At 47.2% G+C, this 61,955-nt stretch overlaps 1 protein-coding gene across 1 annotated transcript; it reads right to left on the bottom strand.

Moving 5' to 3' along the window:
- Positions 1-2,109: 2,109 nt before the first annotated feature.
- Positions 2,110-45,951, bottom strand: LOC120944274 (solute carrier family 15 member 2-like). The gene is made up of 17 exons (XM_040358287.1): positions 45,850-45,951; positions 27,836-27,891; positions 27,296-27,383; positions 23,707-23,848; positions 21,312-21,404; positions 21,055-21,154; positions 20,872-20,962; positions 17,985-18,062; positions 16,625-16,707; positions 15,099-15,185; positions 13,672-13,761; positions 12,314-12,358; positions 10,419-10,451; positions 6,763-6,851; positions 6,589-6,670; positions 4,404-4,538; positions 2,110-2,310 (listed from the first exon to the last, which is right to left on the bottom strand). The coding sequence occupies exons 1-17, from the start codon at positions 45,857-45,859 to the stop codon at positions 2,149-2,151; spliced, it is 1,464 nt and encodes a 487-aa protein (XP_040214221.1). The 5' UTR covers positions 45,860-45,951; the 3' UTR covers positions 2,110-2,148.
- Positions 45,952-61,955: the final 16,004 nt, after the last annotated feature.

Here is a 61,955-nt window from a genome sequence, read left to right as displayed (position 1 = left end):
GCTAATATGTGTTGTGAGTTAACACACTCCAAAAGTCCTGATGTCTGCCATGTCAGCTATAGTAATTGACTCCTGTAGATTCGGTGCCAGAATGTCTGACCGTTCAGGTGTAGTGGATTAGCAAGTCAATTATGTTTACTAAAGGAATGTGTTTTATGTAGCAGGTGAGAATAACTTATCGCAGAGTCAGAACGTCTGAGTAATGATGAGTAATTAGCTCATCTGAATGTCATTATCTAACGGAATGTGTATTGCGCACCCCTTTGTGTGATGTTGTGGGTGAGTGTTTCATTGTCCCTGTGATTACTGCAGCATGCTTTGTAACTGTATATAACCAGCCTGAGTTTACCATTAAAGTGTTCATTCGTTTTGGAACCAGAAACAGAGCTATGTGTCTCGTTATTCTGGGGAAAAATCCAATGGGTCCTGTCTGCTGGATTGTCGGAGTGTCGGATAAGCTGCCTTGGGTTGGTGGAATGGAATATCGTAAACGGTGTTAACCCCTGACCATCCCAGCAGGACCTGCTCTGATACTGGTCCTCTGTGCTTCTCTCGCAACCTCCTTCCGAATTCCTCTTCCATGGGGGCTGGTATCTGCACCTCTCCTCTCCTGCTATCCTATCCTTGGATCCAGGTGGAGGTTGGATGTCCCCGACTGCAGGAAGCGTCCCACTGCTTGCCACCAATGTAACGGAACGTCTCACACTCCGCTTGAGTGCTTCCGTCATATACCGCTTCCTATCAGTCTGGATATAGATATCAGATATTCCAGCTGCTCACAAGCACCCAACGGGACGAGACTTGTTTGTGTGCTGAACATGGAGGGCCGGATTCAGATACAATGGCGTATCTGTCCGGCCCGCGTAACGTATCTCCGATACGTTACGCCGCTCTAACGTATCTCCGATACGTTACGCCGCTCTAACTTTGGGCGCAAGTTCCTTATTCAGAAAGAACTTGCGCCCTTAGTTACGGTGGCGTAACGTATGTGTTGCGGCGTAAGGCCGCGTAATTCAAATGGGGATGTTGGGGGCGTGTATTATTTAAATCTAACTTGACCCAGTGCTTTTGACGTATTATTTGAACGGCGCATGCGCCCTCCGTAAAATATCCCAGTGTGCATTGCTCTAAATGACGTCGCAAGGACGTCATTGCTTTCGACGTGAACATAAATTACGTCCAGCCGTATTCGCGAACGACTTACGCATACAACGTAAAATTTCAAAACTCGGCGCGGGAACGACAGCCATACTTAACATTAGCTACCCCTCATACAGTATAGCAGGGGTAACTATACGCCGGAAATAGCGGAACGCAAACGACGTAAAAAAAAAAGCACCGGGCGGTCGTTCGTTACTGAATCGGTGTAAATCCTCATTTGCATATTCCTCGCGTAAAAATACGGAAGCACCACCTAACGGCCAGCCTGGAATTGCAGCCTAAGACACTTACACCTGTCGGATCTTAGGGATATCTATGCGTAACCTGATTCTCTGAATCAGTCGCATAGATACAACCGGCGGAACTCAGAGATACGACGGCAAATCAGGAGATACGCCGTCGTATCTCTTTCTGAATCTGGCCCGGAGTGTTTATTAGAACCAAGAATACAACCTTATATACAGTTGAAGAGGAGGCAACCAGAACATAAATTAACATGAGCTAATTAACTAATCATTTACCCAGACTAGGTGACTCATAGATGTGACCTTTCAGGGTAGACGTCACGTCCCCTGGCTCACCTGCTATACAATACACATTATCATAAGTGTAAACACAGGACATCTTCACACAATAGCAGGGTCAATTAGCACAGAGAGCAGACGGATGGCTAGAGGTGAGGACATTAGCATCTCCTTACACTGTATGTCCCAACAGTATGAATCAGTCACTCTAATATGGCATAGACAGGGTCCCCAGGCATACAGCTCACAAAGAGCACCGTTCCCCCAAATGTCAGGGCCCATGATCGCAAGGCAAAAGGCGAGCATTCAGTCCCCTCCAAAAGCCTCCGTCCCAGGGGAGTCTGTCATACGCACCTACAGTCTGATCCCTCCAATCTTACAATATAACACAAATCAAACATATCCGCCCCTCCCCCCTCTTCCTTCACAAGCCCCTCCTATATCACTTGTAGGATATTTCTGCTCAACTCACCGTCCTACAATACAGAGAACTGTCTGCGTGTCTATCCACCAATAAGGAGAACGTTTTATCCTCACGAATGCCTGAGCAGGAAATGCTTTGTGTCCCAATTTCCACATTCACATTTGTAGTGCCGGTGACGTTAATCTTCTTGTAATTTGGGTCCTGAAGGAGTAAAAAACACACAGATATCATCAGGTCTGTCCACCAGAGGAGCTTACACTCTAATGTCCCCTCCCCCCCACAGTCACATCAGTCTCTGCACCAGAGGAGCTTACACTCTAATGTCCCCTCCCCCCCACAGTCACATCAGTCTCTGTACAGAGGAGCTTACACTCTAATGTCCCCTCCCCCCCACAGTCACATCAGTCTCTGTACAGAGGAGCTTACACTCTAATGTCCCCTCCCCCCACAGTCACATCAGTCTCTGTACAGAGGAGCTTACACTCTAATGTCCCCTCCTCTCACAGTCACATCAGTCTCTGTACAGAGGAGCTTACACTCTAATGTCCCCTCCCCCCCACAGTCACATCAGTCTCTGTACAGAGGAGCTTACACTCTAATGTCCCCTCCCCCACACGGTCACATCAGTCTCTGTACAGAGGAGCTTACACTCTAATGACCCCTCCCCCCCACGGTCACATCAGTCTCTGTACAGAGGAGCTCACACTCTAATGTCCCCTCCCCCCACAGTCACATCAGTCTCTGTACAGAGGAGCTTACACTCTAATGTCCCCTCCCCCCCACAGTCACATCAGTCTCTGTACAGAGGAGCTTACACTCTAATGTCCCCCCCCCCACAGTCACATCAGTCTCTGTACAGAGGAGCTTACACTCTAATGTCCCCTCCCCCACACAGTCACATCAGTCTCTGTACAGAGGAGCTTACACTCTAATGTCCCCTCCCCCCACAGTCACACCAGTCTCTGTACAGAGGAGCTTACACTCTAATGTCCTCTTCCCCCCCCCACATCACATCAGTCTCTGTACAGAGGAGCTTACACTCTAATGTCCCCCCCCACAGTCACATCAGTCTCTGTACAGAGGAGCTTACACTCTAATGTCCCCTTTCCCCCCCCCCCCCACAGTCCCATCAGTCTCTGTACAGAGGAGCTTACACTCTAATGTCCCCTCCTCTCACTGTCACATCAGTCTCTGTACAGAGGAGCTTACACTCTAATGTCCCCTCCCCCCCACAGTCACATCAGTCTCTGTACAGAGGAGCTTACACTCTAATGTCCCCTCCTCTCACAGTCACATCAGTCTCTGTACAGAGGAGCTTACACTCTAATGTCCCCTCCCCCCCACAGTCACATCAGTCTCTGTACAGAGGAGCTTACACTCTAATGTCCCCTCCCCCACACGGTCACATCAGTCTCTGTACAGAGGAGCTTACACTCTAATGACCCCTCCCCCCCACGGTCACATCAGTCTCTGTACAGAGGAGCTCACACTCTAATGTCCCCTCCCCCCACAGTCACATCAGTCTCTGTACAGAGGAACTTACACTCTAATGTCCCCTCCCCCCCACAGTCACACCAGTCTCTGTACAGAGGAGCTTACACTCTAATGTCCTCTTCCCCCCCCACATCACATCAGTCTCTGTACAGAGGAGCTTACACTCTAATGTCCCCCCCCCCCCACAGTCACATCAGTCTCTGTACAGAGGAGCTTACACTCTAATGTCCCCTTTCCCCCCCCCCCCCCCACAGTCCCATCAGTCTCTGTACAGAGGAGCTCACACTCTAATGTCCCCTCCCCCCACAGTCACATCAGTCTCTGTACAGAGGAGCTTACACTCTAATGTCCCCTCCCCCCCACAGTCACATCAGACTCTGTACAGAGGAGCTTACACTCTAATGTCCCCTCCCCCCACAGTCACATCAGTCTCTGTACAGAGGAGCTTACACTCCAATGTCCCCTCCCCCCCACAGTCACATCAGTCTCTGTACAGAGGAGCTTACACTCTAATGTCCCCTCCCCCCACAGTCACATCAGTCTCTGTACGGAGGAGCTTACACTCTAATGTCCCCTCCCCCCCACAGTCACATCAGTCTCTGTACAGAGGAGCTTACACTCTAATGTCCCCTCCCCCCACAGTCACATCAGTCTCTGTACGGAGGAGCTTACACTCTAATGTCCCCTCCCCCACAGTCACACACTATTATTATTATTATACATTATATAGCTCTGACATTCTCTCCCCCCCCCCCCCCCCCCGCCGTGTCATGTGACTGCTCGGGCGGCGCGCCTCTTACCTGGAAATCTCCGCCGATCAGTGACGGTCGGGTGAACGGAGAATTGTTCGGAATCTGGACGGTGGCGTCTTGTCCTGCAAAGTTCAGGATCTGCACGGTGGCCTCTCCCGGCTTTGGAACGAGCGGATTCGTCTCCTGGAATGGCGGAATAGAAAAAGTTACTTCCTGTTTTGGCTGTAGGGCAGGAAGTAAAGGGAAGTCCCCCCTATGGGGCGCAGATGGCAATTCCAACTTCAATGTTTTTTGTTTGTTTTTTGCCTTTAGTTACACTTCAACTATCCCATTAAAAGTCTTTTGTTACATCAGGTGTCCCTAATAGAGTCCCCCTTTACATCAGGTGTCCCTGATAGAGTCCCCCTTTACATCAGGTGTCCCCAATAGAGTCCTCCTTTACATCAAGTGTCCCCAAAAGAGTCCCTCTTTACATCAAGTGTCCCCAATAGAGTCCCCCTTTACATCAGGTGTCCCTAATAGAGTCCCCCTTTACATCAGGTGTCCCTAATAGAGTCCCCCTTTACATTAGGTGTCCCTAATAGAGTCCCCCTTTACATCAGGTGTCCCTGATAGAGTCCCCCTTTACATCAGGTGTCACCAAAGAGTCCCCTTTTACATCAGGTGTCCCCAAAAAAGTCCTATTTACATCAAGTGTCCCCAATTGAATCCTATTTACATCAGGTGTCCCCAATAGAGTCCCCCTTTACATCAGGTGTCCCGAATAAAGTCCTCTCTAACATCAGGTGTCCCCAATAGAGTCCCCCTTTACATCAAGTGTCCCCAATTGAGTCCCCCTTTACATCAGGTGTCCCCTAAAGAGTAATTCTTTACATCGGGTGTCCCCAATAAAGTCCTCTCTTACATCAGGTGTCCCCAATAGAGTCCCCCTTTACATCAGGTGTCACCAAAGAGTCCCCCTTTACATCAGGTGTCCCAAAAAAATCCTATTTACATCAAGTGTCCCCAAAAGAGTCCACCTTTACATCAAGTGTCCCCAATTGAGTCCTTCTTTACATCAGGTGTCCCCAATAAAGTCCTATTTATATCAGGTGTCCCCAAAAGAGTAATTATTTACATCAGGTGTCCCCAATAGAGTCCTATTTACATCAGGTGTCCCCAATAGAGTCCCCCTTTACATCAGGTGTCCCCAATAGAGTCCCCCTTTACATCAGGTGTCCCTAATAGAGTCTCCCTTTACATCAATTGTCCCCAATAGAGTCCCCCTTTACATCAGGTGTCCCCAATAGAGTCCCCCTTTACATCAGGTGTCCCCAATAGAGTCCGCCTTTACATCAGGTGTCCCCAATAGAGTCCCCCTTTACATCAATTGTCCCCAATAGAGTCCCCCTTCACATCAGGTGTCCCCAATAGAGTCCCCCTTGACATCAGGTGTCCCCAATAGAGTCCTTCTTTACATCAGGTGTCCCCAATAGAGTCCCTCTTTACATCAATTGTCCCCAATAGAGTCCTTATTTACATCAGGTGTCCCCAATAGAGTCCCCCTTTACATCAGGTGTCCCCAATAGAGTCCCCCTTTACATCAGGTGTCCCCAATAGAGTCCTCCTTTACATCAGACGTCCCAAATAGAGTCCCCCTTTACATCAGGTGTCCCTAATAGTGTCCCCCTTTACATCATGAGTCCCAAATAGAGTCCCCCTTTACATCAGGTGTTCCAATGCTTCTGAGTTGCCCCCCCCCTGTACTCACAGCGTCTCCTCTCTTTCTCTCTCCAGTCATGTGACATGTCAAGTGACAGAGGGAGAGAGGAAGAAGGTCCTTCCGCAGCAGCGCCGCGCTGAGACTGAGGACAGTTCTCTTTCCCAGCTGCGGCTCTTTTGCGTCTCATGCATCCTGGACGGAGGAGAATGCCGGATCTTCCCTCCAGCAGCAGCTATTGGATAATGGCCGCCGCTCCTTCTGACAGGAGTGACACTGCAGCCACTTGTGTCAGTGAGAAGTCGGATGAGTGGCTACTCGCTGCCTCTGCTGGAAGTCCGCTCCACATATCCACTACTCTTTCATACTTTAGTTCCTATTGAACTATCCTCCTGTTACAGGTCAGGATCCACCTAAACCTGGTCTGAAAAATGCCCCCGCCCCTTTAAAGCGAACTTATAGAAGTATCAGAAGTCTACATTGTATCACTTTTAGTAACAGGAAGCAGATAAGTCACACGAGACTTTAACTCACATTTATTTTGATCTCCACAACGGTGGCAACAGCGAAGGCCAGAGCTGCCAGCAGCATGCCGATGGCCATCTTTGCGATGGGGCTGCGGAGAGGAGGAATAATGACAGGTGAATGGGGGGGCTCACAGATACACCGAGCAATCGCCGCAACAATGGCCGTAACTTTGCTACTCACTGGAAGTTGATCTTGCAAAGCCTGACAAGAGGGTAGATCCCCAGATCAAACACCGGGACCAGAATGAGGATCAGAAGTGGGTTCATGACCTGGAGAGATAAGAAGACATTCTATTACCACCACTCTGCTTACATGGAGGATCGAAATCTCATAATATAACTTATTAGGTTCCTACAATAATGTATATCATGGGCACCCTACTGACTCCATGTAGATTTTATTACCTTAGGGAATCAGAAAGGAATTTTATTTCCCACGGACCATGCTCAATACGTTTTTTTTTGCCTTCCTTTTAATAAAGCTTGGACCACGGACCATGCCCCAGACGTCGTCAGCTCTGACGAAACACTTTGGAAGGAGCTGTGTATGGTGATGTCATCATGCAACCCCAAGTGTCCCCGGGATATTATCAGGGGTTTTATACTGTGTCTCCAATACCACCTCTACACCGACATCCCATTGCTTCCAATACCACCTCTACACCGACATCCCATGGCTTCCAATACCACCTCTACACCGACATCCCATTGCTTCCAATACCACCTCTACACCGATATCTCATTGCTTCCAATACCACATCTACACCGACATCCCATTGCTTCCAATACCACCTCTACACCGACATCCCATTGCTTCCAATACCACCTCTACACCGACATTTCATGGCTTCTAATACCACCTCTACACCGACATCCCATTGCTTCCAATACCACCTCTACACCGACATCCCATGGCGCCCAATACACCTCTACACCGACATCCCATGGCGCCCAATACCACCTCTACACCAACATTCCATGGCTTCCAATACCACCTCTACACCGACATCCCATTGCTTCCAATACCACCTCTACACCGACATCCCTTTGCTTCCAATACCACCTCTACACCAACATCCCATGGCTTCTAATTTCACTTCTACACCAACATCCCATGGCTTCCAATACCATCTTTACACCGATATCCCATGGCTTCCAATACCATCTTTACACCGATATCCCATGGCTTCCAATACCACATCTACACCGACATCCCATGGCTTCCAATACCATCTCTATACCGACATATCATGGCTTCCATTACAACCTCTACACCATCATCTCATGGCTTCCAATACCACCTCTACACCGACATCCCATTGCTTCCAATACCACCTCTATACCAACATTCCATGGCTTCCAATTTCACTTCTACACTGACATCCCATGGCTTCCAATACTACCTCTACACCGATATCACACGGCTTCCAATACCACCTCTATATCAGCATCCCATGGATTCCAATTCCACCTCTACACTGACATCCTATGACTTCCAATACTATCTTCACACCGACATCCCCTGGTTTCCAATACCACCTCTACACTGACATCCTATGGCTTCCAATACCACCTCTACACCGACATCCCATGGCTTCCAATACCACCTCTACACCAACATCCCATGGCTTCTAATTTCACTTCTACACCAACATCCCATGGCTTCCAATACCATCTTTACACTGATATCCCATGGCTTCCAATACCACATCTACACCGACATCCCATGGCTTCCAATACCATCTCTATACCGACATATCATGGCTTCCATTACAACCTCTACACCATCATCTCATGGCTTCCAATACCACCTCTACACCGACATCCCATTGCTTCCAATACCACCTCTATACCAACATTCCATGGCTTCCAATTTCACTTCTACACTGACATCCCATGGCTTCCAATACCACCTCTACACCGATATCACACGGCTTCCAATACCACCTCTACATCAGCATCCCATGGATTCCAATTCCACCTCTACACTGACATCCTATGACTTCCAATACTATCTTCACACCGACATCCCCTGGTTTCCAATACCACCTCTACACTGACATCCCATGGCTTCCAATACCACCTCTACACCGACATCCCATGGCTTCCAATACCACCTCTACACCAACATACCATGGCTTCCAATACCACCTCTACACCGACATCCCATGGCTTCCAATACCACCTCTACACTGACATCCTATGGCTTCCAATACCACCTCTACACCGACATCCCATGGCTTCCAATACCACCTCTACACCGACATCCCATGGCTTCCAATACCACCTCTACACCGACATCCCATTGCTTCCAATACCACCTCTACACCAACATCCCATGGCTTCCAATTTCACTTCTACACGGACATCCCATGGCTTCCAATACCATCTTTACACCGATATCGCCTGGCATCCAATACCACCTCTACATCAGCATCCCATGGATTCCAATTCCACCTCTACACTGACATCCTATGACTTTCAATACTATCTTTACACCGACATCCCCTGGTTTCGAATACCACCTCTACACTGACATCCCATGGCTTCCAATACCACCTCTACACCGACATCCCATGGCTTCCAATGCAACCTCTACACCGACATTCCATGGCTTCCAATACCACCTCTACGCCAACATTCCGTGGCTAACAATACCACCGCTACAATGACATCCCATGGTATTCAATACCACCTTTACACCAACAGCACCCAGATCTACCTCTATACTCTCAAGTTCACCCCCTGATCTCCTCATGTATCAAAATTTCATGAGAAACATATTAGTATGGATGTCACTTCTTATGACTTTGCCATTGAGATCAATCGCACAACTGTTAGTCCCTCCATGTATGCCAGGGTGCTACTGTAGGTGCAGTCCTGAACTCTGACCTCTCGATCGGGCCTCACATCCAATCACTGGATAAATCTTACCACCTTAACTTTCATAACATTTCCAGAATTGGCCCATTTTTAACTAACAACACCACAAAACAACGTATTACCACTCAACTTTCTTCTCACTGGCCTATCCCTACACAGACTGTCCCCTCTTCAGTCCATCATGAATGCTGCTAGACTAATCCACCGTACTAACCAATCTATAATGCTGCTCCTCTCTGCCAATCCTCACACTGGCTTCCATTAGCCAAACATATACAACTCACACGCCAAAGAACAACCTACAAAGCCACCCACAACTTTGTCCCAAGCTCATTCACCAACCTCATCCTCACATATTTCCCAAATTCTCCACTCTGCTCTTGCCAAGACGCCCTGTTCTCTAAACCCATCGTCAACTTTTCCTATGCTCTCATCAAGGTCTTCTCTGGAGCCTCTGTTATCCTCTGGAACTCCCTACCCCAATCTGTCTAGCTATCTCCTACCCTGTCTGCCTTTAGGTACCCACCTCTGACCAAACACTGTAATTTGGTTACCTCCATTAGCTTATCCCCCACAACTATTACCTTTTTTACCACTTCCTCCTGCCTTTAGATTGTAAGCTCCATGATCAGAGCCCTCCTAATCCTTCTGTATTTTATTGTATTGTAACTGTACCATCTCCCTTTATATTGTAGGGTGCTGCACAAACTGTTGGTGCTATCTACATCCTATATAATTATATGTATTCCATTTTACTGAGCCCCTGATGAATGGGTTGTAGCCCTTGAAATGCGTTGGCTGTCCTTTGCTCTTGTTAATGTTACCAGCTGAACAATTAAAGCTCTTGGACTCTCAATGATTTTAGTTTGCCTCTTTATATGACCTTTAATACTTTTAAAACATTAACTGCCAGGTGAGTAACATAATGATAAAAGTACAATGACTGTTCCATACCTGTATCTGGTCCGGCTGCATGACAAATGAACCCTGTAAATAGAATTGATAATAAATAATTAATCAGCATTTACAGGCAGTATTGAGGGATGGGGATACAAATGTTTCAATGTTACATTTTATTCTCTCAGCTGTGCGCAGAGATTTCCAAACACAACCGTCCCATGAATTCCTGGACGAGGGTGGAAATGGTGGTTTAGCAATGAATGTGAATACGGGTGTCACAATCTAGAAACCGGGACAGAGAAGCCCAAAGCAATGGAAAAAAAAAATAGGCGAAGGGCGGGCATGAATAGGTAGCAGGGGAAAACAGGCAGATAGGGTTAATATATTTTGGTGAGAGAGTTTACGTACTGGGATTGGTGGGCTTCAAAGTCTAGGACATGCTTCAACGGGAAGACTTGGGGATCAGGATTGGCTCGGGCAGTTGGGGATCTGTGGACCAATAGGAAGCTTCCCACCTTCCCGCCCATTTGTTCATTTTGGTTCTCCATTTGTCGTGGTGGCCTAGTGGTTAGGATCTTTGGAGGCCTTCTAAAGTTTCTGCGATATGGCATAGTGAGTAACCATCTATGGTATGGAGTCCTCTGTAAATAGGCGAAGGACGTGCATGACTAGGTAGCAGGGGAAAACAGGCAGATAGGGTTAATATATTTTGGTGAGAGAGTTTACGTACTGGGATTGGTGGGCTTCAAAGTCTAGGACAAGCTTCAACGGGAAGACTTGGGGATCAGGATTGGCTCGGGCAGTTGGTGATCTGTGGACCTAGGGGAAGCTTCCCACCTTCCCGCCCATTTGTTAATTTTGGTTCTCCATTTGTTGTCGTGTCCTAATGGTTGGGATCTTTGGAGGCCTTCTAAAGTTTCAGCGATATGGCATGGTGAGGAACCATCTATGGTATGGAGTCCTCTGTAAATAGGTGAAGGGCGGACATGACTAGATAGCGGGGGAAAACAGGGAGATAGGGTAATATATTTTGGTGAGAGAGTTTACGTACTGGGATTGGTGGGCTTCAAAGTCTAGGACATGCTTTAACGGGAGGAGTTGGGGATCAGGATTAGCTCGGGCAGTTGGGGATCTGCGGACCAAGAAGAAGCTTCCCACCTTCCCGCCTATTTGTTCATTTTGGTTCTCCATTTGTCCTTGTGGCCTAGCTATTGGGATCTTTGGAGGCCTTCTAAAGTTTCAGCGATATGGCATAGTGAGGAACCATTTATGGTATGGAGTCCTCTGTAAAATTCCAGTTAACAGAGGTTTCAAGCGGAAGTAAACCCATCCATTTACCCAGTTTAATTTCCTACACGTGCCGGAAATGTAACACTCCCATTGGTTGGTTGTACTCTCAACCAAACTGTCAAACCATCCAATGGCTGGTGTCATAACTGATCACATCATGGCAGTTGTAGATTAAACAGAGGCAAAGATGGCGGCTTCCTTGGCTGAAAACGATAGGGGGGTTTAGTTACACTTGAACTGGGCAGTTGGGTTATGGAGGTAGAAGGTGAGAAGTAAAACCATCCCCGAGTCGCTGGGGACCTGTATGTGGTTACGCAGATACAAAAGCTAATTTTGGGTCATCGGTGCCTTCAAAGATCTGCAACCCGGGTTATTGTGTATCATTGTGATTATTATTATGTCTCTGTTAAAGGAATGGGGTTTATTGGTTATATGTTAATAAATGGCCGCTATGTAAAAAAATGGCCGCTATGTAAATAAATGGCCGCTATGTAAATAAATGGCCGCTATGGCTAATTTTCACTCCAAATGCTGTTGTCGGTTTATTCCTATATGGTTGGAAAAAGTGGAGCTGTGGCGGCGGTTAATTCATCGGAGGGGTGGGGTGTTTGACATCTGTTTACTATAGTCATGAACTGCGGAAAAAAATCTTCACTTACGAAATCGGCGTTCATTCTTGTAGCCTGAAGAGTCCATCGCGATCCCTGAAAGGAAACAGATATGGAAGGTTAACCACTTAAGACCCGGACCTTTAGGCAGCTAAAGGACCTGGCCAGTTTTTGCGATTCGGCACTGCATTGCTTTAACTGACAATTGCGCGGTCGTGCGACGTGGCTCCAAAACAAAATTGGCGTCCTTTTTTTCCCACAAATAGAGCTTTATTTTGGTGGTATTTGATCACTTCTGTGATTTTTATTTTTTGCGCTATAAACCAAAATAGAGCGACAATTTTGAAAAAAATTCAATATTTTTAACTTTTTGCTATAATAAATATCCCCCAAAAATATATAAAACATTTTTTTTCCCTCAGTTTAGGCCGATACGTATTCTTCTACCTATTTTTGGTAAAAAAAAAATCGCAATAAGCGTTTATCGATTGGTTTGCGCAAAATTTATAGCGTTTACAAAATAGGGGATAGTTTTATTGCATTTTTATTAATTTTTTTTTTACTACTAATGGCGCCGATCAGCGATTTTTTTCGTGACCGCGACATTACGGCGGACACATCGGACAATTTTTACACATTTATGGGACAATTGTCATTTTCACAGCAAAAAGTTCTATAAAAATGCATTGTTTACTGTGAAAATGACAATTGCAGTTTGGGAGTTAACCACAAGGGGCACTGAAGGGGTTAAGTGTGACCTCATCTGTGTTTCTAACTGTAGGGGGTGGGGCTGGACGTGTGACGTCATTGATCGTGTTTCCCTATAAAAGGGAACACACAATCAATGACGGCGCCACAGTGAAGAACGGGGAAGGTGTGTTTACAAACAGCTTTCCCCATTCTTCAGCTCCGGGGACCGATCGCGGGACTCCATCGGCGATCGGGTCCGCGGGTGCTGCGGCCGCAGTCACGGAGTTTCCAACCGGGTCGCGTGCACGCGCCGGGGGCGCGCGACCCCACGTCTGGGCTTAAAGGGCCACGTACAGGTACGTGGATGTGCCCAGCCGTGCCATTCTGCCGACCTATATCAGCGTGAAGTGGTTAAAAAAAAACGTAATTTTTTAGAACCCGAAAAACGGTCGTGTGTACGTGGCATCAGATGTTCAAAAATTCCAAATTCCAAAAATTCCAAAGTCGGAGATTAGAAAATCGGAAATTCGAAATTTAAGAATTCAAAAGTTCAGAATTCGAAAATCAAACTTCCGAATTACGAATCTTCACATTTCCAAATCTCCGAATTCACTAAATGTAGCAAAAATGAATACAAACACGTTTTTCGGGAATGTGCACATGTCTAATATTTAAATGATTGGAATTTGTGTTCCATATGTTCTGGACCTGAGAATTACCTGCTGGTCGAAGAGAGCCCAGAACATCGGGAGGGGGATGTACAAGAAGAGGACTTTGGTCACCATTTTCACTTCTGTGATGAGTTTTTTCTGGAAAAGGAACATTGTAACGGGGAGAAAATGAATGAAAGCTCAGAGAAGCTCACAGAGAACAAAGGAATTACAGATTGCATGGAGTGTGTGATTGCCCTTATGAAGGATACTTTGTATCACATTTCTATACAATTAGTGACCATATTGTTGATGAACCTTCTGCTGATATAAAGCGACATCCTCCAATAGGGGCCCCTGATAACTGTTGAAGCTAAGAAGAGATATCAGACAGCGAAGAAGGATCTGCACCTCTGCCAGGCTTTTAATATTGGAGAACTGGGGAAAAAAGGTGCATGGTTCCATGTCCTAGCACGGGGGTCTCCAAACTTTCAAAACAAAGGGCAAGTTTACGATCCTTCAGACTTTAGGGAGGCCGAACTGTGACCATTGGGCGTAGAAAAGGTCCTGATGTCAGTGGGAAAAAAACAATGCCCCATCTTTGAAATCAGTGGGAGGAATAGTGCCCCATCATTGGTGTCCGACCATTATTGGCATCTAAGGGAGGAAGTGGGCCCCATCGTTGGTGTCATTGGGCCCCATTGTTGGTGCCAATGGGAGGAATTGGGGCCCATCATTGATGTCAGTGGGAGGAATAGTGTCCCATCATTGGTGTCAGTGGGAGGAATAGTGTCCCATCATTGGTGTCAGTGGGAGGAATAGTGTCCCATCATTGGTGTCATTGGGAGGAATAGTGCCCCATGATCATTGGTGTCAGACCATTATTGGTGTCTAAGGGAGAAATTCGACTCCATAATTGGTGTCATTGGGAGGGATCTGCCCATTCATTGGTGTCAGTGTGAGGAATGATGCCCCACTGTTAGTATCAATGGAAGAAATATCGACTCAAAGGCCAGATAAAAGCAAGCAAAGGGCCACATGTGGCCCACAGGCCGCAGTTTGGAGACCACTGTACTAGCAGATTTAGATACACTAACAAACTTCTCCTTGAAATAATAGAGTGCGGCTTTGACACAAGGGACGTGACCATGGTGGAGTTGGGGGTCACCTGTGTCTATGTCTACCATGAGCCAAATAAATATGTAAACGTATGGGAGGATCTAAAAGGTGTTCATGATAGGAGGTCAAAGGATGAAGCCAACACGTTTCTGGGGCTCAGAGCTCCACCTTCATCAGGGGTTTAAGAATGACCCCTGATGAAGGGGGAGTTCTGAGCCCCAGAAACGCGTTGGGTTAATTCTTTGACCTCATTTTAGATTTGTGGTGTTCCTTTGACCTACTTTCTAGATTTCTCCGGGGACCAAATTGATGTCACGAAGGAGAGGAAGGACATCATTGAGGTGACCAATGAGCAGGCGGGAGAGGCTCACACTTACCGAATAGCTCTCAGAGGCCCAGTCCAGCCAGTGCCCCCGCTTGGGGAACTGCTTGGCGCGATGCCTCCAGCGGTTCTTGAGGGCAAACTAAAGAGGAGAAAGATAAAACATGGAGGTGAATTGGATTCCTCTCACTCTGGATGGAGGGAGGAGGAGGGTGAGATCTAAAGGTGAAAGGACTCCTTGAACCTGCTTGTGACCAATCATGGGGGGAGGGGGTCCAGCTCAAAAAACAGAAATATGTTGTACGAGGGAGAGAACAGGGACCCATTCCACCCGCTTACCAGTACAGGACTTACAGAAATCACAGCTGGTCCATAAATGACCATTAGAGAGCCGACATGTTCTGCCAATGAAAGGAATCCTGAAACTGTGGCCCCCGGCTCTGCACACCTGTTTATCCCATTGTTAGGGGTTCCTTCCCATCAACCATTCTCTGAGTTTCTGGATCATTATGAGGGGTTCCCACCATCCCTGTGCTGAGTTCCCGGGTCTGTACCCCCGCTGTGCCCCATTATGAGGGGTTCCCACCATCCCTGTGCTTAGTTTCCGTGTCTGTACACCTGCTGTGCCCCATTATGAGGGGTTCCCACCATCCTTGTGCTGAGTTCCTGGGTCTGTACACCCGCTGTGCCCATTATGAGGGGTTCCCACCATCCCTGTGCTGAGTTCCCGGGTCTGTACACCCGCTGTGCCCCATTATGAGGGGTTCCCATCATCCCTGTGCTGAGTTCCTGGGTCTGTACACCCGCTGTGCCCATTATGAGGGGTTCCCACCATCCCTGTGCTGAGTTCCCGGGTCTGTACACCCGCTGTGCCCATTATGAGGGGTTCCCACCATCCCTGTGCTGAGTTCCCGGGTCTGTACACCCGCTGTGCCCATTATGAGGGGTTCCCTCCATCCCTGTGCTGAGTTCCCGGGTCTGTACACCCGCTGTGCCCATTATGAGGGGTTCCCACCATCCCTGTGCTGAGTTCCCGGGTCTGTACACCCACTGTGCCCATTATGAGGGGATCCCACCATCCCTGTGCTGAGTTCCCGGGTCTGTACACCCGTTATGCCCATTGTGAGGGGTTCCCACCATCCCTGTGCTGAGTTTCTGGGTCTGTACACCCGCTGTGCCCCATTATGAGGGGTTCCCACCATCCCTGTGCTGAGTTCCCGGGTCTGTACACCCGCTGTGCCCATTATGAGGGGTTCCCACCATCCCTGTGCTGAGTTCCCAAGTCTGTACACCCGCTGTGCCCATTATGAGGGGTTCCCACCATCCCTGTGCTGAGTTCCCGGGTCTGTACACCCGCTGTGCCCATTATGAGGGGTTCCCACCATCCCTGTGCTGAGTTCCCGGGTCTGTACACCCGCTGTGCCCATTATGAGGGGTTCCCACCGTCCCTGTGCTGAGTTCCCGGGTCTGTACACCCGCTGTGCCCATTATGAGGGGTTCCCACCATCCCTGTGCTGAGTTTTGGTGGACTGGCCCTGCAATGGGTGAAATCATAGAGTTGGTTGGGATCATATCACTCACTCCGATACACTTGAAGACTTGGGCTAAGATGTTTCCTTGCGGCGGGTACTTCTTGTACATGCCGCTCCCGCTGACAAACACAACTGCAGGAGAGAAAAACACAAAGTCAGACGTCTGTCCTCACCTGACCCGACCGTCCTCCATCTACATGAAGGGAATCGTTCACAAACACCGCACTTTCATCACATCTGGGGGGGGGGGCTGGGCAGCTCCGCACACCAGGGACAGAGGGGCCCCCGGGGGCCACACACATTTCCAGAATAAAGAATACGTCTCTGTGATTTATTTATGAATCAAACTGACTGATCTGATGATGGGAGGTAAAAACTGAGAAATCTCTGAACGGCAGTTTGGAAATGTGGTCACTCTAGTACTGGAGGACCGGTGGTACATTCTTATCCATGGCCCTGCCCACATGTGATGGCGAGCCTCCATGATTGAAAGAACTGACATCCAATGAATGAAAGGGGCGGGGCCGGGGACAGTCAGGCTGGATGATGTTAGAGGAAGCCGTTTCAGTCCAGGAGAGGAGCCGGTACACCTGTGCAAGACTGAAGGGGAGGAGCCGGTACACCTGTGCGAGACTGAAGGGGAGGAGCCGTACACCTGTGCAAGAATGAAGGGGAGGAGCCGGTACACCTGTGCAAGACTGAAGGGGAGGAGCTGGTACACCTGTGCAAGACTGAAGGGGAGGAGCCGGTACACCTGTGCAAGAATGAAGGGGAGGAGCCGCTACACCTGTGCAAGACTGAAGGGGAGGAGCCGGTACACCTGTGCAAGAATGAATGGGAGGACCCGGTACACCTGTGCAAGACTGAAGGTGAGGAGCCATACACCTGTGCAAGAATGAAGGGGAGGAGCCGGTAAACCTGTGCAAGACTGAAGCTGAGGAGCCGGTACACCTGTGCAAGAATGAAGGGGAGGAGCCGGTACACCTGTGCAAGAATGAAGGGGAGGAGCCGGTACACCTGTGCAAGAATGAAGGGGAGGAGTCGGTACACCTGTGCAAGACTGAAGGGGAGGAGCCGGTACACCTGTGCAAGACTGAAGGGGAGGAGACGGTACACCTGTGCAAGACTGAAGGGGAGGAGCTGGTACACCTGTGCAAGACTGAAGGGGAGGAGACGGTACACCTGTGCAAGACTGAAAGGGAGGCCGGAGGTGGGATTTCATCGTTGTGCCGTCCTTTTTATCAGACGCGAATGGCCTTCCTATTATCTTTCATTCAATCTTCTCCACCAATAAATCGGTTACAAAGTTTCCCGAACTATTTACAGGGTCATTCTTGTCATTTTGTTTCAATGAGATACTTTAACACGTTACATAATAACATAAAGAATTGCCAATAAAGTTTACTTACTCAGAGCAACAAACATCAAACCGGCCGGAACGCCGAACGCCAAAGCGTAACAATCCTGCCCAAAGCACTGGACGCCTCCTGCAAGACACGAGGGAGAGGTGATGTGAGAGGACGCATCTGGTACGACTTTAACATGATGAGACAATGAATGGAAGCAGGGCCGATCCTGGGCAGGTGCACGAGGTGCAGCACACCCAGGCGCCACAGAGGTGGGGGCGCTAAAGCACCAGAGTAGTGCTACCCTTCTGCCTCCTCCTCTTCTTGTCTGTGTCCAAAGGCAGATCTCTCCACCAGCAACTGACAGGAGCGGATCAGAGGAGGAGAAACTGTGCCGCCGCAGCCGCTATTGTGTTTCCTGCCCAAGTCCATCCTCCCTCCCTCCTCCTGTCAGAGGAGGAGAGCGAAGCAGCCGGTGAGCATAGCGGCAGTCTCTGAGCATCTCCTGTATTATATTTGCAGTCTCAGAGCATCTCCTGTAGTATGTCTGCAGTCTCTGATCATATCCTGTACTATATCTGCAGTTTCTGACCATCTCCTGTATTATATCTGCAGTCTCTGAGCCTCTGAGCATCTCCTGTATTATATCTGCAGTCTCTGACCATCTCCTGTATTATATCTGCAGTCTCTGACCATCTCCTGTACTATGTCTGCAGTCTCTGACCATCTCCTGTATTATATCTGCAGTCTCTGACCATCTCCTGTACTATGTCTGCAGTCTCTGACCATCTCCTGTACTATGCCTGCAGTCTATGACCATCTCCTGAAATATGTCTGCAGTCTCTGACCATCTCCTGTACTATGTCTGCAGTCTCTGACCATCTCCTGAACTATGTCTGCAGTCTCTGACCATCTCCTGTACTATGTTTGCAGTCTCTGACCATCTCCTGTATTATGTCTGCAGTCTCTGACCATCTCCTGTACTATATCTGCAGTTTCTGACCATCTCCTGAACTATGTCTGCAGTCTCTGACCATCTCCTGAACTATGTCTGCAGTCTCTGACCATCTCCTGTACTATGTCTGCAATCTCTGACCATCTCCTGAACTATGTCTGCAGTTTCTGACCATCTCCTGTACTATCTCTGCAGTCTCTGACCATCTCCTGTACTATGTCTGCAGTCTCTGACCATCTCCTGTAGTATGTCTGCAGTCTCTGACCATCTCCTGTATCAAAACCTGCCTCTGACATACACCCCCTCCAATCACAGCCTGCCTCTTAAACACATCCCCTGCTCCTCAGGTTGAACAGACTCTGGAATACAGTCACCCCCGTGTGTCTGCACAGAGTCCTCTAACCCCGCCTCCCCCCACTATCAGGAAGAAGAGATGATTGGTCACATTTCACATTTATACCTGGAATAGAAAGTGTCTATAACATTGGATGTTCGCAACTATTTTACACAATGTATTCAATCAGGCAGGCCCTAGCACAACATAGTTGATGGCAGATCTTATTGAGATTGTACAACCAGATTGTATAGTGTATAGTCAGTAGATGAAGGAATGGAGCTGTGTATGGGGGGGGGGGGGAGCCCCATTAACCACTTCAATACCAGGCTTTTATACCCACCTCCATACCGGGCCTATTCTGGCACTTCTATCCAACATGTACAAATCATCATTCTTTTGCTAGAAAATTAATCAGAATCCACAAACATTGTATATGTTTTTTTTAGCAGACACCCTAGGGAATAAAATGGCGGTCGTTGCAACTTTTTACCTCGCACGGTATTTGCGCAATCATTTTTCAAACGCCTTTTTTTGGGAAAAAAAATGGTTTCATGAATTAAAAAATAACAAAACAGTAAAGTTTCCCCAATTTTTTGGTAAAATATGAAAGATGATGTTACGTCGAGTAAATAGATACCTAACTTGTCACGCTTTAAAATTGCGCACACGCATGGAACGGCGCCAAACTTCGGTACTTAAAAATCTCCATAGGCGACGCTTTGACATTTTTTACAGGTTACCAGTTTAGAGTTACAGTGGAGGTCTAGTGCTAGAATTGTTGCACACGCAATAACGCACGCGGCGATACCTAACATGTGTGGTTTGAACAGCGTTTACATACGTGGGCGTTCGCTTCTGAGCGCGAGCTACCCCCCGGACAGGGGCGTTTTAAAAAATATATATTATTTATTTTACTTATTTTTATTTCTTTTTTTGCACTTTTTTTTATATTTTTATTTTTTTTATCACTTTTTTTACTATTACAAGGAATGTAAACATCCCTTGTAATAGGAATGGTGTGTGACAGGTCCTCTTTATAGAGAGATGTGGGGTCAATAAGACCCTCACATCTCTCCTCCAGGCTGGAAAGCATGAGATCTGGAAAGAAAAATTCACCGATCTCATGCTTACTAGTCGCAATCGCGGCTTTGTTTACTTCTGGGAACCCCGGCGTGACGTCATCACATCGCGCCAGGGCCGTCGACGGTCATAGAGATGACTGGCGACCATCTGGTCACCAGTCATCTCTATTCTTCCCATCCGGTGCTGGACGATTCTTTCTCCGGGCCCCTGATGGCACGGGAGAGCCCGGAGAAGCACTGGATGGCGGCGGGAGGGGGGAAGATGTCCCTCCCGCCTCCTATAAGAACGATCAAGCGGCGGAACCGCCGCTATAATCGTTCTTATGGTGTGCAGAATCGCCGCCGGCAAATAATGATATCTGAATGATGCCTCTAGCTGCCCCCATCATTCAGATATCCCCGCACAAAGCCCAGGACGTCATATGACGTCCACCCGGGATGGGAGATCCCCTATGTGGACGTCATATGACTATGGGCCGGTATTGAAGTGGTTAAAGAAATGTATGATAGAAACATCAGATCGCCATTTGTAGGGCCCATTCATAGGACCGGAGCCGGTGCATAAAAATAACTGACCTCTGAGAATGGGCGTCACTAGGGTGGAGATGAGACTGCCGGCGTTGATGGACATGTAGAAGATGGAGAAGAATTTTCCTCTCTCTTTTACCTGGAGAAGACGGAAAAAAAGCAATTTACGGCTTTTTCATGTTTCTGGGCTTTTATTAGCATCTCTCACTTTCCAAAGAGATAAAATCTTACATGTTCTTCATCGAACTGGTCACCACCAAAAGCCGAGACGCAGGGCTTGATACCGCCTGTCCCGAAGGCGATGGCAATCAGACCAATCATAGACAGAACCCTGAGAAAGAGGCGGAGACAGAAGATTATGTATAATGGGGTCCCACGTCCCCCCCGTGCCCCTCGCTCCTGTATACGGGGGACAGTCCTGTTCTCACTTACATTGACCAAAGTCGTGATGATGTTTTTGGAGTAGGTGGTTGGGGAGTTATACTTACACGTGCAACTCACTGTTTCCGATATCCGGGATGGCCCCCACGGACTTGATCACATGACCAAACACGTACAAAATGGACAGATAAAAGATAGTGCTGTGGGAACAGAGGAGTGATGTAATGAGGTGAGGAGATCATACAATGTATCTACAATAAGACCCCCCCCCCATAGATTTCAAAATGGGCACAGATGTGTGGTTTACAATCCTGGTCCAGATTTTATCCACAATAGAGAACTGATAACATACCAAATGTTTAATCAGAAAAAAATGGGTGCCTGGCTGCTTGCGCACCCATCTGGGGCGAGAATCAGAGGGGCCCATCAGGGGTTTGAACATTCTGAAACTGTTTGACAATTTTTAGATGCAGCTCTGCCCATATTTACTTCTGATACACTCTGACTCTCTAAGATGCTCTTTGTATACCCAATCACGTCGCTGAACTGTTGCCAATTGACTTAATTAGTTGCAAAGAATTCTTACAGCTGCTCTTCCTTGTTAGTACCACTTTTTTTGCCATTGAGCTTCTGGGCTGACCTGCATCCAGTGTGCTTTCCGAACGGGCATTCAGTGCTGCCGGTGGTTTTGTGACAGATAAGAGAGTAGGTCTGTCCACAGACTCCGTGGACCGGCTGACATTTTTCAAAATCAATCAGTCCTGGATTAGCAGCAGCTTTCAAGCCCCCTGATACCCATGTCACTGATGAGGTGTTTTCTGGATTTGGAATCTCTGGAAGACTGTCTAGGCTGCCTACCTTTGTGGGTGTTGACTTCATCGGGAAGAAATTTCTTGGTGTTGGTTTTATGGGCACAATTAACACCCAGTGACCAATTTTTCCACACCTGTATGACAGGTGAATATTATAATTTTTTTTGACAGCAAGGCCAATTTTTGCATTTATCAAGCGTACCTGTTAAGTCACCACCGACACCCAAAGGCCAATTTTTCCACCACTGTTTGACAGGTGCATATTTTTTACATTTTTGACAGCAAGGCCAATTCTTGCTTTAATCAAGAGTACCTCTGTAGAGTTACAGTGTGAAGGCGCCCCCGACACCCAAAACCCAATTTTTCTGCACCTGTTACTTCTTCTGTGAAAGAGACACCAGAATGTATCCAATAAATCTCCAATCTTGTTCTTAGTGCACTACATTGTGGTCTCATCATACAGACTGCCCAACCCCCCCTGAAAAGCCCCCCCCCCCGCCCGAAGTCGTTGTATACAAAAAAAAGAAAGCTTGAATGGAAAATTTCATTTTTTTTTTACTTTATAAATGTAATTATTGCTGCAGCAGGTTCTATACATGGTACAGATGTACCACTTTACAGGAAGACTAAGGGGACCCCCCCAGGCACTATATGTAAAGTAATTTTTCATTTCTATGGTTTCACTTTAAGCATCAGTAAATCACTGCTCATTTAAAAAGTGATGTTTTTTACAAAAAATATATAATTGAATGTCCCCCAGGCCAGTAACCGGACCCCCAAAACCATTGTATGCCCAATTACTTGCATAAAAGCCTAAACCACACCCCAAACGATCTCAGCAAAAGAGTCCAACAGCATGAGACAACACACAACATATACATTTTACAAGGTGTGGCTGTAAAGAAAGTCCCACTAGTACAGATCAGAATGGAGTTCTAGGGCACCCCACCTAAAGTGACTCCTGTCACACCACCAAAAGATTATTTTATTTTTTTACACACTGTCACTAGTACAGATTTATCATATAACTGGCGTGACAGTGTTTAGGGACACTGACTGATCACAGTACAAAAAAAAGTTATACTGTATTTGCTGGCGTATAAGACTACCTTTTACACTTAAAAAAAATGGCCAAAAAGTTGGGGTCGTCTTATACGCCGGGTCAGCTGCTCGGATGTCTGCTGGATGTGCGGTAATACTGTATGTAGCTTTGGCTACATACAGTATATACCGCTTAGCCAATCCTGTTGAGCGACGTATTCAAATGAATTCAGAGCTTGCTCGATTGGAGTAACAACCTCTGCCAATCTGAGCAGGCTACATACAGTAACCTGCTCGAATTGGCTTTGAGAGTCAGGGAGGCGTGGGCTGATGATGGTACAGCCTCTGCCAATCCAAGCAGGCTTTGTATTCATAAAAAGAATACATCGCTCGCTGTGATTGGCTCCAGCAAGAAGGAAGAAGAATATGGCTCCAGAAGGAAGAAATATGAAATATGAAGCGTTGGAAGCCTCGGAATGGGGGTCATCTTATACGGCGAGTACAGGCAAAAAATCTTTAAAAAATGTAAAATTAGGGGGTCGTCTTATACGCCCGGTCGCCTTATACACCGGCAAATACGGTAATTAGAAAAAATATATATAAAAATTTGTTTCCTGAAATTGGTTAGAGAAGACACCATTGAACTCACTTGAATTTGCCCAGCCAGGCGTCAGCGATGGGGGCCCCGATGAGCGGGGTGAAGTAGCAGAGCCCGGAGAAGGCGTGGTAGATGGTGGTGGAGCGGTTCTCGCTCCAGTGCAGGTAGTTCACAAAGTAAAGTGTCAGGACGGCTGTAAAGCGAGACAATTTGAATTATTATTTTACAAGGTTGCACCTCTAATAAAGAATAGTATGTACTGTGTATATATATATATATATATATATACTATCATAATCTAGCCCCCAGTGCTTGAAACATGTCAGACTGAGCACAACTTGGAAAACCCTGACTATCTCAAGGCACAAAGCTAGCATTATTATCCTTGCAACATTGCTTTTCGGTCCTATGCCAGGGTAGCCCCGGGGTCTTTCATAATCCTAGTCATGCTGACATTTGTTGTGCCGTTTTGACTTTTTATTTTTTTGCGGGAAATGTTTTTCACAGAAGTCCTATCGTTTTGACTTTTTCACTGTAAAGTAGAGCTGCACAATTAATCGTTAAAAAATCATGATCTCGATTCAACCCCTCTGACGATCACCAATGCAGAGTTTGCCGATTCTTTCAATTAACAAGTGGAGAGACTTCTCAGCTGTCAAAAGAAAATATCCGGCAGTCTGCCAAGTTTTTAACTGGAAACATTGTAACTAACGCTTCCTTCTTAGATCAAAGGGATAAACTTCTGTGTGTAAAGAAAAAATCTGGGCAGTCTGCCAAGTTTGTAACAACATGAAACATTGTAACTAATGATTCCTTCTTAGTGCAGGAAGTTTAACCACTTAAAGTCTAAGGCCCAGATTCACAAAGCACTTACGCCGACGTATAACAAGTTACGCCGACGTAAGTGCAAATGTGCGCCGTCGTATCTGTGCGCCAGACCCACAAACAGATATGCGCCTAAAGCCAGGTTACACCCCGCCAACATAGCTTGCTTACGCCGGCGTAGGGTGGGCACACATTTAGGCTGGGTGCATGGTGCCGCTCCCATTGATTAGCCATTCAAACATGCAAATGAGGGAAATAAGGCGATTCACGAACCTGCGTGGACACGGCGCAGGCTACGCGAGGTGTGCGTAAGTTGTACGTCCGGCATGTAAAGGAGGTGCAACCCAGCAGCAGACATGCAAAGGTCTGCACCAGGGAACACAAGCCGGCGTATTTTACGTTGGACATGTGTCTGGCTGGGCGTAGGTTACGTTCAAGCCATACGCAGTGATCCGGCATAGTTTAGGCAGTTGTTCCGACGTGGTTGTGAGCATGCGCAGGGGGATGCAATCCACCGTTTTCGCTCATTGTGGCCCGCGACCGGTTACAAAGTCGCTTAAGTGGGCCTCGCTCTTCAAAAGGTTGGACACCCCTGCCCTAGAGAATAAAATGGCAATTGCTGCAATATTTTATGTCACACTGTATTTGCCCAGCGGTCTTTCAAATGCAATTTTTTAGGGAAAAAAACTACACTTCAATGAATAAAAAAAAAAACGAAACAGTAAAGTTAGCCCAATTATTTTTGTTTTAATGTGAAAGATGATGTTACCCAGCGAGAATCGTGATCCATCTTCTAAGCAAAAAAATAGCGATTCTCATTTTAGCGCAGAATCGTGCAGCTCTACTGTAAAGCCGATCATCAGCTTATTTGTTGTTGGTATTGTTATTGTGATATCACTTCCCTTCCTCCTACATACCCTCTTATTACATATGACATGAGGACCTCATAAAGTTGATCCGGGGTAAATCCGATTGCCTTTCGGGGGGTCAGGAAGGAATTTTTTCCCCTGCTGTAGCAAATTGGATCTCATGCTCTGCTGGGGGTTTTTGCCTTCCTCTGGATCAACTGTGGGTATGGAGTTGGGTGTATGGGATTATATTGTGTTTTTTTTATTTTGTTTTTTTATTTTTTTATGGTTGAACTGGATGGACTTGTGTCTTTTTTCAACCTGACTAACTATGTAACTAAGTATGTAACTATGTCATCATGGGGAATGGCATGCCTCCATTGACAAAGGGAGCAAATGCTGCCAGAACTCCCAACTAAATAATGCAGCCCCACCTGGTCCAATACTTACCCCTGCCTCCATTCTGGGGGTCTTCACTGTACAATCCTGCCTGAAGGTGCACAACCTTTCTTCCAAGAGTGTCCCTTTCCACGTCATCTTCATTCTGTGCATACACACCGAGAGCCATTGGAATAAATGGAATCATGGCTTCATATGTCACAGAGGAGATGGGGGAATGGATGTTCCTCCATCTCCTTTGTATAACCACCTGCTGTCAGGACCTTTAACCGGTTAAGGACCAACTCCTATACATTTACGTCGGCAGAATGGCACGACTGGGCAAAGTAACGTATATTTACGTCACTTCTAAATTCCCGCCGTGCGGGCACGCGCGCCCCTGCCGCAAGCTCCATGACCGTGCCCGCGGAACCCGCGGACTCGATGTCCGCCGGTGTCCCGTGATCGGGTCACAGAGCTGCAGACCGGGGAGAGGCAAGTGTAAACAAGCATCTCCCCGATCTGCCTAGTGACACATCACTGATCGTCCGTTCCCTCTCATCAGGAGCAGCGATCAGTGACGTGTCACTCGTAGCCACGCCCCCTAACAGTTAGAATCACTCCCTAGGACACACTTAACCCCTTCAGTGCCACCTAGTGGTTAACCCCCTTCACCGCCAGTGTCATTTTCACAGTAACAGTGCATTTTTATAGTACTGTTCGCTGTAAAAATGACAACGGTCCCAAAAATGTGTCAAAAGTGTCCGATGTGTCCGCCATAATATCGCAGTCATGATAAAAAAAACGCAGATCGCCGCCATTACTAGTAAAAAAAAAAATGCCATAAAACTATCCACCAATCAGTAAACACTTATTGCAATTTTTTTTTTCCAAAAATATGTAGAAGAATACGTATCGGCCTAAACTGTGGAACATTTTTGTTTTTTTATATATTTGTTGGGGATATTTATTATAGCAAAAAGTAAAAAATATAGCATTTTTTTTTCAAAATTGTCGCTCAATTTTTGTTTATAGCGCAAAAAATAAAAACCGCAGAGGTGATCAAATACCAGCAAAAGAAAGCTCTATTTGTGGGAAAAAAGGACGCCAATTTTGTTTGGGAGCCACGACGCACGACCGCGCAATTGTCTGTTAAAGCGAAGCAGTGCCGAATCGCAAAAAGTGGCCCCGGTCATTGGCCAGCCAACTGGTCCGGGGCTTAAGTGGTTAAATACATCTGACGGCAAGTAGGTAATGGGACTTTTTCGCCTTTTTTCACATTGGATTTAATAAAGACCTCATCGGTCGAAACGCGTCACCCAAAGGATTTAATCCTTATAATCCTGTTCTGCTCGAGGCTTCAAACTTATAACCATCTTCTATTTATCCTTTTATCTCCTGCGTTCCGAGAACGTTATTTATCTGCGCCCCGCCCCCCTTACAGAAAATGAGAGCGATAAAAGTTACAGCGATATCCAAGGTCAGGACTAATGGAGGCTTAGCCGGCATTCCTCCAGTACTTTGGACGGCATCCATCTGCACAGATTGGCGATCAGATGTGATTGGTGTTATCAGCCGGCGGCCCTCACCTTTCATTCCATAGTAGGAGAATCTCTCGCAGAACTCGTTGACGATGATGAACAGAATACTCAGCGGGTATTTGGTTCCACATATTCCCTGCAGGAGAAGAACGTACCAGAGTTAGCGGTTATCAGGTGAAGTCTGTATTGCCTAATATACACAATGGCCCAGATTCTCAAAGGACTTACGACGTCAATCACGTCGGGTCACAGTAGATTTACATAAAACACGCCCCCCTGATCCAAATTTGAATTTGGCGGGCTTACACCAGCCAAATTAACGCTACGCCGCCGCAACTTACGGAGCAAGTGCTTTGAGAATACAGCACTTGCCCGTGTAAGTTGCGGAGGCGTAACGTAAAGATACGTTGAGATACGCCGCTGGACGTGAATCTGGGCCTGTGTGCTTGTTGCCAGAAATCCTAACAACAGAAAATCATAAACTCAGATTTTACACCATCTCCGGCTCAGAACTTTGGATGTCTGCATGACAGACCACCTAACCCAGTTGCTAAGAAAAATGGGTAAAGGAACTGCAGGACAACTTACCGGCACTTTCTTGGTCGGAATCGAATCTCTGGAGAAGAAATTTCTGACCCCGGAACCTGAGGAGGAGAAAAGATACGGGTCATCTCTGAGGGCTGACATGATGCTAGATAAAACTGTGCCCATCATATGCAGCCTCACTGTGCCCATCAATTGCAGCCTCACTGTGCCCATCAATTGCAGCCTCATTGTACCAGTCACAGTAGGCCAATCATATCCACATTTCGAGTAAAATAAAATAAAAACATTTAACATAAGTTGTCCTCATCAGAGCCCCCTTTTACATCCGGTGTTCCAATCAGAGTCCCTCTTTGCAGCAAGTGTCCCTATCAGCATCCCCTTATAAATCAGATGTCCTCATCAGAGTCCCTCTTTACATCAGGATTTCCCATTGGAGTCCTTCTTTACATTAGATGTCCCCATCAGAGCCCCCCCCTCAATCAGATAACCCCCCCTCAGGGCCGCCATCAGGGGGGTACAGGCAGTACACCTGTAAGGGGCCTGGAGGTCCCCAGGGCCCCGGATTTTATATATATATATTTTATATTTATATATATATATTTATATATTATATATATATATATATATATATATATATATATATATATATATATATATATATAATATATTTTTTTATTAAAGGGCCCAGAGGTCCCCAGGGCCCCGGATGGCAACTCCTCTTTATTTATAATTTTTCTTTTATTATTATTATTTAAAAAAAAAATATTATTAAATGGCCCAGAGGTCCCCAGGGATTTCTTTTTTTTTGTAAGGGGGAAACCCCACAAAATGTTCTCGATTAGCGGCGGTACCCCCCGCTTCTCAACTTTCGTGGCAGCCCCCCCCCCCCGCTCCTCAATTTGAGGCGCCAGGGGGTCCATGCCTGAAGCTGTGTAAGGTAAGGGGCCCCATAATTCCTGATGGCGGCCCTGCCCCCCCTCTCCCTCCTCGTCGCCTGTCTTCCACCTTCGGACGGCCGGGATGAATCAGAGAAACCGGAAGTGAAGGCACAGGACCCGCCAATCACACACCACAGCAGTGGCTACAATGCTATAGAGCCCTGCGCCCGAGGACTTTCTAAACTAAGCCAATAGAGCTTCTTGTTTGCAATCACGTGATTGCAATCACATCATGCTTCCCATAGAAGCTGTGTGGCCGGCGCCCTGCACACATGCTTAAAGGGCTATTTGTTTTCCTCAGTGATTGCAGCACGTCATGGTTCCCATACACCTGTGTGTCTGGCATCCCACACACTCTTAAAGGGCCAGTATTTTTTATTTTTTTTATGATGAGTAGCTTTCGGCGTTCAGCCACTGATTCCAGCCCCCCCCCCCCCCCCATCTCTGTTCACCTCCCAGGACCTCTGCAATTACCTCAAACTTTCCTGACACTCCAATCATAGAGGACCACCATGCAAAACGCCCACCTGGACAGACATTGCAGGGGACCCACATCTGGGAGTCAGGATGGGGAAGCCCTGGGGTTCCCCCGAGACATAAAACTGAGTCTCCAGATCTCAGCCTGAATTCTCTGGACAAATACAGGTGCAAGAAAATGGAAGCGTAACTTTAAAGCTGAACTCCAGTGAAACAGCGAAATACACCGATGATATATACAGTAACAGTATTTATATGGGGGTCTGTTTGTATTTCTATCCATCCAGGGCCACCATCAGGAATTATGGGGCCCCCCTTACACAGCTTCAGGCATGGGCCCCCTGGAGCAGAGAACCGGGGGGGGGGGGTGCTGCCGCCATGAATTGAGAAGTGGGGGGGGGGGTGCTGCCACCGCAAATTGAGGTCGGGGGGCTTTGGGTGCTGGCGAACAAAATATATATATATATATATATATATATATATATATATATATATATATATATATAAATATATTATAAAAAAAAGGGGGGAGGCATTCGGGGCCTGGGGACCTCTGGGCCGCTTAATAAAAAGAAAAACAAAAAAAATATGAAAAAATGTATAAAAAATTTAATAAAAAAAGGGGGGGTTGCCCTGGGGACCTTCGAGCACTTTACAAAAAAAAATGCAGCCCCATGCGCTCACAGGAAAAATGCAGCCTTCGGCGAGGAACGCCCATCAATATGTGAAACCTAATGATTGTATTTATATAAACTCATACTGGTGTTAATTATTGTTTTTTTTTTATATAACTGTTCAGGGTTCATCTTTAATAGTAAAGTCAGTGAACTCTTCCAGGAGGGAGGGGCCGGCCTTTAAGGTAATTATATACACCGATTTTATTATGTGGCACAAATCCTGCAATTACCTAATGCAGATTAGAACATCAGGTTTGAAACGGCTGACTAAGCAGAAAGATCAATCAGTTCAGCTTCATTGCGAGGCAGAAGGGGCGTGGGGACATTGTGTGTTCAGTTTTAGATGGAGCCTCATTTCTCTGCATAAGAGCTGCTATGAGGACCCCCAGCACTGGGTCTTTTTTGGCAGTTTCCTTTAAAGGGCCATCTCCTGTAGTATGTCTGCAGTCTCTGACCAGCTCCTGTAGTATGTCTGCAGTCTCTAACCAGCTCCTGTAGTATGTCTGCAGTCTCTGACCATCTTCTGTAGTATGTCTGCAGTCTCTGACCATCTCCTGTATCATGTCTGCAGTCTCTGACCATCTCCTGAAGTATGTCTGCAGTCTCTGACCATCTCCTGTATCATATCTGCAGTCTCTGACCATCTCCTGTAGTATGTCTGCAGTCTCTGACCATCTCCTGTAGTATGTCTGCAGTCTCTGACCATCTCCTGTATCATGTCTGCAGTCTCTGACCATCTCCCGTATCATGTCTGCAGTCTCTGACCATCTCTTGTATTATGTCTGCAGTCTCTGCCCATCTCCTGTATCATATCTGCAGGTTCTGACCATCTCCTGTATCATGTCTGCAGTCTCTGACAATCTCCTGTAGTATGTCTGCAGTCTCTGGCCATCTCCTGTATCATGTCTGCAGTCTCTGACCATGTCCTGTTTCATGTCTGCAGTCTCTGACCATCTCCTTTAGTATGCCTACAGTCTCTGACCATCTCCTGTAGTATGTCTGCAGTCTCTGACCATGTTCTGTATCATGTCTGCAGTCTCTGACCATCTCTTGTATAATGTCTGCAGTCTCTGACCATCTCCTGTAGTAAGTCTGCAGTTTCCTACCATCTCCTGTATCATGTCTGCAGTCTCTGACCATCTCCTGTAGTATGTCTGCAGTCTCTGACCATCTCCTGTATCATGTCTGCAGTCTCTGACCATCTCCTGTATCATGTCTGCAGTCTCTGAGCATCTCCTGTAGGATGTTTCTGACAGTCTTCTGTAACATTACATTTACTAAATATTATGTGTGGCCCTATGGTGCTTTAAGCTGGCACAATGGGGGTATGTTGCCCCCTATAAGTTGAGCAGCACGGCTTTATGCACCATAGTTTTATACATTTAGCACCGGCAGTAATTCTGCACCTAGCGGCCCTCAGAGCTCCACAAGTTCCCTTGCAGCGCCGGTGTCCTTGTCTCAGCGCCGGGCTGCGTTAGGAGAAATACAGACCGCTCTGATTTATCACAGCTGACATCTCTGCAGTACGTATTTTTTTTTTCTTTTCTCCGACACGCTAAAGCACAAGATATGGAAATTGTCTGCAGCGTGTCACTTTCTGTTTGTTCCGCTTCGATTGCTCAAATCTGCCTTCAAATATTTCAGCCTCAGATAAAAAGTGCAGAATCCTCCCTTTGAAATAAAATTCTGCAAAATCAAAAGGACTTTTAATACGGCCCGCACCTCTCACACGCTCCCCTATTTGTCTGAAAAACGGCTGCAAAAGTTTTATTCAAAACCTCAAAAGACAAAAAAATACCTTTTTTTTTATTCAAAAAGACTCGACAACCAGGGAGGCTCCGAGAGGAGAGACTACCTACAGAAAAACACGGGGACGCACAGCAGTTCCTTTTTTATACAGAAATTAGTAGCTAGATTCAGAAAGACTTAGGCTATCAGTAGATACGCCAGCCTAAGTCTGAATCTGCGCCGACGCAAATTTAAGCGTATTCTGGTAACCAGATACGCTTAAATTAGGCTCAGATACGAGCGGCGTAAGTGTCTTACACCGTCGTATCCTAAAGTGTAATTTTTAGGCTGACCGCTAGGTGGCGCTTCCATTGCGGTCGGCGTAGAATATATAAATCACTAGATACGCCTATTCACGAACGTACACCCGGCCGACGCAGTACAGATACGCCGTTTACGTAACGCATTATCAGGTCTAAAGTTATTCCATCAAATAGATGGAATAGTAATGTTAAGTATGGCCGTCGTTCCCACGTCAAAATTCGAAAATTTTACGTTGTTTGCGTAAGTCGTCCGTGAATAGGGATTTACGTCATTTACGTCCACGTCGAAACCAATAGGCCCGTGTGGCGTACTTTGCCGCAATGCACACTGGGATATGTAGGCGGACGCCGCATGCGCCGCTCGTAAAATACGTCAATCACGTAAGGTCAAACTCCATTAGCATAAAACATGCCCCCTCAGCCGAATTTGAATTATGCGAACTTACGCGCGCCCGATTTACGCTACGCCGCCGTAACTTAGCAGGCAAGTACTTTGTGAATCATGTACTTGCCTCGCTAACTTACGGTGGCGTAGTGTAAATGCCATACGCTACGCCGCCGCAACTATGCGCCTGCCTACCTGAATCCAACTATAAATCTTTTTAGGTGAGTTAGTGAGTTCACTGGCCTCTGGCATGGACGGAGCTCGAGGGGTCGCAATGGGGTCCCCACCCATGCCCCTTGGGGCCTTTAGGGCCTCCCTGTCACACCAGGTTTTACACCAAGTGCTTGCCGTCTCACCCAGCATAAGTAATTTACTACTATGAGTTTCCCAGTTCACTTACACCGGGTGACAGGCCCTTTTCCCCAGCGCCAGGCTTTCTGCTCTGCCCCCCCACCCCGCCCCCTCTTGGCCAGCTCGTGTGCACATGCACACAAGCAGTGATGGGGCAAGGTTATTAATGCCAAGGGCAAACATGCCAAATTGCAACCCCCCCCAAAGATGTATGACCATTATGTGTCAGGGAAAATCCCCTACCCCCACAAAAATGTTTAGAACTAATCTACATGCTCACCCCCCCCCCCCCCCCCTAAATTCCACCTCCTCTCATTACAAATCTGCAACCTGCTGAAACCCCTCTTACCAGCACAGATCTTTGCCCCCCCCCCTCATCCTACCCAACTAAAATCCTCTCTCTCCCTATATGCAGGGCCATTGATAGGGGGACCACCAGTCCTGTTGTAGGGGGCCCGAGGCACAAAGGGGGGCCCACACAGGGAGGGGGATTAGTGATGGACAACAGCTGAAAGCTGGTCTCTCCCCTTCCCCCTGTTGCCATCTTTTATCTGCTGAGAAAGAGACAGTCATCCGTCACTAATCCCCCTCCCTGTGCGCCCCCCTCCCAGCACTGGCCCTAATGTTAGCTCTGCTCCTGAGCTTGTTATCTTTGTAACTTTGTTTTCTGACACTTGTTGCTTAAAAGTTAAAATCAGTATTTTTTGCTAGGAAATTACTTAAAACCCCAAAAATGATATATATATTTTGCGAGCCGCAGTTGTTATTATGCTTAGCCGCTTTAAAAAAAATTGTACTGGGGTGATGCCCCCCTCGGTACAACCCCTTCAAGCCGAAGGCCGCATACGTGCGTTACGTTGGTGTGAAAGGGTTAATATTTTCTTGGGGGGCCTGTCAGGTAGTCTGTATGGGCCCCGCGATTTCCATCAGCAGCCCTGCCTATATGGCCCCCCCCCCTGCCCCAATATCTGGAGGTCAGAGGGCCCGCACACCCCTGGTGGGGCCCAGCCCGGGCCCTCTAAGTTTCCTCTTTTACATTGAAGCCCACGGCTTTCACCCAGTGGCTCAGAGTGTGGCCCGCCTGTCCCCACCTTGTGTGCAGGAGCAGGCGGTAGCAGGAGTATATTGGCGCGCAGTGGTAGTGTCCTTGCAAGCGGTGAAAGTGGCAGTTGGTAGAGAGGGGGCCCCAGGTCAACTTTTGCATTGGGCCCACAAGCTTTAACCACTTGACCTCCGGAAGGTATTACCCCTTTCAGGATGCCGGATGCATGAATTACAGCAGTGGGGAGGGGCTGGTTTTTTTGAAGCACCTGATTGGAGCCCCTCCCCACTGCTGTAATTCATGCATCCGGCATCCTGAAAGGCTTCAAAATAGGGTGGGCTTGTGGCGCAGAGCATTGCACTCGGAGCTCACCCAGGTGTGTTAGAAAAGCAAATTAATATTCTCCTTCAATGCCTCAAGGGGCAATGGGGAAGCGCAGGTCTGTTACCCATTTCCCAATTGGCTGAAAGGTCAAGCAAATCCTATTGGACGCCTAGGAGGAGGAGGATGCACAGTGGAAGCCGCCGTGATCCACACCACGAAACAGGAGAAATCTGCCGGACACGCTGCCAGCCCGCCCGCTTCCTACATAGGGCAAGTGCTTTTATGTCCCGACAGTCCTTCCGGGAGGGGGGGTTTGCTGCCGTTGACTGACCACAGACCGGGGGGGTTGGCTGTTTGTCGCCCCCCCCAAAATAAGAAACCACCAGCCGCCACTGGTTTCCTCCCATGCTGCAAAGACATGCTGTTAGGTCAGAACTGGTCATGTAGGTGAGATAGAGACCTTAGATCACAGGTGTCAAACGCAAGGCCCGCGGGCCGAATCCGGCCCTCCAGGTTATTTCATGTGGCCCTTACACCCCCCTTATCTCCACCCCTACATGGTCTCAGCAGTCAGCAGCAGAGAGGACAGGACTCCTCCACCAGATCCTGCACTTCTCTGTCCAGCCCTCCTTGCAGCAGCACAAGGCAAGGGGGTGCACTGATGTAAGGGATAGTGGGGGCCATGCTCGACTTCTGATGGTGGGGGGCTCTTGACATCCGATGTAAGGTAGGTGGGGTGCTGATACAACCGGCCATTTGAGGGCAACCATAATGCCGATGTGGCCCATGAGGAAACGGAGTTTGACATCCCTGGCTTAGAGGGCCTAGAGGGCAGGGGCTGATGTAAATGCAAAGTGCCATGTAAACTGTTGGCGTGTGTATAGGCCCAGATCCACAAAGCACTTACGCCGATGTATCTCGAGATACACCGCGTAAGTGCAAATCTGCGCCGTCGTATCTGTGCGCCGTGCCCACAAAACTAGATACGCCTGAAAATAGGCTTCATCCGACCGACGTAACTTTCCTACGCCGGCGTAACGTGTGCGCATATTTACGATGGGCGCATTTGCCGCTCCCATTGATTTTCGATGCACATATGCAAATGAGGGAGATACGCCGATTCACGAACGTACTTGCGCCCGGCGCATAATATACGCGGTTTGCGTAAGTCGTACGTCCGGCGTAAAGTTATTCCCCATATATGAGGCGCAACTCATGCTACCCTGTTTCTCCGAAAATAAGCCCTACCCCGAAAATAAGACCTAGCGTGAGTTTCTGGGATGGCTGCAATATAAGCCCTGCCCCAAAAATAAGCCCTAGTTAAAGTCCTTGTAAAAACATGTAATGTGTTCTGTTAAGAGTATATAATGTGCAGTGTGTCTCCCTTTTGTAACTTTATTGTGGAAAATACCTTATTTACAGCACGTGACCCGCCGGAGCTTTTCTCCTCTCCTCCCGGCTGATGTCAGCTGTTTTTTTTTTTCAATAAAACTTTTTAGGCCCCTACCCACTGCAGTACTCTAAGTGGGGCTGACGTCATTGGGGATCTTGGCCCCTCCCTCTGCAGTATTTGGAGTAGGGAAGAAGAGCTCCAGTGGGTCACGTGAGCGGCAAGCTGCACTGAAAATAAGGTATTTTCCACAATAATGTTACACAAGGAGACACACTGCACATGATATCATCTTTTTACAGAACGGATTACATCATTTTATAAGGTCTTTAAACAAAGGTTTATTTTTGGGATTACAGAATTTCACAATGCTGACTCCAGAGCTGACAGGGGGAGAAACATTTTTGTACATACCATAAATAAATAAGACATCCCCTGAAAATAAGCCCTAGTGTGTTTTTTTAGCCAGAATTAATATAAGACCCGGTCTTTTTTTCAGGGAAACACGGTAAGGTATGGACCAGGGAACACAGCCGTCGTATTTTACGTAGTTTACGTAGTAGTACGTGAATAGGGCTGGGCGTAGGTTACGTTCACGTCATAGGCAGTGGTCCGTCGAATCTTAGGGAGTATTTCCGACGTGATTCTGAGCATGCGCACTGGGATGCGTCCATGGGACGGCACATGCGCCGTTCGTTATTCGTATCTTTATGGCGCTCGGCCCATCATTTGCATGGGGTCACGCCTCATTAGCATGGCTCACGCCCACTTCCACCTACGCCGGCTTACGCCGAGGGAACCCAGCACAGTTTGGGAAGCAAGTGTACTTTGTGAATTCGGTGCTTGCCTCTCTGCGCTACGTCGGCGTAGCGTATATTAGATACGCTACGCCGGCATAAATATGCGCCAATGTATGTGAATCCGGGCCATACTATATATACCTTTAAGAAAAAAAATGCAAAAATAGCTGTGCACTAATAAAGCTTGCTAATGTATCCAGCTGTGCCCCTACCTGGTACAGAGGAAAACATGGACTGCTAGAGAAGCGAGCACCACTGAAGCGTGGTGGTTTCTCTGGTGTATTTAAATACATAAACCCTCATTATGTGAGCAAAGTAAAACTGCGCCTATTATGGGAGACGATGAATTAGGACGCCGATTAATCATCAGAAAGCATCAACCGACAATGACATTGCATTGGGAGCAACCTATAGAGAGCCAGCCGTTCCTCTGGTATCCTGCCAATATGCTGGCACGACATCCTGGCACGCGTCTCGTCTTTTGTACAATAGAAATTCTGCACATTCACCCTGAGCGCTACAAGGACAGCTACAGAGAAAAGGAACTTCGATACAATCCATGGGAAGATTTTCTATTAGAAGACAAAGGATCAATCAGTCAAGCTGGAGGTCTTCTAGGGCAATGCTTCACAATGGGGGTGCTGCTTGGGTTCCCCTGGGGTGCAGCAAGCATGGGATCTAGTTTGCCCTGATTTAGAATGATGCATCGCCATGGTGTGAAGAGGGGGAGACTCTGATGTTAAGGGGGGCCTCTGACATGATGGGGAGACTCTGATGTGATGGGGGAACCTCTGATATTAAAGTGGGGCCCCTTGTGTGATGGGAGGACCTCTAAAGTGATCGGAGGTCCTCTGATGTGATGAGGGATCTCTGATGTGATCGGAGGTCCTCTGATGTGATGGGGAGACATCTGATGTGATGGGGAGACCTCTGATGTGATGGGGGGGACCTCTAATGTGGTCAGAGGACCTCTGATGTGATGAGGGATCTCTGATGTGATTAGGGACCTCTGTATGGGATGGGGGGACCTCTGATGTGATGGGGGATCTCTGATGTGATGAGGGGACCTCTGATGGGATAGGGGGGACCTCTGATGTGATAGGGGGACCTCTGATGTGATTGGGGACCTCTGTAAGGGATGAGGGACCTCTGATGTGATGGGGGGGGACCTCTGATGTGATGGGGACCTCTAATGTGGTCAGAGGACCTCTGATGTAATGGGGGATCTCTGATGTGATGTGATGGTGGGACCTCTGATGTGATGGGGGGGGGGGGATCTCTGATGTGATGGGAGACCTCTGATGTGATGGAGGACCTCTGATGTGATGGAGGGACCTCTGATGTGATGGGGGATCTCTGATGTGATGGAGGAGACCTCTGATGTGATCGGAGGGCATCTGATGTGATGGGGGAGCTCTGATGTGATGGGGAGACCTCTGATGTGATGGGAGGAGAACCTCTGATGTGATGGGGGGACACTGATGTGATGGAGAGAGCTCTGATGTGATGGGGGGACATCTGATGTGATGGATGATCTCTGATGTGATGGGAGGACCTCTGATGTGATGGGAGGACCTCTGATGTGATGGGGGGGGACCTCTGATGTGATGGGGGGACCTCTGATGTGATGGGAGACCTCTAATGTGATGGAGGGAGCTATTATGTGATGGGGAGACCTCTGATGTGATGGGGGGGACCTCTGATATGATGGGGGTACCTCTAATGTGATGGGGGGACACTGATGTGATGGAGGGAGCTCTGATGTGATGGGGGGACCTCTGATGTGATCGGAGAACCTCTGATGTGATGGGGAAAAATCTGATGGGATGGGGGACCTCTGATGGGATGGGGGGGACCTCTGATGTGATCGGAGAACCTCTGATGTGATGGGGAAAAATCTGATGGGATGGGGGACCTCTGATGGGATGGGGGGGACCTCTGATGTGATCGGAGAACCTCTGATGTGATGGGGAAAAATATGATGGGATGGGGGACCTTTGATGGCATTGGGGGGGGGGCACTGATGGGATGGGGGGACATCTGATGTGATTGGGGACCTCTGTATGGGATGGGGGACCTCTAATGTGATGGGGGAAAACTGATGTGATGGGGGGGACCTCTGATGTGATGTGATGGGAGGATCTCTGATGTGATGGGGGGGGGACCTCTGATGTGATGGAGGACCTCTGATCTGGCATAATGGGGGCACCTCTGATGTGATGGGGGGGGGGGGGGCTCTGATATGATGGAAGGACCTCTTATGTGATGGGGGGGCTTCTAATGTGAAGGGGGACCTCTGATGTGTGATGGTGGGACCTTTGATATGATGGGGGAACCTCTGATGTGAAGTTAATTTCATCAAAGCAGTTGTGAGCCTCATCCCAAGCTCAGGTTTTCATTAATGGGTAATATTTACGTTTCTTATATTTTAGACTGGGGGGGGGGGGGGGGGGCTTAGAATTTTGCATATTTTTAAAGGGTGCTAAAACCGGAAAAGGGTTGAGAAGCATTGTTCTGGGTCACAGCCTGACTTCCCCGGGATGAACGATGTTTATACTGAGGGGGTATCAAGCAGAAAAGAGTCAATTCTAATAGAGAGAAAACTTCCAGTATTTTCTTTACTATTTAAGGTTTAAGAAGAAATATTTTATCATTCTACAATACAAGAAGATTACACAAAGAAATGTAGACCCCCCTCCCCTCCCCTCCCCTCCAATACTACACAAATGCATAGAAATCCTAAAACAAACATAATATACTCTGTAATACAAAGTCTCCAGAACGCCAACACTTATATTATTTTATGTTATATTATATATTTTATGTTTTGTTTTTTTGTTGTTTTTTTTACAATATAAAATAGAGCACAAACCAGCCGAATAGAATGCACGTGATATTTTCTGTATTCAGCGACGGAGTACTTTGTATGTAAAATTTGCAAAGATCATCGCCGGGGTTACATCTCTTAAAATATCTCTTTATCTTCTGTATGGAGATGATTGAGAGGAGCGCAGAGAGAAGGAAGACGCGCTGGTTGGAGACAAAGTTGCGATTCATGAGATAAAGTAACAATGTATTTCCATTTCTGTCTGCACATCGATGCGTCTTCATGTCTGGGCGTTGGATGTTTTGATGAGGAACGTTATCAGAGGAAATAAATAAAATATCGAAAATAGTTCACGCTTCTCAGGACTCGTGTAGACGGGAGTTTTCCTGCCTTTGAAACGTACATCAAACGCAAGTCAACAGAGCCGCAGTCAGGATTCGTTTACGCCTACAGGGGCAACTGAGCGTGGGCGCAATTCCTTGTGTTCCTACGCATCGCCGATGCGTGGGGCAGCCCATTCTATTTGCTGAGTTATGCCTCGTACACGCGATCAGTTTTTCCGACAGGAAAACCGCGGTTTTTTTTTCAGCAGGAAAACGTCTCAAACTTGTCTTGCGTACACACGATGAGGGGGGGGTCACTCAAATCTTGGCTGAAATTCCGAACGTCAAGATCGCGGTGACGTACAACGAGCCAAGATCAATGAAGTTCAATAGGCATTTTGGGCCAGATTCACGAATAATTACGGCGGCGTAACGTATCCCCTTTACGTTACGCCGCCGCAAGTTTTCAGTGTAAGTGCTTGATTCACAAAGCACTTGCCTGTAAACTTGCGGCGGCGTAGCGTAAAGCCGTCCGGTGCAAGCCCGCCTAATTCAAATGGGGTGTGTACCATTTAAATTAGGCGCGTTCCCACGCCGAACGTTCTGCGCATGCAAATTTCCCGCCGTGCTTTGCGCGAAATTACGGCTCCCCGACGTGTTTTTGAACGGCGACGTGCGTAACGTACTTTCGTATTCCCGGACGTCTTACACAAAAAAAAAAATTTTTTAATTTTGATGCAGGAACGACGGCCATACTTTAACATGGCTGGTCGAAATCTAAGCCATGAAATAGCAGGCTTAAGATTGCGACAGGAAAAACCGACTAGCGACGATGTAAGAGAATGCGACAAACGCGCGTACCTTCGTGGATCGCCGTAAACAGCTAATTTGCATACCCATCGATGGAAAACTACGCAAACGCCACCCAGCGGCCACAGGAGAATTACACCTACTATCCGAAGGCGTACGAAGCTGCACGCCTGTCGGATCTTAGCCAAAAGCCGTTGTATCTTTGTTTGTGAATTACAAATAAAGATACGACGCGGCAAATTTGAAAGTACGCCGGAGTATCAGCAGATACTCCGGCATACTTTTTCTGTGAATCTGGCCCTGTGGCTCTTCTGCTTGATTTTGAGAATGCGCGTTTTTTTTTTGCGTGTCGTAATTGCATACAGACGAACGCGATTCGCGATAGGAATTTTCTGCTGCGTCACCATGCGGTTTGGTGTGCGCAAAACAGTCCCCCCCCCCCCCCAGATGAAAGGGGGTGCCATTTACAATGAATGGCACCACCGCATGCCTGCTAAAGGGCAGTGCGTTTCTGTGTGTTTCAGGAAACGCACAATTTTTGCGTAATGTTGCAACTCGGGTGCCGAATTCTGACGCTGCAACTCACCAGCTCTGCATTACTTTAGATGCATCGTTTCCAATTGAGATGCGTTTGACCTGCGCTGCTTTTGAGTTGAAAAGGCAATGATCGGGAACAACAACCGTCTACGCAAGCCCTTCGGCGACATTCGCACTCATGCGTCTGCATTTAATGCATTTTTATGTGCATGAAGCTTTTTCAAAGTTGGTGCGACAAGTTGAAAGTTTCATTGCTGTTAAAGTCCAGGCACATGCCCTTCGGAACAAAAGTCTGACGCTTTGTCCGCAGAAAATCCGATCGCGTGTACGAGGCTTAAAGGGGCTTTCACATTGGCGGCAGCGTCCAGTAATACTACACGCCAAGCGGTTGGCTCACGGCAGCGGCGCACTCCATTAACCTTAATGTTTGCATTTGGCAGGCAGTGATGCTCGTCAAACTCTGCTAGCTGAGTTCAAATTGCTGCAGCCTCATCTGGTTGCAACGTGCAATTTAAGTGGATGATCAGGGAAGGATGGTGTGTGTTTGGGGGGGGGGGCAGTAAAACTGCAGCTCAACCGCTTGTTTTTACTCATCCCTCAGCCATCCATGTGAAAGGATCAAAAATCTATCATTTTCAATTAAAATTTACAACTAAAGAAAACATTTGCTTTGTTAGGATAGAGAGGTAAGGCTCTGCTTCCACTACTGCGAGTTGTTGTGCGACTTGACACATGTGAAGTCGCAGTAAGTGGGCTTAGTACTCTTTGACCATATAGTGTCACCAAACCCCCGTATTTTTGAATTAGTTCAGGTGTTTTTAACTAGCCTTGCAGGCAGTGGCGGCTGGTGCTCAAAATTTTTTTTGGGGGGGGGGGGGGCGCAAACAAACGAAAAAAAAAAAAAACAATTGCAGCCTCACTGTGCCCATCAATTGCAGCCACGGTGCCCATCGAAGGCAGCCACTGTGCCCATCGAAGGCAGCCACTGTGCCCATCGAAGGCAGCCACTGTGCCCATCGAAGGCAGCCACTGTGCCATCAATTGTCACCACTGTGCCATCAATTGTCGCCACTGTGCCATGCCATCAAACGCAGCCACTGTGCCATCAATTGTCACCACTGTGCCATCAATTGTCACCACTGTGCCATCAATTATCGCCACTGTGCCATGCCATGAAACACAGCCACTGTGCCATCAATTGTCACCACTGTGCCCATCAATTGTCGCCACTGTGCCATCAATTGTTGCCACTGTGTCATCAATGGTCGCCACTGTGCCCAGCAATTGTCGCCACTGTGCCCAGCAATTGTCGCCACTGTGCCCAGCAATTGTCGCCACTGTGCCCATCAATTGTCGCCACTGTGCCCAGCAATTGTCGCCACTGTGCCCATCAATTGTCGCCACTGTGCCCAGCAATTGTCGCCACTGTGCCCATCAATTGTCGCCACTGTGCCCATCAATTGTCGCCACTGTGCCCATCAATTGTAGCCACTGTGCCCATCAATTGTCGCCACTGTGCCCATCAATTGTAGCCACTGTGCCCATCAATTGTAGCCACTGTGCCCATCAATTGTCACCACTGTGCCCTGTAAAAATGCCCTCTCCCCCCGCCTGGCACTTTCCTTTCTGGGGTCAGCCATCTTGCTTCTACCGTCCCTCGATGTCTTTTCCCGCCCTCAATGACGCTTCAGCCAATTAGGTTACCAGCTGCCGTTATTCAGATGGCCGGCGCTCGCAAGGGGCCGGCCATCTGAATAGTCGGCGGCAATATACAGATTCATGCAATGCATGAATCTGTATATTGCATCGGTGGCGGTGCGGGAGCCAGAGGGGGCGGCGCTCCGGCGCCCTCTATGGACTGCTTGCAGGATAAATGTCATTTTTTGCATGTGTGCGCTGTAATCTGTTTTGTATTGACAAAACCCATGTTTTTGAATGGTCTCCGTTCTAATCGGTGCGACTCAAGTCGCAGCGACCCCAAAAAACATTTTTTTTGCACTACTTTGTTTCCGACTTCGGCGCGATTTGTTCTCACATGGTTTTCACCGGTTGCATCACATCAAAAAATCGCATTGCAAAGTCGCAGCTGTAAATCGCACGACTTTGGGGTTGCAATAGTGGAAACAGAGCCTACGGGCTCCACTCGCAGCAAATGCAGTGGGATGTGTTTTTTTTGACTGCACTCCAACTCAATAGACAGTCTAAAAAATCCAGGCGATCCGGCGGGTATAGTTTTGCAGTGCAGGGCAGTGACAAAAAAAAAGTACAGCAGGCTGCATTATTCTGCACTGCAAATGCACAGAAATGCAGAAAAATGCACTGCATCAGGATTCTGCTCGTAATCCGAGGTTCCACGGGACAGGATATAGAAATTATAAAATCGGGAACTGCAGAGCACATAAGAGCCCAAAGAAGACAGAAATTATCTCAAACGAATCGCAAGCTTAGAAAAAAAATGCACTGAAAATGCATGTCCCACGCAGTTCCTGATGCGAACGGGCCCTAATGGGGTGCATTTGGCAGGCAGTGCCACCCTGTCAAACTCTGCCAGCTGTATTTTTCCGCATTGCAAATGCACAGAAATGCATAAAAATGCACTGCAGTGCATATAAAAGCCCAAAGAAGAAAAAAAGGTGGAAGTGTCCTCAAAGGAAATGCAAGCTTAGAAAAAAAAACGCAATGCAAATGCATGTAAAAATGCACATCCCATGCAGTTTCTGATGAGAATGGGCACCAATTAGTGCATATGGCAGGCAGTGCCCCCTGTCAAACTCCGCTAGCTGACTTTAAATTGCTGCAGGGTGTGTACAGCCCCCTGTAGAATTTAAGTGGATGATCAGGGGAGGAGGGGATGAGGGGGGGACAGTGGTAAAACTGCAGCCCAGCTGCCTGTTTTTATGAGCCCCCTCTCCCCCGCCCAGCCACCCCAGCCACCCCAGCCGCCCCAGCCGCCCCAGCCACCCCAGCTGCTCCAGTCACCCCAGCCGCCCCAGCCACCCCAGCCGCCTCAGCCGCCCCAGCCATCAATGTGTAAGGAGCAAAAATATTAATAATTTTTCTCCACTGAAAATGCACAGAAATGCAATGCAGTGCACATAAATGCAAAAGTAGAAAAAAATTGGAAGTGACCCCAAAGAAAATAATGCACTGCAAATGCATGTAAAAATGCACGTCCCATGCAGTTTCCTACCCAGCTGCCCCAGCCACCCCAGCCGCCATAGCCGCCCCAGCCGCCCCAGCCATCAATGTGTAAGGAGCAAAAATATTAATAATTTTTCTCCACTGCAAATGGACAGAAATGCATGTAAATGCACTGCAAAGCCGTGCAGTGCACATAAAACTCAGAGAGAAGAAAAAGATGGAAGTGTCCTTAAAGGAATTTCAAGCTTAGAAAAAAAAACGCACTGCAAATGCATGTAAAAAATGCACATCCCATGCAGTTTCAGACGTGAATGGGCACCAATCAGTCCATATGTCAAACTCTGCCAGCTGCAATATTTTCAAACTGCAAATGCACAGAAATGCACTGCAGTGCACATAAAATCCTAAAGTAGAATAAAAATTGGAAGTGACCCCCAAAGAAAACAATGCACTGCAAATGCATGTAAAAATGCACGTCCCATGCAGTTTCTGATGAGAATGGGCACCAATTAGTGCATATACGGCCTGTCAAACTCCGCTGGCTGACTTTAAATTGCTGTGTACAGCCCCCCAAGTGCCTGTAGAATTTAGGTGGATGATCAGGGGACGAGGGGATGAAGAGGGGGGGGGGGGACAGTGGTAAAACTGCAGCCCAACTGCCTGTTTTTATGAGCCCCCTCTCCCCTGCCCAGCCATCAATGTGAAAGGAGCAAAAATATGAATAATTTTTCGCCACTGCAAATGCACAGAAATGCATGCAAATGCACTGCAAAGCCGTGCAGTGCACATAAAACTCAGAGAGAAGAAAAAAAATGGAAGTGACCTCAAAGGAAATGCAAGCTTAGAAAAAAAAAACGCACTGCAAATGTAAAAAATGCACATCCCATGCAGTTTCCGACGTGAATGGGCACCAATTAGTGCATATAGCAGGCAGTACAGCCCAGGGCCGCTGATAGGGGGGGGGGGGACACCAGTCCTCCTGTAGGGGGTCCAGGCACACAGGGGGGCCCAAGCAGGAGGGGGAATCAGTGCGGTTTGGTGGAGGAGCAGTTACAGAAGGATGCCCTGTGCGTCTCTCTGCAGCAGCTGAAAGGCAGTTTCTCTCCCCTCCTGCTGGCTTTCAGCTGCTGCAGAGAGAGACAAAGACACTGGGAATTGTTCCTGTAATTTCTCCCCTGACACTGATTCCCTTCCATGTTCTGCCAGCTTCTGACCCCCCCCCCCCCCCCAATGTGCCCCCCTGTCACTTTGAATATAATTTTTTAATTTTTTTTTTATGTAAAAAATATAAATAAAAATGTGGTTATTCACACAGGTTCTCTGTTATGCTTGTGTCCACTAATAATAATTTTAGTGAATATATGGTCTTGATATATTGGGGGGGGGCCTGCCCGGTAGGCTGTATGGGGCCCCCCGTGATTTCTAACAGCAGCCCTGGTGCCGCCTGTCAAACTCATGCACAGAAAATGCATGAAAATGCACAGCAAAACCGTGCAGTGCACATAAAGCTCAGAAAGAAGAAAAAAGATGTAAATAAAATTTGCATTGCGAATGCACATAAAAAAAAAGCACGTCTCTGCGCATGCAAAGTCGCACAGACGGGTCTTAATACATTTCCCAAAATATTTTCAAAGTTATCCCTTCACTGGAATAATAATATTAAACAGTTGTTACATTTATTATTATTGTTATTATTATCATTGTTATATTTGACATTATTAATATTATTATTATTTTTATTATTATTACTATTATTATTATTGTTATATTTATTATTATTATTATCATTGTTATATTTGTTATTATTATTATCATTGTTATATTTGTTATTATTATTATTATTATTACTATTATTATCATTGTTATATTTGTTATTATTATTATTATTATTATTATTATATTTATTATTATTATAAATATTTTCCAACACACGGCTGCAGCAGACAATACGAGTACAGATCTGCCGATCTCTCCATCCATTACCTGCCCCCATGGTTGCTCCTTTCTCCCTGCGCAGTCCTCCAAGGAAGAGCGACGTTCCTCCTTCGCATCTTCCTTTTCTTCTTCTCCCAATTTGTGGTCAATCATTCACCCGCAGATCCGTCCTCCGGCCGCCAATAGCGAGATTTCCTATTTTTTCCCTGGTTGGGATGAGATGTGAATGGAGGTGATTGCCGACCTTCGGACTGTCCTGAGTGGAAAAGGGATTTTCTTTTTTTTGTTTTTTTATAGTTTGTACATGTTATTTACGTAATGAGAAAAACTCACTGCAAACACTTTCATTGCGGCCGAGGGAAGCCCTTGGTGTTGTCTGGCCATCGACAGTGCCTTGAAAAAGTATTCATACCCCTTGAAATTTCCCTGATAACTAAAATCTAGTGGAACCAATTGCCTTCAGAAGTCATTAGTAAATAGAGTCCACCTGTGTGTCATTTCATCTCATTATAAATGCAGCTGTTCTGTGAAGCCCTCAGAGGTTTGTAAGGCTGGATTCACACCTATGGCATTTTTAGTGCTTTTTGCAGATTTGCACTACAGTCCATTTAACATGGCTTCCTATGGATCACATTCTGTAAGTGCCAATGTGCAAAATTCAAAAAGCACAAAAAATACATAGGTGTGAATTCAGCCTTAGAGAACCTTAGTGAACAAACAGCATCATGAAGGCCAAGGAACACACCAGACAGGTCAGGGATAAAGTTGTGGAGAAGTATAATGCAGGGTTAGGTTATAAAAAAAATCTCCCAAGCTTTGAAGATCTCACGGAACTTCTGTTCAATCCATCATCGGAAAATGGAAAGAGTATGGCACAACTGCAAACCTACCAAGACATGGCCGTCCACCTAAACTGACCAGGCCGGGCAAGGAGAGCATTCATCATAAAAACAGCCAAGAGGTCCATGGTAACTCTGGAGGAGCTGCAGAGATCCACAGCTCAGGGGGGAGAATCTGTCCACAGGACAACTATTAGTGGTCTCTCCACAAATCTGCCCGTTATGGAAGAGTGACAAGAAGAAAGACATTGGAGAAAGAAAGACATCAGAAGTCCTGTTTGCAGTTAGTGAGAAGCCATGTGGGGGAGGGGACACAGCAAACATGTGGGGGAGGGGACACAGCAAACATGTGGAAGAAGGTGCTCTGGTCACATGACACCAAAATGTAATTTTTTGGCCAAAAAGCAAAACGCTATGTGTGGGGGGAAAACCAACACTGAACATCACCGGGAGTCCTAAGACCCGTTTAGCCACTAGTCCTAACTCCTGATTGGCCGGGAGGAGAAGCGACTGCCGGTAGTCCAGAGGAGAAGCAGGGGGCGTGGGAGCCGCCAAAGCCACGGCCTGGATAGGGAAAGTGTGGGGCTGTCTGGCGTGTGAGTGATCGAGTGGCGTGCTGAAGCGCCGATCGAGCGAGCGCAAGGTAGAGGGTAAGTGATGTGGTTGGTTGGTTGGCTGGGGGGGCTGCAGGCCGCCCTCGGAAGAATAGTTGAGCACCAGCCTAGAGATACTAAGCATGCCCAACAGAAGGTAATTTGGGGTGCAATGCATGCCTTTCAGGTGTATTGGGGTGCAATGCATGCCCTTTGGAAGGTGTATTGGGGTGCAATGCATGCCCTTTGGAAGGTGTATTGGGGTGCAATGCATGCCTTTCAGAAGGTGTATTGGGGTGCAATGCATGCCTTTCAGAAGTTGCTTTGGGGTGCAATGCATGCCTTTCAGAAGTTGCTTTGGGGTGCAATGCATGCCTTTCAGAAGGTGCTTTGGGGTGCAATGCATGCCTTTTTAGAGGGTGTATTGGGGTGCAATGCATGCCTTTTCAGAGGGTGTATTGGGGTGCAATGCATGCCTTTTCAGAGGGTATATTGGGGTGAAATGCATGCCCTTTCGGAAGGTGCTTTGGGATAAAATACATGCCCTTTCGGAAGGTGCTTTGGGATGCAATGCATGCCTATTTGGAAGGTGTATTGGGGTGCAATGCATGCCCTTTAGAAGGTGCTTTGGGGTGCAATGCATGCCTTTTCAGAGGGTGTATTGGGGTGCAATTCATGCCCTTCGAAAGGTGCTTTGGGGTGCAATGCATGCCTTTCAGAAGGTGCTTTGGGATGCAATGCATGCCCTTTTGGAAGGTGTATTGGGATGCAATGCATGCCCTTCAGAAGGTGCTTTGGGGTGCAATGCATGCCTTTTCAGAGGGTGTATTGGGGTGCAATTTATGCCCTTCGGAAGGTGCTGTGGGGTGCAATGCATGCCCTTTCGGAAGGTGCTTTGGGATACAATACATGCCCTTTTGGAAGGTGTATTGGGGTGCAATACATGCCTTTCTGAAGTTGCTTTGGGGTGCAATGCATGCCTTTTCAGAGGGTGTATTGGGGTGCAATGCATGCCTTTTCAGAGGGTGTATTGGGATGCAATGCATGCCCTTCAGAAGGTGCTTTGGGGTGCAATGCATGCCTTTTCAGAAGGTGCTTTGGGATGCAATGCATGCCTTTCAGAAGGTGCTTTGGGATGCAATGCATGCCCTTTTCAGAGTGTGTATTGGGGTGCAATGCATGCCCTTCGGAAGGTGCTTTGGGGTGCAATGCATGCCCTTCGGAAGGTGCATTGGAATGTAATGTATGCCCAATGGAAGGTGCTTTGAGGTCATAGTGTGAACAGGTCTAAGGTAAGTGTTATTGGTTGAACTAGATGGACTATGTACCTATGACAGCTTCTTCCTCTTCACCTAGACATAGAATCTAACCTGCGCTGTACTTTTATTTTTTAATCCCGGAGTTCAGCTTGAAGCCTGACGATATTTCCACCTGGAAAATGCCAGAAAAGTTCTTTTTTTGCGTCCAGAGATTTTCTCGCGTATCGGACCGTCCATCCCGCCCTCCTCCATGGCCGACGTCCCCCCCCCCCAGTATCAGATAAGACCTTTACCCCCTATATGCACCCAAACCCTCCACCCTGCATTCCTTTTCTCCCCCCTCCCCCCCCTCCTCGCAGCTCATCAGCTCGGCTTGGCGCAGCGTTGATTATTGCGTTTCATTTTCATCCATTCATCTTCCTCATTTAATTCTCTATTGTTATTCTCTGGCAGCACAAAGAGCCGTTGATGGCCATAAAAATTTAAATGCAGAGGGGGGGGGGGGGCAAGTAGTCGGGGTGAAGAAAAATGGGAGAGGGAGCTTTCATCCCATTGTCGGTAAAATCACCCGGCGCTCTGGACGGTGGACGGACGCGCCGGAGGGTGAAATTGCTGCAATTCACTTTTTTCCCCCCCTAAATTGCAGCCATTGTTCAGACTTTCCCGCAGAACAAAGGATGAAAATCTGACGGTTCAAACCGTACGTGCGCCGCGCGCGCCTCCCTCTTCCAGAAGTGGAACTCATCGAGTTCAATAGACTCTCCGTATATTCCGTATATTCATACAAAAACACGACAAGGAATGTCCGGCTACTATAAAGTCGATCTAAAAACCAAAAACCTTTTATTTCAGTTTTGGGTAAAGAAGGGGAACGATTGAAACCGCTCTCAGGATTTGTTTGTTTGGACACTGGAGAGACCAAGAACAGGGTCATCCTCAAAAAGGACCGTGCACCAGAGGCCAGACGGGGTCTATTCTTTGTCCTAAAACGCAGAACAGTCCCAGAAAAAAAAAAATCAGGGACAATGTTCAATACCCACTTTACCCAACGCGTTTCGGCCCCCAGACTGGGCTTTATCATTAGGTACAAGAGAGGAAAGGTGTTTATGCTAGTATAATATAATAGCTACCGTATTTATCGGGGTATACCACGCCCCGGGGTATACCGCGCCCCGGCGTATAACGTGCACCCCAAGCTCAGCAAGGTAAAAGAGGAAAAAAAATAAATCTTACATTTTTGACCTGCGTCCATGTCCGGCGTCCGTCTGCGGCCTTGTGGGTGTCCGTCTGCGGCTTCCTTGCACGGGGTCCGTCTGCGGCTTTGGAGGTGTCCGTCTGCGGCCTCCATCCAGGTGTCCGTCTCGTCCGGCATGTCCGTCTGCGGCCTCTATCCGGGTGTTCTTCTCCGTCCGGCGTGTCCGTCTGCAGCCTCTATCCAGGTGTCCGTCTCGTCCGGCGTGTCCGTCTGCGGGCCTCCATCCAGGTGATTGTCTCCGGTATCCGGTGTTCGTTTTTCGATTTTGGCGCGAGCCGAGAGGAGCCGGATTTCCTGTGTGTTCGGCTGCTCTCGGCTTGTCTCGGCTCCTCTCGCGTTGCTGCGGGCGTAGCCGAGCGTGGCCGACCCTTAGCCGAGTGCGCAGTACACTCAGCTCGGACAATGTCGAACAATGTCGGAGACAGCGGGGATCGGCGGGGTATCGGCGTATATCGCGCACCCATGATTTTGCCCTGATTTTAAGTAAATGCCGATAAATACGGTAAGTATAATAGTAAAGCTCAGGGCCACTGATAGGGTGGTAGGGCCAGTCTTCCTATACCCAGGGTCGGGACAAGGGCGGGGGTGGGGCAGGAGGGTGGCTGCCCTGGGCACTGTGACATCATGTGAGGTGGGGGAGCTCTGTGAGAGATTTGGGGGGGTTGTGTTGTGAGGGGGAATATGGGGGGGTGACAGGGGGGTAAGAATTGTTCTAGGAGGGAATTTTTGGTGAAAGTGCTGGGAGTGGTGATTTAGGGGGATTTGTGTTGGGATAGGGGGAATGGGAGAAGAGGATTTGTGCAAGGATGGGCGATTTGGGGGGTTTGTGCTAGAAGCGGTGATTTGGTGGTGGGGGGGGGTGTGATTTTTGCTGGTAAGGATGATTGGGGAGTATTTGTTCTAGCAAGGGAAATTATTTGGAGGGGGATATTTGTTATAAAAGGGGGAATTGAGGGGGGGGGGGGTATTTGTGCTGGGAGGGTGGATTTGGAGAGGATTGGTATTTTTGCTAGGAGGAGTGATATTTTTTTTTTTGGGGGGGGGGGGGGGGGTTGACTTGTTACATTGTATACACAAATTGAATCAGAGTCTCCTCCCCCCCTCTCGGCGTCTTTATGAGCCGCTGCCGGGGATGGAGGTAAACTGTTACTAAATGTCAGGCGAACTGTTTTTTCTTTGCATCTGCCTTGCATTTACTTTATATGAGAACTGTTAATTTTTAAGACCTTCATTTATGGTTATGGCTGACATAAAACAAAGTCCCATGTTAGGCGAGGTGACACTTTAACTCGTTCCCGGTGCAGCAGACACGTGCGCTTGACATGATGAAGAACGTAAGTGGGAGGCTCAGAGCAAATACGACAGGAGACGGCCGTGTGTCACGACACGCAATCCGCCACCGGCTGGATCCGGGGGATGAACACCAAGTCATGTTTCGCCTCTAAAATCGAAATCCTCAAAGATTTTATTTTTATTTTCAGGGGGGGTGTAACTCCAGGGACAGCTGGATCGGACGGAGCAAGGGGCCGAAACCCTCCCTCTGTCTTCCGGCCGAGCCCAGCCCCGGAAGAATTTACCCCCCTTCCTGACCAGAGCACTTTTTGCGATTCGGCACTGCGTCGCTTTAACTGACAATTGCGCGTTCGTGCGACGTGGCACCCAAACAAGATTGACTTCCTTTTTTTCCCCACAAATAGAGCTTTCTTTTGGTGGTATTTGATCACCTCTGCGGTTTTTTTTTCTTGCGCTGTAAACAAAAAAAGATCGACATTTTTGACAAAAACAAAACAACATTTTTGGCTTTTTTTTATAATAAATATCCCCCAAAAATATATAAAAAAACATTTTTTCCTCAGTTTAGGCCGATAAGTATTCTTCTACCTATCGCAATAAGCGTTTATCGATTGGTTTGCGCAAAATATATAGCGTTTACAAAATAGGGGATAGTTTTATTGCATTTTTATTAATTTTTTTTTTTTTTACTACTACTAATGGCGGCGATCAGCGATTTTTTTTTCTTGTGACCGCAACATTATAGCGGACACTTCGCACAATTTTGACACATTTTTGGGACCGTTGTCATTTTCACAGCAAAAAATGCATCAAAAATGCACTGATTACTGTGAAAATGACAATTTCAGTTTGGGAGTTAACCACAAGGGGGCGCTGAAGGGGTTAAGTGTGACCTCATTTGTGTTTCTAACTGTAGGGGGGTGGGGCTGTAGGTGTGACGTCATTGATCGTGTTTCCCTATAAAAAGGAACACACGATCGATGACAGCGCCACAGTGAAGAACGGGGATGCTGTGTTTACACTCACCTCTCCCCGTTCTTCAGCTCCGGGGACCGATCGCGGGACTCCAGCGGCGATCGGGGCCCGTGGTCACGGAGCTTCGCGCGCCCGCGACCCACGGCTGGACACTTAAAGAGGACGTACCTGTACGTGGATGTGCCCAGCCGTGCCATTCTGCCGACGTATATGTGCAGGAGGCGGTCCTTAAGTGGTTAAAATAGATTTTTATTGAAAGTACTAATAAACATATGTTTAATTCTATCAACTATTTATACTTTAATTCTTGAGAGTAGGTTGCGTAAATTGGGGCAGGCTGGTAGGGGCCCCAGTGCATTACTTTGCCCAGGGGCCCATGACGCTATTGAGACGGCCCTGGCAGTTAGTGTCCCCGTTGGGCTGGTCACTTCTTTGGGACCCCGTCTTTGGTTTCCACCACCGGGGGGCTTCATGTCCTACGTACCGCAGAAGACACGGGATAAGAATGTAAGCTTTCATGCTATTGGTAGGCATGTGCATTTGGTTTAGTTCCGAATCGAAATTCGGACGAATTTTTCATTATTCGGACATTCGGATGCATACGAATTCCCGAATTGTAATATTAACAAATTAACCGAATCCGAACGAACGTTTTCGAATCGAAAACCTGCGTACGAAACTCGATGGAATTCGAAAAACAAATTCTATTCGACTCGAATTCGAAAACAAATTCTATTCGACTCGAATTCGAAAACAAATTCTATTCGAATCTAATTCGAAAACAATTTGATTCGAAAACAAATTCGAATTAAAATTGAAAGCAAATTTGAATCAAAATCTAAAAAATTTAAATCGATTTCTAAAAAAGAATAAAATAAAATAGAATATAAAATAATAAAACAATAGAATGAATATCTTCCATTTTCTGAAAATTCGAAATTCATATAGAATGAACTCAAATTCGAATAGAAAAATATTAGAAGAGTAGAATAATAAAATATATATATATAAATATATAAATATATTTTTTTCTGCTCTATTCTAATATTTTTCTATTCGAATTTATGTTCATTAGTAATGAATTTCGAATTTCTGAAAATGGAAGATAGATAGAAGAAGCCAGGTCATATTCTATTGTATTTGATTACATTCTAATAAATTCCATTCTGTTCTTTACTATTCTTTGATTTTCATCCTATTGTTTTATTATTTTATATTCTATTTTATTGTATTATTTTTTAAAAATCGATTTATATTTTTTAGATTTTGATTCAAATTTGCTTTCAATTTTCATTCGAATTTGTTTTCGAATCGAATTGTTTTTGAATTCGATTCGAATAGAATTTGTTTTCGAATACGATTGAAATATTATCAAATCCGGTCGAAATATTTTCTAATCCGACCGGATTTTTTCGAAATTCGGTCGAAAACGAACGAATTCCGAAAATGAATCTAACACATGTAACGAATCTAACTTAACAAAATTAATCAAATAACGAATTAAAACGAAACGAAACGAAACAAATGTTTCCCTTTTGCACATGCCTAGCTATTGGTTTATCAAGGACATTTTCAATTGGCAGTTTGGCTTACCTTTTTCTCAAGGAGGATTTTTAGTGGATTTTAAGCATTTTAATAAATACGCGTTTTTTCGGACGATTGGTTTGCGATCACGTGTTGTATACATTGGGCTGGCTACCTAACCACACCGAGGGTTAATTATTGGCCACATACATGCCATTTTATGCAAGCGGTTCAAGAAACTTTCGTTTTACAATTAACTTATTACAGTGGAAACTTGGTTTACAAGTAACGTGGTTAACGAGCGTTTTGAAAGATGAGCAACCTTTTTTTTTTTTTTTTATTTACGAAGTGTTGTCTCGCGAAACGAGCGGAATTCAAGCGAATGGGGTGTGCAGTACCGCCTTCGGCACCGGTGACATGCAGAACGGTTCAGAGCCGTTTAGAAATACCCGGAAACACTCAGAAATGCAGCTGTTCTGTGAAGCCCGCAGAGGTTTGTTAGAGAACCTTAGTGAACAAACAGCATCATGAAGGCCGAGGAACACACCAGACAGGTCAGGGATAAAGTTGTGAAGAAGTATAAAGCGGGGTTAGGTTATAAAAAAAATCTCCCAAGCTTTGAAGATCTCACAAAGCTTCTGTTCCATCCATCATCGGAGAATGGAAAGAGTATGGCACAACCGCAAACCTACCAAGACATGGCCGTCCACCTAAACTGACCGGGCCGGGCAAGGAGCATTCATCAGAGAAACAGCCAAGAGGTCCATGGTAACTCTGGAGGAGCTGCACAGGAGCTGCACAGCTCAGGGGGGAGAATCTGTCCACAGGACAACTATTAGTGGTCTCTCCACAAATCTGCCCTTTATGGAAGAGTGGCAAGAAGAAAGACATTGGAGGAAGAAAGACATAAGAAGTCCTGTTTGCAGTTTGTGAGAAGCCATGTGGGGGAGGGGACACAGCAAACATGTGGAAGAAGGAGCTCTAGTCACATGACACCAAAATAAAAATAAAAATGCTATGTGTGGGGAAAACTAACACTGCACCTTACCCTGAACACACCATCCCCACCGTGAAACATGGTGGTGGCAGCATCATGTGGTGGGGATGCTTTTCTTCAGCAGGGACAGGGAAGCTGGTCAGAGTTGATGGGAAGATGGATGGAGACAAATACAGGACAATCTTAGAAGAAAACCTGTTAGAGTCGGCAAAAGACTTGAGACTGGGGGGGTTCACCTTCCAGCAGGACAACGACCCTTAAGTACAGCCAGAGCTACAATGGGATGGTTTACATCAAAGCCTATTCATGTGTTAGAATGGCCCAGTCACAGTCCAGACCTAAATCCCATTGAGAATCTGTGACAAGACTTGAAAATTGCTGATCACAGACGCTCTCCATCCAATCTGACAGAGCTTGAGATATTTTACAAAGAAGAAGAATGGAGGAGAAATGTTCCTCTCTAGATGTGCAAAGCTGGTAGAGACCCCCCCAAAAAGACTTGTAGAGAAAGGGGGTTCTACAAAGTATTGACTCCGGGGGGCGCCATACAAATGCCCCTCCCCCCCACACTTTTCACATATTTATTTGTATCGTTTATCATTTTCCTTCAACTCTACAATCATGTGACACTTTGGGCCAGATTCTCAAATGAGATATGACGGCGTTTCTCCTGATACTCCGTTGTATCTCTGTTTCTATCTGTGCGGCAGATTCATAGAATCAGTTACGCATAGATATCCCTAAGATCCGACAGGTGTAATAGTTTTACACTGTCGGATCTTAGGATGCAGTACCGCGGCCGCCGCTGGGGAGAGTTTGCGTCGTAAACCAGCGTCGGGTATGCAAATTACGGCGATCCACAAAACTTTTTCCCGTCGTTACGTCGCCACAAGTGTTAGTTTGCCGTCGCAAAGATAGGGCACCTTTTACAAAGTGGAAAATTACTCCACCATGTAAAAGTATACCCGTCTTTCCCGCGTCGCTTTTAAATTTTTTTTTTATTTTATTTTTTCCGGCGCAAGTCTTTTTTTCACGTCGCGATTCACAAAACGTTGGCGCGTCGTAATTTCGCGCAAAGCAAGTCGGGAAATTTGCGTCGGGAGCATGCGCAGTACATCCGGCGCGGGTGCGCGCCTAATTTAAATGGTACCCGCCCCATTTGAATTGGCCCGCCTTGCGCCGGACGGATTTAGGATGCACCGCCGCAAATTTCCAGGTAAATGCTTTGTGGATCGGGCACTTAGACAGAAAATTTGCGGCGGTGTAACCTAAATCGGTTACGTTACGCTGCGCCCGGACTACGTGAATCTGGCCCTTTGTGTCTCTCACATAAAATCCCAATAAAATACATTTACGTTTTTAGATGTAACATGAGAAGATGTGGGGAATTTCAGGGGGTATGAATACTTTTTCAAGGCTCTGTATAATTTATTCCTATATTTCATGTTTGTTTTTACAATTTGATGTTGATTTAGATGGCTGATTATTCCATAAGTCGTTTTAGGGCGCAACTAGAAATCTTCTATCATCTATGAAAAACTATCCGGTTTAAATAAAGTTTAAATTAAATAAAGTTTTAAAAAAAAAAAAAAAAGTCAATCAGCGCCTGCTCACTTTATAACTGCCTCTCACTGATTGAAAATCCATAGAGGGTCAGGAACTGGAAAGTGGAGAGGGTGCCGCTCCTCCCTCTTATCGGGAATGGAACTGAACTGCAGGAAATAACATTGCTGAAGTGAAAATGACTCTCTGATTGCACCAATAAGTGATAAACCGACTAAAAAAGATAAAAACATCTAAAAAAAAAAAACGAATGTCGTAGTTCACGCACGCCGTAATCTTTTTTTACATTCTTATCTTCTTTGATTGCGGGATATCTCACTTCCAATGTTGCCACGACACGCAAAATTGTACAACCCCAAGCTGCTGACGCGCAACTTTTTAGATGACCCCATACACATAAAGACTGTGTGGGGCAGATCCACAGAGCGAGTACGCCAGCGTATCTACTGATACTCCGGCGTACTTTTAAATTTCCCGCGTCGTATCTTTGGTTTGAATCCTCAAAACAAGATACGACGGCATCTGTGTTAGATCCGACAGGTGTACGGCTTCGGATCGTAGATGCAATTCTTCGGCGTCCGCTGGGTTCGCGTCGTTTTCCGCATCGAGTATGCAAATTAGCTATTTCCGACGATCCACGAACGTACGCACGGCCGTCGCATTCTTTTACGGCGTCTCTAGTCGGCTTTTTCCAGCTTATAGTTAAAGCTGGTGTTTTGCGGCGTATAGTTAGACTTGCCATGTTAAGTATGGCCGTCGTTCCCGCGTTTAATTTGAATATTTTATTTTTTTGGCGTAAGTTGTCCATGAATCGGGATGAACGTAATTCACGTCTATGTTAAAAAAAATTACGTCCTAGCGACGTCATTTAGCGCAATGCACAGCAGGAAATTTAGGGACGGCGCATGCGCAGTTCATTCGGCGCGGGGACGCACTTTATTTAAATGAAACACGACCCCTAATCGCGCGAAATCTTTAAGGATTAGAAGATAACACAAGTAAGTTACGGCGGCGTAGCGTATCTCTGATACGCTGCGCCGGGGCAGATCTTTGTGGATCTGCCCCATTCTGTCCATTGACATCACATGTGCAATCTTAGGGTTGGATCGGATCCTGACCCTGCATGTCCTTGAAGTGGACCTGTCATCAAATATATTCATAAAGAAGGCTGTTGCTGTAAACCAATAGCGGCCGCTCATGCAGTGCCGCCCCCCCCCCCATCCTGTACAGTCTGATCACTGGGGGGGGGGGTGACTGAGGAAATGTCTCCTCCTCTTTCTACAAAGTTACAATTTACAGCAGTGGCGGCTGGTGCTCAAAATTTTTGCGGGGGCGCAAACAAAAAAGAAAAAAATTGCAGCAACTGTGCCATCAAACGCAGCCACTGTGCCATCAATTGTCACCACTGTGCCATGCCATCAAACGCAGCCACTGTGCCATCAATTGTCACCACTGTGCCATGCCATCAAACGCAGCCAATGTGCCATCAATTGTCACCATTGTGCCATGCCATCAATTGTTACCACTGTGCCATCAATTGTCACCACTGTGCCATGCCATCAAACGCAGCCACTGTGCCATCAATTGTCACCATTGTGCCATGCCATCAATTGTTACCACTGTGCCATCAATTGTCACCACTGTGCCATGCCATCAAACGCAGCCACTGTGCCATGCCATCAAACGCAGCCACTGTGCCATCCATTGTCACCACTGTGCCATGCCATCAAACGCAGCCACTGTGCCATGCCATCAAACGCAGCCACTGTGCCATCCATTGTCACCACTGTGCCATGCCATCAAACGCAGCCACTGTGCCATCCATTGTCACCACTGTGCCATGCCATCAAACGCAGCCACTGTGCCATGTCATCAAACGCAGCCACTGTGCCATCAATTGTAACCACTGTGCCATGCCAAAAAACACAGCCACTGTGCCATGCCATCAAAGGCAGCCACTGTGCCATCAATTGTCACCACTGTGCCATCAATTGTCACCACTGTGCCATCAATTGTCACCACTGTGCCATGCCATCAAACGCAGCCACTGTGCCATCAATTGTCACCACTGTGCCATCAATTGTCACCACTGTGCCATCAATTGTCACCACTGTGCCATGCCATCAAACGCAGCCACTGTGCCATCCATTGTCACCACTGTGCCAAGCAATCAAAAGCAGCCACTGTGCCATCAATTGTCGCCACTGTACCCATTGTCACCACTGTGCCCTTTAATTGTCGTCACTGTGCCCCTTAATTGTCGCCACTGTGCCCATTCATGCCACTGTGCCAATTGTCCCCACTGTGCCAATTGTCCCCACTGTGCCAAATTGTCGCCACTGTGCCCAATCATGCCGCTGTGCCAATTGTCCCCACTGTGCCAAATTGTCGCCACTGTGCCCATTCATGCCACTGTGCCAATTGTCCCTACTGTGCCAAATTGTCGCCACTGTGCCCATTCATGCCGCTGTGCCAATTGTCCCCACTGTGCCCATTGTCGCCACTGTGCCTATTGATGTCACTGTGCCCTTCGTCGCCGCTGTGCCCTGTAAAATGCCCCTTTTCTCCCCCCGCCCGGCACTTACCTTTACTGGAGTCAGCCATCCACGACCCTCGATGTCTTCTCCCGCTCTCGATGACGCTTCAGCCAATCAGGTTACCAATAGCCAGAACCGGTGAACCTGATTGGCTGAGACGCCTGTCAGTCTTATCCAAGGAACGCACCCCCCTCCCCCGTGTGTCCCGAGGATAAGCATTCGGAAGCCGACTACAACCTGAGGGCTGTACTCGGAAAGCCTATCAGAGCCGCTGGCCCTTATAGGCACTTCCGTACAGCCAACCAGCTGCCGTTATTCAGGTGGCCGGCGCTCAATGTCCGGCCATCCGAATAGACCAGCGGCAGCCGCGACAATAACATCGATTCATGCAATGCAATAATTCTATGTTATTAGTCAGTGGCGGTGAGGAGCCAGAGGGGGCGGCGCTCCAGCGCCCTCTATGGACAAACCGCCACTGATGTACAGTCTGATCACTGGGGGAGGGGAGACTGGGGAAATGCTTCCTCCTGCCTGCAGCAGACTGATGACATCATCTCAGCCTAGACACAGTCATTGATTGGAGATCCAGCACGGCTTTTTTTTGTAACGGTAGGAGGCGGAGCTTCTCTGAACGCTGACCCTGTTGCTGTGCATTGGGACATCTCCGGGATTTCTTCACGCGGAGAGGATCGCGTCAAACGTTTGCGCAATTTAACATCAATTTCCAGCAGATTGCAAAACCTCACTTTTTTCCACACAAGGGAGAGACGTGGAGGTCATAGGAGGATATCCTGTCCCGGTCACCCCCCTGGGGGGCGATCGCCTGCCTGGAAAGGCCCCTGATTGGTGGAATGCCGGGTCGTTCTTCTCAGGACACGGAGCTGCGATGAGAAGGCGGATTCATCAGGGAATATCTCTCATAGATACAAGGCGGGATCCTGGGAGTATCATTCACATTCGTGAGATTGGAGCTCTGAGAGATAAATGTATGACAAGGAGAGAACGATAAAGAAATCGATCGTCATTACCGGAGCTCACCTCCATACATCCTTCCCTGCTAGCTGGAGCTTCATTTCTCATATTTTCCCTTTCCTGATCTCGTTGTTTCTCTATGCAATGCAGGCAGACCATGGCTGGTGAGAGGGGGCGGCAAAGGGGGGGGCTTCCTGAAAACGTGACATTGTTGGGGGAGGGGCCTTAAAGTGCGTAAAGTCTTTTTTTTAATGTCATACTCACCCACTCTATGCAATTTTATTTACAGCTCCTCTTCTGAGGTCCCCCCCCCCCCCGCCGGACCTCTCCCAGTGTGCAACCACAGGAGGCCGCATCCTCTGGGGGGCGGCACCTGCAGGCTTGTTCCTGAGCCGGGCTATGTGCATCTAAAGATAAACACGGCTCAAATCACAGGATTTGATTGGCAGGAGCTAATAGACTGTGAATGCAAAAAGAAAAAAAAACGAATCAGGTGGGATTTTACTGGTACCAGAAAGGAACGGTTACAAAATGTAAATATATATATATATATATATATATATAAATATATATATATAAAGTATATACATTGAGTTTCCATTTTATTGTGCCATCGGCCATATAACTTTGCCAGACAAAAGAAAGCGCAATCGTGAAGCACCGTCAGTATACTTTGCAGGCGTGATATAAGAGGTCGACGCGTTTCGCTCATAGCTTCATCAGGACCTGAGCCTGGCTGTGTGCATCTATAGATACACACAGCACGACTCAAACCCCCCCTCCCTGCTCAAATCACAGGATTTAATTGACAACAGCCGGAGCCAATGGAAATGCAAAAAAAGAAAACATAACCAGATGGGATTTTACTGGTACCAGAAAAGAACGATTACAAAATGTATACATATATAAAAAGTTATATTTTTTTTACAAACATTTAAAAAAAAAGCGCAATGGTGAAGCACCATCAGTATACTTTGCAGGCGTGGAATAGGTGGTCGACGCGTTTTGCTCGTAGCTTCATCAGAACCTGAGCCAGGCTGTGTGCATCTAAAGCTACACACAGCCCCTGCTCAACCCTCCGCTCAAATCACAAGATGCAAAATTATTCTCAGCAAAATTGACATTTTATTTTTTACAAATAAAAGTGGGTCTTTTGTGTCTTATACCTTAGTGTTGGCAATTAGGCTAAATATTCATGACTTTCGGAGCAGGTTGTACAGGTATCAACAAGCAAACATCATTACAAGCTTCTGTTTGCTTCAGGCTTCATCTTGGAGCAGGTCAAAGGCAGGTCAGAAATAGGTAAACTGAAGGTAAGACAAAGGTTAACTGCAGGTCAGAAGGAGATCAACTGCAGATAGGTAAGAAGGCGGCCAACTGCAGGTAGAAAGGAGGTTGACTAGTGCTAGGAAGGAAGTCAGGTAAGAAGGCGGTCAAGAAGGAGGTCAACTGCAGGTAAAAAGGAGGTTGACTAGTGCTAGGAAGGAGGTCAGGTAAGAAGGCGGTCAAGAAGGAGGTTAACTGCAGGTAAAAAGGAGGTTGACTAGTGCTAGGAAGGAGGTCAGGTAAGAAGGCGGTCAAGAAGGAGGTTAACTGCAGGTAAAAAGGAGGTTGACTAGTGCTAGGAAGGAAGTCAGGTAAGTAGGCGGTCAAGAAGGAGGTCAACTGCAGGTAAAAAAGAAGGCAGCTAAGAAGGGGGTCAACTGCAGGTCAGAATTCGGACCACCACCACTATAAGTCAGAAGAATGTCAACTGCAGGTAAGAAGGAAGTCAGCTGCAAGCCATAAGGAGGTCAACTGCGGGTAAAAAAGAGCACAACAGCAGATAGGAAGGGGGGTTGGTAAGAAGATATTTAACAGCAGGTCAGGAGGCCAACTTCAGGTAAGCAGGTCAACTGCAGGCCAGAGAGCGATCCAATGCTGGTCAGAAGGAGGTCAACTGCAGGTAAAAGGGAGGTCGACAGCAGATCGGAAGGAGGGCTGGTAAGAAGGTGATCAACAGCAGATAAGAGGAATATCAACTGCAGGGCACATGGAGACCCACTGGTGGTAAGAAGAAGGTAAACTGCAGGCCAGAAGGAGATTAACTGCTGCTTAGGTCAACTGCAGATAAGAAGAAGGACAGGTAAAAAGGTGGTCAGCTACAGGTCAGAAGGTGGTCAACTACAGGTCAGAAGGAGGCCAATTGCAGATAGGAAGGAGAGCAGGTAAGAAGACAATTGTGACGGACCCATCCGTATACTGGACATATTGTGTTCGTCTGCTTTGCCGTTTTACATGAAGTCGCCCATTCGTATGTCGGCAGTTATAAAGTTATAGATTTTAATGTCTGTTATTTCAGTCTCCC

Source organism: Rana temporaria, chromosome 6 (assembly GCF_905171775.1).
Source record: "Rana temporaria chromosome 6, aRanTem1.1, whole genome shotgun sequence".
Taxonomy (NCBI): domain Eukaryota; kingdom Metazoa; phylum Chordata; class Amphibia; order Anura; family Ranidae; genus Rana; species Rana temporaria.
Note: the sequence above shows the minus strand (reverse complement) of the source record. Positions and strands in the feature narration are given on the sequence as shown.

Excerpts from the sequence above, each read along its gene's own strand:
- LOC120944274 (XM_040358287.1), bottom strand. Across the intron at positions 16,708-17,984 it reads TTTGATGTTTGTTGCTCTGA|TTGTGTTTGTCAGCGGGAGC; the intron begins GTAAGTAAACTT and ends TCTCTCCTGCAG. Across the intron at positions 12,359-13,671 it reads GGGCTCTCTTCGACCAGCAG|GGATCGCGATGGACTCTTCA; the intron begins GTAATTCTCAGG and ends GTTTCCTTTCAG.